The following is a 72,089-nucleotide window of genomic DNA, read 5'->3' on the forward strand; positions in this document are numbered from 1 at the left end:
CTGGCAGCCTGTCTCAGGGTGGGAGGGGCCTGTGCATCTCTGGCCTAGAAGAGGAAGTTTGGAGCAGACAAGCCTAGGCAAAGACCGTCTTGAACTATGCTACACTCTCTTGTTGCCTTTCTCCTGAGTACTTTTCTGGGTGGGTACTCTCTCCTCTGGAAAGCCTTCCTTCAGATGTTTTTGTTCTTATCCCAATACCTTTCACCTAGATTCTTTGCTGCTGGCTTGCTTCTCTTGACCACGTTCCCCCAGTTACTGAAATATACACTGGACCTTTCACCCTATTTCAGCATTGACTCTGTGTTTGTATCTTTTAGAAAGGACGTGTAACATTTTTTTCATCCTTGGCTTGTCCAGTGTGTTCCCTGGGATTGAGGGAAGGTGTACCACCTTCTCAAGGGGGCGTGGGATGATGCTCTTCTCTAAATGACTCTATCTTTTTTTTTTTTTTTTTTTTTTACAGGTGTCAGTGCTCAGACTATCCATCAATGGCCAGCTGTCAAGGTGCAGCCTGTGGGCAGTTCACTCTCTCTGGAGTGTACCATAAAGGGGAAATCAAACCCCAATCTCTACTGGTACTGGCAAGCCACAGGAGGGCCTCTCCAGCTGTTATTCTATTCTATTAATGTGGGAGATGTAGAACCAGGACTGCCAAGGAACCTCTCAGCCTCCAGGCCCAAGGATGGTCAATTCACCCTGAGTGCCAAGAAGCTGCTCCTCAGCCACTCTGGCTTCTACCTCTGTGCCTGGAGTATCACACTGAGTGGGGTGGGGCAGACATCTGTGCAAAAACCACACCCTCTCCTTAGTCCTACCACCATTACTAGGAACCCTCACTAGGAATGGGTGGAGGGGGTTTGTGACTGAGTTTCTGGCTGCTAGCCAAGTTGAAGTCTGGAAAACAACATGATTCAAGTCAGAACTCTCCAAAGATATTTATTAAATTCCTTATTCAATGACTCACATCTGCAGAGCCTGCGAGTTGCCTACCCATACTAAAATTTCCAGTTTATGGTATCTGGTAGTAGGATATCATATACCAGTCCTCAAAGCATGACACTCTTGTCTAAATACCCTACACTTGTTCTAAATTACTATTGAGCTGCACCGGGCATGCTCGTGGACATACGTGGTCGAGAGAAGTGGAACCTATCTGTATCTGTATGTGATGCCAGGCAGACTAGTGAAGAAGTGCAAGGGAGTCTTATGTAAATCCATTTGTTAAATTCATCTCTGGAAGCCTCTCTATCACTCATCTTTCTGCTGGGGTTAGCAAGTTTACAGGGGCTTTGACCTGAGACATCCATCAGGGAAGAACAACATGTCATTACACAGCTATGCAGGACAAAAATTAATATAGAAAAGTTCTTAGCATTTTGACTAAGACTGAATGTAAAAATTAATACAGAAAATATTCATTCAGGAACCATGGCCACTGCTTGGATTTTCATTTGTTTGCTTGCTTGTTTTGATTTGTTTCTTTGCTTCCTTGTTTGTTTTGTTTGAGACAAAATTCTACTATGTAGTCTGGGTTTGCCTCAAATTTGAAGCAATCCTCCTGCCTCAGTCTCATAAGCATCTGCCACCAGGTCCAGTAGTGGTATTGTTGCCATTTGACATCCCAGTTCTTAATGTCTCTCATCTCTTCTCTTGTAGCAAAATAGGGGAGAGACAGATGGTGGCATAAGAAATAAAGGATACTAAGGGTAACAGAGGAGTGTGTGTGTGTGTGTGTGAGAGAGAGAGAGAGAGAGAGAGAGAGAGAGAGAGAGAGAGAGACAGAAAGGTTTAAAAAGAAATAGTGACTTGGGTGGAAACGAAGAAGAGAAAAAGACTGATGTGAATGGCACTGGTTACCTTGGCAACTAATATTCCTTTAACCCTCATTCCTCCCTAGACCATATTCTTAAAAGGGAATTTCCACCTAATGTCTCTTTTACTCCACAAGAGGGCAGAAGAAGTCTTAAAATTCTCCGTTCCTGGCCTCACACTTAAATAGCTTGGATGATTCTGTCCTATGTTTATTTTCAATATCATGTAATGTGCAGAGGGAAAATCAGAGGAGAGATGCTTAGGGAGCAACAAAACATGACAATCTCCAATGGTCCCTAATACACTTGAAGGATAACCTGTGTGTGAAGTAGCTAGGATACAGAAAGCCATCATAAACATTAAAACAATGAGGTATATTAAAAATGGTACCAGACAAAGTCACAAGTAAGACACTTGACTTCAAGTTTAGACTTTCTGGTACCTAATACTTATAGGGAGTTATGTAATCTCTCTAGATCTTATTTCCCCCACCTTGCCTCCTGGTAAATGTTGCCTCTGTGAATTGTTTGATAATATATAAGATCATGTTTTTCAAGTACTTTTGCAAAGTCTAATTTTCAGCAGGTGTCCTTTTCTTTCCTTGAAGCTTGCAAAATACTGTACAGCTCTTCCAAATTGTCTCGTTTTAAAACATTTAATCAGAAAACATGCAACAAACATTACAATGCTAAATATGCTTGTTGTCAGACCCCAGCCAGTGTTCACATGTGCTGTGTCTTCTCTGAAATGATCCTAGATTATTCCTGTTGAAACTTGTGCAGCCTCAGGGTCTTTCTTCAAATAGAAACATCATACATGTTGCCACTAGTCAGGTAGCATAACTGACTAACTCTAAATTGAAGTTTCGTTCCTGTGAGACTCTGCCAATAAGTTCCAGAAAATGCACTTAAAAAGAGAAACAATTTTAGCTATGTTTAGTAAAATTTCATTTCAAATGAAAGGGTTGTTTGAATAGAAACACAGAGATCTCAGTGAATTTAATATCTCAAAAAGAGTGAGTAAGGAAAAAAATCCTAGTAATGGCCGAGAATAGCTTAGCACGCCATAGACAAGGAGAGACTGTTTAAGGAGAGTCTTGAAAGCTATGTATACACAGGAGAACAAGTTAGTATCTTGCATGTAGTTATCTGCCCTACATGCAGTTATCTGTCATAACTGTTTTCATAGTACCCAGAACCCACCACCTCAATCATTATAACTGTAAAGGAAAGAGGAAGGCACTTTCAGGATGCCATGTCCTAACCATAGGGGCCTCCTCCTATCAACATCAATGTCATGCTTCCTGGTTGGACACAGCTCTTTTTGTAGGAGAACTACAGGGACCCTGATTTGGGTGCTAAGACAACTGTTCCCAAATATCTCATTCCTCGATGTTTACACATGGGTCACTGAGGACCAGGGAAGTCAGAGAAATTTCCCTCAAAATCTTAGGTTTCATGGGATTGACTGGGACCCCTTGACTGCTTAGGAAGGTAGAGAAAGACCCTGCCTTGGGAAGTTACTGATGCTAAGGCTACGTCATATGATTTTTCCAAGACTGTATGCTTGCGGTTGAGTGTGTGATGGGCAGACATCTCAGCAAAAGCCAGCCAAGGAATAGAGCTCACGTGTCGAGAGACTATCCATTTTGCATTCTCTTTGTTATTTAGACTCTGTTTCTGTGACTCATTGCATGAATGGACTTTTATTACATTAGTAGAAGGAAATGGAGGATACATGTGAAGAGAGGTTGGAGGGAGAAGAAGGGCAGCTGGGAAGAGAGAGTGTCAGGTGATGTGGAGCCAGAGGAACCCTAAGGAGGTCAGAGCAGTTATTGCTGCTGTCTCCATGGTGCTGTACATCCTGCAGTCTTCTATTTCCTGTGTGACCTCCAGCAGGTGTGAGATAGATTAGATGGGGGGCGGTTAAGCTGCGATATGTGGAGTCCCCTTTAGAAACTCTCCTTTTCTCTCTTGTTCTTCCTCATTGTCAGGGCGACAGGCAGAGGCAGAGGTAGAAAGGACTACATGATAAGGGCTTAGGGACAGGATGTGGCAAGCACCGTTCTCAAAATGCTCAGAATGTGGGTGAGGGGAGGAACTTTCACAGGCACCCCAGATGGAAGACCTGGTAAATGTCAAACCACATCCTGTTGTGACTCCTTGAGATGGAGCTGGGGCAGGTGGCTGTTAGTACTTGGTGCTGATGTTACTTAGAGATAAACAGCCCTGCAGTCAGAACTGGGCTGAGACGCCTCCATCTCACCCCCCATGGTCTGCACTAACCTAAAAGACTCCAGCATGCATCTCTTTACTTGCTGATATTTTAATAATTTTTATTTTTTTATATTAATCACAGGTTATTTACTTTGTATCCCAATGGTAGCCCCCTCTCTCATTCCCTCCCAATCCCAGCCTCCCTCATCTCCTCCCTGCCCCTTTCCAAGCCCACTGATAGGGGAGGTCCTCCTCCCCTTCCATCTGACCTTAGCCTATCAGGTATCTTCAGGACTGGCTGCAATGACCTCCTCTGTGGCCTAATAAGGATGTTCTTCCCTCGGGGGTGGGGGAAGGTCAAAGAGCCAGCCATTGAGTTCATGTCTACTTGTTGATTTTTGATTCAAAGTGGTTCTTCTTAACATTATTTTCTTACCATAGTATTATATCTCTTTTCTGGAAGAGGTCAAGGAAGCTGGTATTAGGGATCCCAATGTGCCAATTTTACTGTGGGACTCATGATCAGTACTATCCCTTTCCAGGCCAGATACCTTCTAAGACATGTCACAGATGTGTGTGTGTGTGGAGCTGAGAAGGACTTAGATTTCCCCAGTTACCATCTTTTCAGGCTACAAGGTCTGCGGAATTTTAATCACCAAACTAATAAACAGAGCCTGAAGCCTCCTTATGGAAAATCTTGGCTCATGAAGATTGAGGGGGTCTGGAAAGCTGGAGATGATAAATGAATACTTCAGCATCCTGAAGCTGGGGACAGAGGAGGGCAAAGAGCTGATTCTCTGAGTTTTTGCAGATCCTGGACCCCAGGAAAAGTTTGGAGAACATGAGCTCCTTCTCAAGTCAAGATCTTGCTGTGATTTTATGAATCATTTGTATAGGAATAAAGAAGGTAGGATGATCCCATCTCAGATTGTGTGAGGACGGAGGGATAAATATAATGAAGTACAGAATTAGAATCTTGTAGAGGCTAGAGAAGTTGGAAGATTCACTACAAAAAAAAAAGCAAGGAAATTAAAGTACTTTTTGTTCTCTCCCACGCCCTCGGAGACAGAAACGCAATGGTTTGCACACACAGAGGAGATGTACGGCTCACACGCAGTTTCCGTGTGAAAGAACTGGAGTTTTGAGTCACAAGTGATCCCTGAGTCAATGGGAGAATGTAGATACAAAAGGCTGAAAAGCTGCCCCGTGCAAATGACACCTAGCACATCAAAAACAGGGGTGAAACCAACCCCCTTTTCACCCTATGCAGGTCAGAACCCACCTGGTGTTGAGTCTTTTCTGAACACAGCTCTTTCAGGGGGATAGAAGGATAAAAGTGAGCAGAAAGGTACTTTTCATAAGCAAGTAACTGGTTTGTAAAGAGAAAGATGTGCTCAGAACGGTGCATTTGAAAAAAAAATAGAAAACTGACAATGCTGGGCCTGGAGAACATATTTAAGTGAACATAAATGACAGCAGTTGATAGTTATTGCCCTTTCCTAAGAACTCTAGACACTGTTTGCATTGAGTAAGCAGCTGTGACTGAGTCTATTTAATACAAGGGGAAGCTAAGTCTTTGGCAGCCTCTTGTTTTAAGACACATAGCTGGAAAAATACAGAAATGAAGCCAGAATTCAGATTTTTGGGGGGTGGGAGTTTAAAGTCTATGTTCATTGCAGTCATGGTTTTTAAAGCAAAGATTATTCTCCCTTGTAGGTGTAGGCAGTCTTCTCTAAGAGCTCCAACTGTCTTCTGAAGTCCTCTTAGGGGAAAAGAATTACAAGCAGAGAAAGATATGCGTGGCAAAACTCATGGATACTTAAATACACAGCAAATCTTCACAGAGCTCTCCAGTGGCTGAAGGACTTATTTAGAGAAGTGGAGAACTCTTTGTCTGGGGACAGATAAAACTACACGGGAAGAATAGGAGGGTTCAATACTGTGCTGTTGTTGTTCTTTAAAATGCACATGGGTTGTGATACAAAGGTACAATTATAACCAATCTATCTTATAGTGAATGTGTAGAGCTGTAATTACTGAGGAGTCCTAGAACTTGGACCTCATTTCACTGTTTCCAAACCCATTATAGTAGTAATGACTCTGGTTCTAACACGGTGAGTGGCGGGGCTTATGGCATGATCTCCCTCTGAAGACACTTACATTCATAGATGAGAGTTGTTATCAGTTTCCTAAAAATCTGATGAAACTTTGGGAAAAGACACAATAGTTGTCCCATTTCAACTTCCTTTGATGACCAACAGATGGTGTTTACTCTTCTCTGAGATACGTTTCCCACAGGCAGCCGTCTTCAGAGAACATGTATAAGAGGTGAAAAGACTGTGGATAGAGAGAGAAGATGAACATGTAGCTGGAACTTAGGTAATGGGAGTAGTGATTTGAATATATCTTGTCTGTTGGGAGGTGCCTTTTCAGCTAAGATCTAACATTGTCATAGTAAATCTAAAGGAGAGGCAAAGCAGGAGTTGTTAAGGAAATGAAGGAATTTTTGAATTACAAATATACAAAAAGAAAAGTCTTTTAGAGGAAGAGGAAAATATACAACTTAACATTATGACATGCTTTTTGCTTGGGCCCCAATTTCCTTAGTATGCTGAGAAGTGACTATGGCATTTAGCCACCGTTCTATCCCCAGCACTCTAAATGGAACTCGGTCTAGGCATGCCCATATTTATGTTTTAATACAAAACTTCAGCAGAAGACACCAAGAACAAATCCTTCGTTTAAACACCCATCCTAGTCAGGGTGACCCCATGAAGCTCTCTTAGAGAGAGCATGTAGGACCATGAGTCACACAGTTTTTTTTCTGAGACACTACAAAGAAAAAAAAATGGGGAAATGGCTCAAAACAAGACATGGAAAATCTTTGGAATTATATCAACCAGTTTTCCCTTATTATTTTCTTAAGAAAGAATAAATCTTCGTCTTCCGGATGATCTTACAGACTCCTGAAGCATCCCCACTCCTCAAACTTACATAGCCCAACACTAAGTACTTTAGTGGGAAGATCTCAGCAGATACTGGTGTTAATAGGAAAGTTCCTCTGGGCAAATGGAATTGACTCCAGTGCTATCCACACAGGAATCCTTTTGTCCTCCAGGAAATTATCATTATCATACAACTAGTAGATGTTCACTTACCCTTCATAATTGATAGATCTATAGTGGCTATGAATTTGTTATTCTCTGAGAGTGCTACCAATGAGAAGGCATCTGTGTCTCCTGACATTGTGAGAACTTGGGGACCTTCGGGAATTCCTTTTGTTTTGTTGTTCCAAGACAGGGTTTCTCTGTAGAATCTTGGTTCTCCTGGACTCACTTTGCAGATGAGGCTGGCCTCAAAATCACAGTGATCCATTGGCCAGAATGCTGGGATTACAGGTATGCACTATGATAACGGGTCCTTCAGGAATGCTTTTAGAGAATGTTTTCTGTATGTCTCTTCAGGCAGTAAGCATACTTTGCCTCAGTGCTGATGCCACTTGTATAGTTTGCTGTTGACCTTGTCTTCCATTTGACCTACCTTACTAACATGCAAGTTGTATCAGACCTGAGTCTAGAGCAAGTGGACCTGTTCAGATCAGTGAAGAATCTCTCTAGTATCTCCCTTTGCAAAAATAACTCTGGACCCTACTGATGTTTCCTGAGATGTCCTGAACTCTGGTGTTGTCAAAACAGTTAGGGTTCAGCTTCTATGTTCCTAAATCACAACTCTTCAGTAGGCTCTTTCCAGTCGTTTGCCTTTGATCCTACAACAAACATTATAAATACCTATACCTTAACCATTTTTACCCAGCTTACTCTCAGGGAGAATGAAGAGGACTCCCAGATTGATTTAAAAGGATCCACTTTGATTCTACAGAAAGACAGAAGTGGGAGAGCTCGCGTCTGAGTGCTGTGAATGTGGTGAACTGTTATTTGGGACAGACAAGGAAATTGCAGTTAAGATTTGGAGAGAGACCCATGTTGGATGGCAATGAGGTAGAGTTATGGCCCCTGGACCGAGAGGGAAAATTACTTCTGGCCTCGTGTCTTGCAAAGAAAAGACCTGTTGGCCAACTCTAGGGTATCAAATAGTAACTCATCCTACAACCTCTGTCTCTTAATGTGACTGCTGTCCGCACCCAAAAGAAAACAGTCATCAAGCCTTCAGACCTAATTTTCTCTCACATAAGAGTTATCCTCTCTTCACCTCCACTCCTGTGTAGTGATAAGGGTGCTTAGACCTTCACACCCTGTTCTCTAAAACCCCTTTCAAATCTAAACTCTCTGGTGCACACCACACCTACACTTTCTCCTAAACATTTGCTTCCTCCTCTCATGTACCTATCTTACCACCCTCATACGAGAACGGAAGTACCACATGTGCTTCATTGACTCCAAGGTCTAAGGAGTGGGAAACATCTTTGGTGAATGCAGGTATAGGGCCTAGAACCCTATCCTCATTGTCATACATTTTAGGTATCATCAAAACAACAGCAGCAAAAAATATGTATAAGCAACAAAGAAAATGACCAATTACAAAAATACCACAAAGCTGTAATGTGAGGTATGTAGGGTCATCTTAAGTGAGGTATCCCAGAAGCAGAAAGACACACAGGGTATATACTCACTCATAAGTGGATATTAGATATATATAATATAGGATAAAATATACCAAAATCTGTACACCTAAAGAAACTAATCACGAAAGAGGACTCTGGCTAAGTTGCTCAATTCCCATTCAGAAAGGCAAAGAGGATGGACATCAGAAGAGGGAGAAAACAGGGCACAGGAAGGAGCATACCACAGAGGGCCTCTGAAAGACTCTATCCAGCAGGGTATTAAAGTAGATGCTGAGATTCATAGCTAAACTTTGGGCAGAGTGCAGGGAATCTTATGAAAGAAGGGGGAGATAATAAGACCTGGAGAGTACAGGAGCTCCACAAGAAGAGCAACAGAACCAAGAAATCTGGGCCCAGGGGTCTTTTCTGAGACTGATACCTCAGCCATAGGTTATTCTTGGAGATTACCTTGAGCCCCTGCACAGATGTAGCCCATGGCAGTAAAGTGTCCAAGTGGTTCCATTACAATGGGAACAGAGACTGTCTCTGAAAGTTACCACTTATAGACACAAGTGGAATGTGATGACATGCTAGGCTGTCCCTGACATGAAGCTCATCCTTTCTGTGAAGTGAAAACTCCCAATCTGGAGCCCTGCCACTCTACTTTCTGAACACTCAACGACTTGAAAAGAATGGTGTGCCTCTGGAACCATGCCTTCCCAGGACCTCTGAAGTTGGCTTTATTTGGAAAAAGGTCTTTGGAGCTGCAATTAGTTAAGGGCTCAAAATGGAAAATTTCAGGATTTTAAGTGAGCCTCAAATCCAGTGATTCATGTCTCGATGAAAGAAAGGAGAGGGGCATGCATACACAGAAACATGGGAAGAGGCCCATGTGAAGGCCAAGGCAGAAATGGCCTGAAACTGATGGGCAAGGAGCGCTGAGAGGCATGGGAAGGAGGGGAACAGGGAAGGTCCTTTCTTGTCACTGTCAGAGAACACTGACCTGCTGGCAATGTGATGATCTTGGATTTGAGACCTCAAGAATTGCAAGATAATTGATTTCCACCACCCTAAACCACTCAGTGGCACTTCGTTGTACATATACTGTTGGCAGCTCTGGAAAACTGATGCTCTGTGGAACTAAGGCAGCCTCAGGTCTTTCTGCAAGTCCTTTCCCAGAGTGTGTGAGCAGCAGCTCCAAGGTTATTGTGACATGATGAGCAAGCACACCATCATGGAGAAGATTCCAGAAATGTTATCTTTGGAGAGAACAGACTGCAGTTTCATTGGTTATTATTTGAACTGCAAAGTTCATGTTTCTATATGAAATAGGGAAATAGTTTGCTGATAGTGTCATTTTTGTGATAAGCGCATATGCCACAGTCCAGCCTAAGGCCTGGAGAGAGTGAGCATTCTCTCAGAAAGGAACTTCTTCATCGCATTCTTCTTTCTTTGCCTTTAGACTTTGTTTCTTACCCCAACACTAACTTTGATGTAGCCCCTATCACTCTTTTGCGCTACCTGTTCTCTAATCTCTTTCAGGTATGTTGTTCTATTGTAATGATTAAACCTCATAGTTTACCCTTTCAAGGCAACCCACTCTTTGAGGAGCTATATCTAATACCCTCAGATCAGGGTTGTCTGGTCTCTATCTGACAGGGAAATTTATACATTGGAAGGATTACTCTGCATGTATAATACCTTAATCTCTTCCAGCTCCCCCACAACCAAACCTGTCCCTGGGGACCTGGGGTTATTGAGCTCACCTATCAGTTTTCTACTTTCATTGCCTTCTCTAAGACCCCAGACTAGACTTGGGAGTTCCATAGACCTTAAGTTAAAGCTTTCAAACAAGGTCAGTCAGAGATAGTAAGGATAGACACAGATAAGCAAGTACTATAATACATGAGTCTGCAGAGCCTCTACACTGTACTGTGTGGGGTTATTGTTAGTGGTAATTTTTTCTTTCCCTGTTCTATACTGCTGGTGTTCCAGAGCCCAGTTGTTACCCATCAGACAAATGACTTACTGGAGAATATAGAGTACACAAGAGGGAGAAGAAATTTTGGCAAGAAAGAAGATTAGACACTCTGTTCACCTTTTCCAACCATTAAGAATGTCAGTAGCAGTAGGATTCCTACTGCTGAGACACAACCAGGCCCATCTCAAAATTTTTTATTAATTTAGTCTGTTTCAGAATCAAGAGGTCAGTCTTTGGGAAGCAATGAGGAAGGAGGGAATATCCGTGGAGGAAGATGCAACAACTCCTTAGGAACAGGGATTGCAGAAGGTGCTGGAGAATCCATGGTCAGGATGAACAACAACTCAGGATACACAAGAATTGGTCTCAGGATTTTTTTTTCTTGATCTGAGAAAGAAAAGACATTGTTAGAGGCCCAGAAGCTGTGGATCAGGCGAGGGTGATGGACAATGTAGATTCTCAAGTATACATCTCAAGTATGAATTTTGAAGAGATCTCCCCATCTTCCAGGAGAACATAATAAGCATTTCTGCATTTTCTCTTTGTTCTGTGTTCCTAGTGGTCTTTCTGAGATGACAGGATCTATGATGGCTGGGTCCTTTGAGATCTCCTTACATTCTCTGTATTGTCATCTATACCCTCCCTCTACCCATTTGTCCCATCCTACCATTCGTACCATGGGCATGAGCACCAGAGCAATGACCAGCAGGGCATACAGGGTGGCTTTGCCCAGGAGGATCTCATAAAGGATGGTGGCAGAGACGACCCCCTGATGATAGGATGCTGTTGACAGAAAAGGAGAGTTAGTAGGTTTCTGGGAGCAGGTAGCTTTGGGCTGCCTCAATCTTAGTGTCTGTAGATTCTTTGTGCCCTGTTTGCAGAGCCAAGACCATGGAAGACTTAGAGGAAGTGCGGAGGCTTACTCACCTGAGGTGATTCCACAGTCTGAAAGAAAACAGAGAGGGAAAAATGTGTGAGAGAATACCACTGCTTGGGGGAGACTGGGCACACAACAACAAGTTTTCAAGCTGAACTCCAAGTCTATAATCACATGAGTGTTAGATGGTGTATGCACTGTCCTCTGATAATCCTCACACTGTGTTTCTGCTGCTTTAGGACAAGTGCAAGACACTGTTACAGTGAACTTAAAAATCTAGGACCTGTGATGGGAATGACACATGCTGGACTGTGTGGTAGTATGAGGGAACCCATCCGTGCAGCTTAGAGAGACTAAGGACCTAGGAACCCAATGGCCTGAGCTGCCCCATTGAGTTCAGGACCTCCTTGGGAGGAAACATATGCTATGTTTGTCTGACACCATGTCCTTCAACATCCCCCACCACTCTGGCTTTTTCCTGGGTCTGCTCTCTGCTTCTACATGGATCTTTTCATTTTTCTGAGGCACTGGTGCTGTTCGGTCTCATCAAGAGCACCCGAGGTCTCGCTTACCTGCTCGGCCCCAGGCCTCTGCACTGACGTTCTGTGTGACAGGTTTGGGAGAGCTCTTCTCCCACTGGTCTTCCTCTGTAAGCCCATAGAACTGCACTTGGCAGCGGAAGTGGTTGCGAGGATTGTGCCAGAAGGTTGCAGAAACCCTCAGGCGGCTGCTCAGGCAGTAGCTGAGGTCACTGTCCTCCAGGTAGGGCTGAGGGTCTGTGCTGACCCCACTGTCGACCTTCTTCCCATTCACCCACCAGCTCAGCTCCACGTGGTCAGGGTAGAAGCCCCTGGCCAAGCACACCAGGGTAGCCTTTTTCTTTTCGGCGATCTCTGCTTTTGATGGTTCAAACAAGGTGACCTTGGGTGGGCTCACCTTGCTCAGATCATCTGGAAAGTAAAAAGGGGGTGGAATTAGTATTTTCCTGACTACTGTCTAGGTCAGGTAGGGACTGTATGCATGTAACCCAGTTGGCCTCTCATTCATATCATTCCTCTTGCTTCAGTCTCCTCAGTGTTGGAAATGCAGATGTGGACTTAATGGACACAGTCTCTGCTCAGCCTCTTCCCCCAATACCTCATGATTTACTAAGCTGTGTACCTAGGACTGTACAGGCTGGACATAGATGGAAATGGTAATTTTCTCACTTCTTTCTATGTTACTTGACTCTATCAGCTTCTCTGAGTTTGATCTGTCTACTCAAGTCTTACTCTGTCTCAGAGATAGTGGCCTGAGATTCTCCCAGCCTTCCAAGGGAACTGTGGGATGCACTTTCCTGAGAACTCTTACTCAGCATTCATTTAGTCCCTGTTGTGAAAATCAAAGACTTGCCTGAGTCAAGCATATTGTTCACTACTGTATTAATCAACACCATAGTCAGGACAAATAGAAGCAGATCCTCTCTACACTGAAGTATTGTATAACTCCATAGAGATGCTGGGGGCATCCCTTTGTGTGTGAATCCCTGAGGGTTCTTGGGAGGTAGAATTGCTTATGAAAGTGAAGTGGGTTTTAATGAGGATTGTTGCTGTTGTTATGTAATTTGCTTGTTAACTGGACTATCTATGGGCAAAAGTTTAAGATTCCATTTCCCTCATTTCAAACTACCACCCTATTGGTATGCATAGAACTGTTTCACACATTAACTTACCCAAGCTTACCTTATCATCAGAGAGCCAGGATTAGAACTCAGCCTCATTTTGTAAAAAGTCTGGCTCTTTTTTTTAAATCCTACCAGACCACAGGGATCCAACCTTTTTTTTTTTTTTTTTTTTTTTTTTTTTTTTTTTTACACCACAATTAACATGGCTGAGTCCTTTTGGATCCAACTTTAAGCTCCAACCACCAATGCTGTCTGTCCACTGTTGCTATGGTTACCAAATAATACAGGTTCACATATCCAGGCTGTGAATTATTTCTCTTTTAAAGCCTTGGTCTCTACTGCCAAGTAATATATAAGGTCCATGCTAATACTGGGTTCCTCAGGTTGTTCAAACATTTTTCCTTATCTCCCAGGCTAAATAATTCCAGTTTAACATGTGACTGCGATCAATAGGCTTGCTTCATAATCTGTCTATCCTACTGTGAGCAGTGAAGATCAGGATTCAGGTGAATAAACTGAGGGTAAATAGACTCTCAGGGAGTAAATTGCCCCTGCCTTAGCACAGACCCGTACTGAGAATGTGTGGATGCTGGGTATCCATTCCTGCTTCAAGGGATCCCAAACTCGGAGGGAAAACAGTGGCTAGAGTTTAAAAATCGCATGTCAGCACTACAGGCTTTTGGTTCTTCTGTTCTGGCTTATGTTTATTGGCCTGCCCTTAGTTTCTTGCTTGACACACATTTCCCTTCTTTCAAAAGACCCTCCTCGGAACACCTTTTGCTGGTGAGAGTCTAGGGTTCAGCCGCTCCATCTCTGGGAACCTCCCTGTCTTTACCTGTCCTTTATTTCTTTGCAGCCTGCGATTTACTTATAAAACCAAGTTTGCTTCCAGAGCGCTGATAACTCCTTTTCTCCTCTGCCCACCCGGTGTGTGCATACCTCAGAGAAAAAAGAAAGAAACCGACTCTCTCCTGGTTTGCTGGCACTCAATACTCTGCCTCATCCCAGTCCTCCCAGAAACCGTGAAGTTAAAAGCTGTCTCTTATCGCCGACTCCCCGGGGAGCCCTAACTCTGGTCAACCCCAAACTCCCGCGGAGACCCAGGAATTAGGGCTGAGGGCGCGAGAGACGTTCACAACTTACCTAAGACCGTGAGCCTGGTGCCGGCACCGAAATGCTGCTCATAGGAGCACAGAGGCGCAACCCCACACCCAAACCCGCCCGAAGCCCCAAGCGAGTCCCCAGTTTAGGGACAATCTCTGTGGTACTCAGCCTCCCGCAGGGGTGCAGTCCCTCGGAACCCAGTGCAAAGACTCGCGGCTGCATCGCCGCTGCATTTGCCAAGAAGCTCACGTAGCACGGTCAACCGGCTGCCAGCCAAGGCAAGGGCTGCATAATCCTCTGCCTCCCCACAGGCACCCGCGCCCACTGCAGCCCCATTCCTCTCCATTCGCGCGTGGGACCCCAGCTCACCTAAAACGAGGAGCCGCGTGCCGGGCCCAAAGTACTGGGTCTCTTGGTTCACGGCCCCAAAACCCAACACAAAAACAGATACCCCAGCTCACCTAGCACCGACAGTCGGGTGCCTGCACCGAAGTACTGGGTGTTTTGGCTCACAGCCCCTTGGCACAGCACAAAAACTGGCCCTGGCTATCCTCACCTGGGAATCCCAGCAGGGGGATTCCCTACATTTCCAGCACCCATCACCAGCTCCCAACTTACCGAGCACGGTCAGCCTGGTTCCTGGGCCAAAATATAGGGTGTCTGCACTCACAGCCTCCAGGCTCAGGACAAAAACCTGGTGCTGCCCACTCCTGCTGTCCCAACCCTGAATCAGATCCCCATCCACCATGAGTGCTCCACTGGTCCCAGCATCCAGTCCAGAAATCCTTCTGCCCAGGCAGGTCAGCCCAGACAGAGAGGAGGCTGAGCAGCTGTCCTGCTCTGTCCACCTTCCTTCCACAGCACTCTACCTTCCCTGCTTACCCAGTACTGTCAGCTTGGAGCCTTCCCCGAAGTTCAGCTGCCCGGTGTTTGCACAGTTCTAGGGATGCTGGCACAAACCCCGTCTTCCCCGTTGCAGGGCCTTGGGTAGCTCAGCGTCCACTCTGCTAAGCCTCCCTGGCTCCAGAGTTCTTTCTGGCTGATTGTCTCGCCTTCCCTCCCACCTGTGTGGCCTCTGCCTTCTTACCTAGGACTGTGAGTCGTGACCCTGGTCCGAAGAACTGCTCAGCATAGGAACACAGCAGAAAAGGGCTGGCCAAGAACAAGTCCTCCTTCCTCGCCGTCCTGAGCGCAGACCCAGGACTGCCCACAGTCTCACCTCCAGGATGGATAAGGCAACCTTGACACTACATGAGGCCAATCTCAGTTTGAAGAGGAGACACTACTTTTGTCTTGGGAATTAGGATCCATTTAATTCACTCAGGGACAGAAACAGTGAACTTGAAATTGGTTGGCTTCCTGGCGGGGTTGGGTAGTCTTTGATGAGAAAAGACTTGTAATGTCTTTCTCACAAAGGGTTTATTTACTTACTTAATATTATTAATGATTTTTTTAATTATGTTGAGATACTTTGCTAAGAGTAAGCCTCGTAAGCTGAAAGGTGGTCAGGCTTTCACATTCATGGGAAACCATCTAGGGCAAGGAGATGCACAAGATAGTATAAGACAATTCAATGGGACAATTCACATAGAGCCCTTCCACATGGTAAATGCATTTCTTGGGCTAAGAGTTGATGTTTTCGAGGTTAGAGCTTTTTGTAAAAGCACCTCTTCTGTTTGAATCATTGTGCCCCCCCCCAGTCCCCACAATGTTACACTATGATACAAAAAAGTTCCTTCCACACAGGTGCCCTCCCCCAGTCCGTGGGCAGGGGCAGGAAGCCCAGGTGGCAGAGAGGTTAGTCTGACTGAGAGGGGCTGGGAAAAGACTAAATCTGGGTAAGTCTGAAGGGAGGAGGAGCTTGGAAGAGAAGATCTTGGGACTAATGGTGTTGTTGATGGGGGCAGGGGGGCACCCAGGCCCTGATCTGAACAAGCTCTTACTCTGGGAGAACATCTCTGTCACTGGGGTTCCCCTCTTTGACTCACATACCTTTTATAGTGACGTGGCTGGGAGGAGTAAAGTAGAAAGGTCCTGACAGGAGAATCTACCTAGCAGGTAATGCAACTTAGAATACACAGATAGTTCAGAAACTGTCACCATTCCCATTACTTCTTGGAAGAAGTTCGTCTTTCTCATTTTAAATAAATGTCCAGAAATAGTTGCTATGTGTTAGGTTATATGCCAGTTGCAAGAAAATGAGTCCATTCTTAGAGTGCCATGTGCTGATATGACTTCTCGGTCTTGAATTTGACTATTTCTGTTTCTCACTCTTGCACAAAGGTAAATGACTGAACTCCAAAGCATCCAGTCATATTTTTTGTCCTTTTTCTCCTGCCTCTAGTAAGCATGACCACTCTCCAGAGTGCGAAAAATGCACAAGTGGGGCCACATATGAAGAATGTACATGGTCTCATGCCCTCCTCTGATTATGTAGCTGCTGAGTGCAGTTTAGTGGGCAGTTCACACAGCTATTTCAAAGCGCTGGCTTTTATTTTTGCTTTTATTTTTATTTTTTATTTTTTGTCATGACTTAGTCCCTTTATGGAAAGATGGGTTTCTTCGGGGCTGTGGTTTAGTTACCTCTGTTCCCTGGGTGGTCAGAAATAATACAGTAATACGTGTTCAGTGAGTGGGTGATGTCAATATACATGTAAGTGTGTCTTTCTGTAGCTTTACATGTATGTTTGCACAGATTAAAATCTGAAATAATCTGCAACAGAGAGGGAAGGCTGTGTGAAAGTATAGATGGCTGTTTTGGGAAGGCCTCGCTGAGATGACCTGCTTCTAAAATTGGGTCACTTTCATTTCCTTCATCATTCACAGTTTTGCTAAAAAATTGCTACCAAGTGTCTACCCTGAACTAGGCTACCATGCAGTATGCCAGGGCACAATAAAAAACAACAGCCCAGTTTTCATGGAGGAGCAACCAGTTACAGGGGCAGTATCAGATAAGAAACAGTCCCCATCAAGTGGAATAAGTGTCAAAAGGGAGGTCTTTACAAGGGGCCAGACAGGAAAATACAGTATACACTGGGTCTATTCTTAGGGAGTAAGAAGACAGGACTGGGCAACCAAATACTAGAGAAGCCTCCAGAAAGACAATGAAGCCAATCTTTAAAGCCAAGTAAGGGTTACTGAGGGAAGAAGGGACACCACGCTGCTCCAGATGAGCAGGCAGGGGGAGACCATGCAGAATGACATGAAAGAGATTACAAGAATGTGGGACTATGAAATAAAATGAAACCTCATCTTTATGTCATCTTAAGGATGGTGACTATGCCATCAGGGTGACAATGTGAACACAGGAGCTTGGGAAGACTTTCTAGATGAAGAATTAGGGCTTGCTCTTGCTTTAGGAAGCTGACTTTTTCTGTACAGATAGGCAGAGCCATGGATGTTATCCACATCCATCTACTTAGCTGAGAAATAATTTCCATTTATCTGTCTGTCTATCTATCTATCTATCTATCTATCTATCTATCTATCTATCTATCTAACCACTCTACACCCTGATCCCAGGCCCCTCCATCCTCTCCTCCTAATCTCACCCTTAGATGCCTTCTACCCATCTCTCTTCTCCTCCTTCTTCACAGAGAAGGGGAGATGGGTTCCAACCCACCGTGGCATCTCAAGTCAGAGCAGGCCTAAATGAATCCTCTCCCAGTGAGGCCCGACAAGGCAGCACAGCTAGGGGAATGGGATCCAGAGGCAGACAACAGAGTCAGAGACAGCCCCTGCACCCATTGTTTGGGGACCCACATGTCTCCAAACATGCTGCACATCTGCTACATATGTGTAGGGGGTTAGGTCCAGCCCATGCATGTTCTTTGGTTGGTAGTTCAGTCTCTGCGAACCCCCAGGAGCCCAAGTTAGTTGACTCTGTAGGTCTGTGGTGTCCTTGACCCCTTCAGCTCCCTCTATCCTTTCTCCCACTTTTCCACTAGAGTCTCAGAGCTCAGTCTATTGTTTGGCTGTGGGTCTTTGCATCAGTTTCCATCCACTGATGGATAAAGCCTTTCAGAAGACAGTTATGCTAGGCTTCTGTCTGGAAGCATAGCAGAGTATCATTAATAGTGTCAGGGCATGTCTCTCCCATAGGGTGGATCTCAAGTTGGGCTAGTCATTGGTTTGCCATTCCCTTAATCTTTGCTTCATCATTATTCCTGTACTTCTGGTAAGCAAGAGAAATTTTGGCTGGAATGTTTTATGGTGGGTTAGTGTCCCCATCTCTCCACTGGATGTCCCACCTGGCTACGAGAGGTGGCAACTTCAGACTCCTTAACAGCTCATGCTAGAAGTCTCAGTTGAGGTCTCCCCATAGACTCCAGTGAGCCTCCAGAAACACCCCTCCATTTATGTCCATTCTCTCTCAGTGTTCCCCCACCCTACCCTCTCTCTCCCCATACTTGATCCCCACCCCTTTCACCTTCCTCACCCCCTCTCCCACCCAATTCCCTGACTTCATCTACTTCAGATATCTGTTTTAATTAGTTTCAAGCATCTTGGCTTCTATGGATCTGTTGATTGTTCACTGAAGAATAATTTATCAATGAATTTCCTATCTTAAATGAAATACACATCTTCCTTTGAAACACAGTTTTCCAAGTCAGTGCATGATTGTGTGATGATCATCTGGGAAAGCTGCTTGGTGAACAAACACGTGTTCAGTGAGCGGCTGAAGAGAAGATTGGTGATAGACAGGGAACCAACCAAGCCTTGTTAGCTATGGGGACATGACCAGTTACAGGAGTTTACATTTATGTAACCTACAGCTTCTGCTCCCCCAAACCCTCCTTTTATTTGAGGATAAGAAACTCCCTGTCCTGGGCACCATTATCTTTCTCTTTTGAGAATATTTAGATCCAGTCACTACCTTTCAAACTTAATTAGCATCGTCTGTTACTCTGAGGGTGGGAGCCCTCACTCTTCATACCTGAGGTGCTCATCGTTTTCTTGAATGGCTCTTCTTTTTTTAATAGAATAAGAAAGAGTATATATATTTTTTATTTTTTTCTCAATTCATTTATTGTATATCCCAATTGCAGCCCCCTTTCTCAACTCCTCCCAGTCCCACCTTTCCTCCCTCTCATCCCCTTCCCCTAGTCCACTGAAATGGGGAGTTCTCCTACTCTGCCATCTGCCCCTAGCTTAGCAAGTCTCAGCAGGACCACCTCTTCTTTTACTATTGATTAGGGAGTTCAGAGACAGACAAGAAATAAAGATATCTAAACACACAAGTGAGAATCAGGCCATTCTAGAACATGTTCATTGGTTATATTTATTGGTTGTAAGTGTGCTAGGCATTTTCCAGGCCACAAGGATTTCAGATGCACATGTGCAAGTATACATGACTAGTAGGCAGACTTTGGGATGTTCACACAAATGAGAACAGCTCTTCAGAAGTGCTGGAAAAAGAGAATCTGTATTAACACCATCATGGGTTAGAAGTTCTTAGATCCACCTTCAGGTTTGGTTTCAGGATTTCTTTCTTTTGACCTGCAGAAGAGAAAGGTTTTAGGTTTACCAAGGGCCATGCTTGAGAGGAAGTAGGAAGGCCCCTTATTTAGACAAATGATAGCAGGCCTAAAATATCTTGAGTTACCATTGCTTATCCTCCATATAGCTCATTCACTACAACTCTTTGTAGTTTCTGCTTCTCTTTTAGAGCATGGAAGCAAAGCTCTCTCTACTGCTCACCCCTAGTTTTAATAGAATCCTTAAGGCCCTGGATCTAGCTTTCCTGTGTTTCATGTGTCACCTGCCCTGTATAGTCCATCTGCCCACTCCTTACCATAGCCACCAGCATCAGGGTACCAATAAGCCCAGCACACAGGGTAGCTTTCCCTAGCAAGATCTCATAAAGGATGGTGGAAGACAGGACCCCTTGTTGATAGGATGCTGTTGACAGAAAAGGAGAACAGATAAGTACCTTTGGGCAGGTAGCTAGTTCTACAGTCAAGCTCGTGAGAGGTGAAGAGGGAATCAACCTATTTACCTGAGGTCATGCCACAATCTGAAAGAAAAGAGAGAGAGGAAAATGGATGAGACCTCCTCATATTAAGCAGATTGAAAATTAAGTTAACCTTGAGTTTAGCATATTCTGGCAGGCCCAGATTAGCCTCCCCAGGAGGCTTCATGACCACCTCTCTTCTGTTGCTCCAGTGCAAACCCCTTATTCTTGAAACCCCTGGCTTGGGCATAAAGGTAGTGCTTCAGAGTCTGAGTTGCTCAGGAGGCATGGAAAGGAGACTCTGCATGTAAGGGTACTGGGCTGAGGATCTGGAGTTAGAAATCGCCATCAGCTTCTAGTTTATCTCGACGGTAAGCATTAGGCTCCTTCTACTGTTTTTCTGTATCTAGACCTCCTCGTTTTTTGCCTTCATCTTTCCATTTCACTTCGACACGAGTGATGCTCATTCTTCTTGCCAGCTCCCCAGGTCCCACTTACCCGCTTGGCCCCAGGCCTCTGCACTGACATTCTGTGTGACAGGTTTGAGAGAATTCTTCTCCCACTGGTCTTCCTCTGTAAGCCCATAGAACTGCACTTGGCAGCGGAAGTGATTGTGAGGATTGTGCCAGAGGTTGCAGAGACCCTCAGGTGGCTGCTCAGGCAGTAGTTGAGGTCACTGCCCTCCAGGTAGAGCTGAGGGTCTGTGCTGACCTCAATGTGGACCTCCTTCCCATTCATTCACTGTCTTCTTTCTTTGCCTTTACACTTTGTTTTTAAACTTTGATGTAGCCTCTCTCACTTTTCTGTGCTACCTGTTCTTTAATCTCTTTCATGTATGTTGTTCTATTGTAATGAGTAAACATGATAGTTTACCCTTTCAAGGCAATTCTCTATTTGAGGAGCTATACCTAATATCCTCAGCCCAGGTTTGTCTGGTCTCAATCTGACAGGGAAATTTATTCATTGGAAGGATTACTCTGCACATGTAATACCTTAATCTGTTTCAGCTCCTCTCCCAATGGGACCTGGCCCTGTGTGCCATGGTCCTGGGGACCTGGGGTTATTGACCTCACCTATCAGTTTTCTACTTTCATTGCCTTCTCTAAGACCCCAGACTAGACTTGGGAATTCCATAGACCTTAAGTTAAAGCTTTCAAACAAGGTCAGTCAGAGGTAGTAAGGATAGACACAGATAAGCAAGTACTATAATCTATGAGTCTGCAGAGCCTCTACACTGTACCATGTAGGGTTATTGTTAGCGGTAATTTTTCTTTCCCTGTTCTATATTGCTGGTGTTCCAGAGCCCAGTTGTTGCCCATCACACAAATGACTTACTGGAGAATATAAGTACAAAGGAGAGAGAAGAAATTTTGGCAAGTAAGCAGATTAGACACTCCATTCACCTTTTCCCACCATTAGGAATGTCAGTAGCAATAGGATTCCATAAAGACTGACACAACCAGACCAATCTCAAAATTTTTTATTAATTCAGTCTGTTTCAGAATCAAGAGGTCAGTCTTTGGGAAGCAATGAAGAAGGAGGGAATATCTGTGGAGGAAGATGCAACTACTCCTTAGGAACAGGGATTGCAGAAGGTGCTGGAGAATCCATGGTCAGGATGAACAACAACTCAGGATACACAAGAATTGGTCTCAGGATTTTTTTTTCTTGATCTGAGAAAGAAAAGACATTGTTAGAGCCCCAGAAGCCATGGATCAGGGGAGGGTGATGCATAATGTAGATTCTCAAGTATAAATCTCAAGTATGAATTTTGAAGAGATCTCCCCATCCTCCAGGAGACCATAATAAACATTTCTGCATTTTCTCTTTGTTCTGTGTTCCTAGTGGTCTTTCTGAGATGACAGGATCTATGATGGCTGAGTCCTTTGAGATCTCCTTACATTCTCTGTATTGTCATCTATACCCTCCCTCTATCCATTTGTCCCATCCTACCATTCGTACCATGGGCATGAGCACCAGAGCAATGACCAGCAGGGCATACAGGGTGGCTTTGCCCAGGAGGATCTCATAAAGGATGGTGGCAGAGACGACCCCCTGATGATAGGATGCTGTTGACAGAAAAGGAGAGTTAGTAGGTTTCTGGGAGCAGGTAGCTTTGGGCTGCCTCAATCTTAGTGTCTGTAGATTCTTTGTGCCCTGTTTGCAGAGCCAAGACCATGGAAGATTTAGAGGAAGTGCGGAGGCTTACTCACCTGAGGTGATTCCACAGTCTGAAAGAAAACAGAGAGATAGAAATATATGAAAGAATACCACTGCGTGGGGGAGACTGAGCACTCAACAACAAACTTTCAAGCTGAACTCCAAGTCTACAATCACATGAGTGTTAGATGGTGTATTCACTGTCCTCTGATAATCCTCACACTGTGTTTCTGATGCTTTAGGACAAGTGCAAGACACTGTTACAGTGAACTTAAAAATCTAGGACCTGTGATGGGAATGACACATGCTGGACTGTGTGGTAGTATGAGGGAACCCATCCGTGAAGCTTAGAGAGACTAAGGACCTAGGAACCCCATAGCCGAGCTGCCCCATTGAGTTCAGGACCTCCTTGGGAGGAAACATATGCTATGTTTGTCTGACACCATGTCCTTCAACATCCCCCACCACTCTGGCTTTTTCCTGGGTCTGCTCTCTGCTTCTACATGGATCTTTTCATTTTTCTGAGGCACTGGTGCTGTTCGGTCTCATCAAGAGCACCCGAGGTCTCGCTTACCTGCTCGGCCCCAGGCCTCTGCACTGACATTCTGTGTGACAGGTTTGGAAGAGCTCTTCTCCCACTGGTCTTCCTCTGTAAGCCCATAGAACTGCACTTGGCAGCGGAAGTGGTTGCGAGGATTGTGCCAGAAGGTTGCAGAAACCCTCAGGCGGCTGCTCAGGCAGTAGCTGAGGTCACTGTCCTCCAGGTAGGGCTGAGGGTCTGTGCTGACCCCACTGTCGACCTTCTTCCCATTCACCCACCAGCTCAGCTCCACGTGGTCAGGGTAGAAGCCCCTGGCCAAGCACACCAGGGTAGCCTTTTTCTTTTCGGCGATCTCTGCTTTTGATGGTTCAAACAAGGTGACCTTGGGTGGGCTCACCTTGCTCAGATCATCTGGAAAATGAAGAAAAAGGCCTGGTGTGAGAGTTTTCTTGACCTGGCTTAGATTGTGTGAGAGAGGGCTGAAAATAGTGAGTATAAAGTGCAGCTATCTTGTAGTAGGTCCTGCTTGCTTTCTGTCACTGTAACGCTTTTGTTGGTCTCCTCTGACATTTCCTCTTTTTTCTGGGTTGTTCTCATTATATATACTCTGTATACTCTTTTCACTACTTTCCTGAGGTGCAAATAATTTTTTGGAGTTTCTTGTATAACTCATGTACTGGGACTTTTTTCATAGTTAAAAAGGATATACTCATTGTTTTTTCTTTCAAGTAATTTTTTCTTTCATGATCCATGCATGGCTATCTGATCTCTTACACTTGAAATGATGGCATTGGGAGAGAGTAAATTTTAAGACAAATGTGCCATATTAACCTCATGATCCTAAGAACTAAGGTGATATTTTTTCCTTATTTCTATTTTTCTTTTGGGGGTTAGGTGGATATATCAATATGTTTGGGTGAGTCTGCATAATATCAACATTAGTGGCCTAAAAGAGATTCATTCTCCATACCATCCGGGGACATCTCCAAGCTTCTGAATATCTTGCTCAATACACCCCTCCCCCAACACACAACCTGCTTTGTGGTTCCAGTTTGTCTCTGGCTGATGGCCTATCTGATGTCCCACATTCACTCCTACACTGAGGTGTAAGAGGGCTGTGGTGGCTTGCACAGGAAAGCTGTGATCCTGTGGAAAATGTTATTCATAAGTTGAACTCTTTATTTTTTCTAGTGTTTAGCAAGTCTCCCTGAGGAGCTTCACAATTCAAGTTCACAACCAAACTTTGTATTCTTTAATGTAGTGAAAGATTCCTAAAGGCAAATCATAAAACACAGCAGTCATTGCAGAAGTCAGTCTCCACGGGAAGGGCCTGGGCCCAGTCACATACTTTAAAGATGGGGCAGAAGACACTTTTATGATTATTGAAACGAATGACCCCCTGTAAAGAAAAGGGAGATGCAAAAATCCACCCAGATCCTCCAAGCATCCTCCCTCTGTGTAGAGTTTAATGTCCTCCCTCTCTGGCTCTGCTCTGACATAGAAGCAATGTTCTGATGCAGAAACACAACAATATGAAATCTGTCATGTCTGTCCGAAGTTGAGGGCTTTTGGGGGAAATTCAGAAATGAGTTTAGAAAAAGATAAACAATGTCTCGAGGAATAATCAATAATAGAAGTAAAGGTAGTCACATGAGTTAACCTTTGAATCCTTTAAAGGAATTTAGGAGAAAGAAAAGGCTATATGAGGAATAGAGATGAGGAGGGAAGGATAGGAGAGATGTAGATTCAATACTCATTTATGAAGTTCTTAAAAGTAAAAAGAAAACAAACAAAATCAATCATTTTAACTTAAGGTAGTCTTTCCTATTTTATGTGTCTAAAGGGTCTGGGACAGCTTAAAGCATTGTTTATTATTATTATTATTTTTTTAGGACTATCACCCCATACATTTCTCCCAAGTGTATTCCTTTGAGTCTCAGGCCTTTGAACACAGTGAGCAGTAGTTTTCTTTAACCTCCATGGCATGTGTCCTATCTACAAGACAATATCTATGGATGCTTGCAGTCCTGGCAGGACAAAGTTGTCCCAAAACTCCCTCTTTTTCTATATCTCCCAGACCTCATAGCTTTCCTACCCACTCCCCGAGCCTATGTTCTTCCTTGCAAACATGATGCTGGTCATGTTGAACTTTCATGATAGGTTCCTTAGCCTATCATCCCAAGGTAGACTTGAAGTCTGAGGACCTCTTGTCTATTTTCTCTTCTTTACACATAATCTGTTGCTATTATATAATTTTTCTAGTTCTTAGCTTATTCACGTCCCTGAGATAGTCACCGATACAATATATTACCAACTCCCTGCAGACAGCTACAGCTCCTCTAATGCTATACCATAGACCTGTGCCTTTGCTCAGGATCAAGACCCCCTGGAACCCCAGCACCTACTCCCCTCTGCTGTCCAGCCCTTTAAACCACACTAGGGAGACAGACATGAGTCTTTGGAAACTGATAGAGACAGAGAGAAAGGGGAAGATGAAGGCAGGAGGTTTAATATTTTAAACCAGGAGACAGAGCTATGTACCGAAACAAGTCAGCAGTGCAGAAGGGGAATGAGAATGGGAAAAGTGGAGAAGTGGTAATAGAGAGAAAACAAAGCAATGCCTACATTCAGAAGGCACAAACCATGGAAGTCCAAAGAATAATGAAAAGAAAAGCAAGAAGACTCAAAGCCCCGAAGAAAGGCATTCTGTGACTAGCAAGAGAAAAGAAACCCAAGCACATCAAACTAACAGGCTCTGGGGAAGGTAGAAGAGTGCAGGGTTCCAGATGGGAAGGGGTGACTCTGTCTTGTAATCTTACACCTAAGTTTCTTTCACAGACCATGATCATCCAACACAAGCACAAAGCATCCAGTTAGGAATGGAGCCCTCATACCTGTCACAGTGAGCCGGGTCCCTGCTGCAAAGTGGAGGGGCGAATTATAGGAACACAGCTGAAGATGGCCTTGGTAAAACCTACCAGTGGGCCCCAAACCAGAAAGCTAATCTTAGCCCCCGGAAAACTGGATTACTGCCTCTCTGTCTGCAGGAAGAATTTCCAGGCTCCAGTAATTCCATGAGGCATGTGACAGAAGGTGGGGACAGGAGGAAGGGACTCAGAAGGAGCACATCCATGCAAAGAGAAAGGTAAGGATGACCTTGGGAGGTGGAGAGGAAACTGCTCTCACACTTCAGACTTAGAGGAGAAAAGAAACAGTTGCGGATCCATCTCCTCACAAGAAAAGGAATACTTAAATTTTTCTCAGCCCCTTCCACAAGCACTGTGGATGCAGACTCTGGCTCCAATGGACAGTGGCCCCCACCTCCTTGGCCCCATAGCTTACCTAGAACAGAGAGTTGAGTCCCCTCTCCAAAATACTGGGCCTGATTGTTACACAGTACAACACGAGGGTGGCAAACTCACATGGAGCTGTTGGGGCCCTTCCTTCAGACCGGACTTCTGAACAGAATCCTCAGGGGTTCTGGCATATTCTCCACCCTTTCTTCCTCTCTGAACCACAGCCCAGGCTGAGTTTGTAGTCCTTACCTTCTCTGAGGAGTTCCCCAAAGCTCTAGGCTTACAACATACCCTCCTGAGAAAGACATCTTTCACTTACCTAGGACCAACAGCTTGGTTCCGTGACCAAAAAATAATCTTTCGTTGGAAACACAACATTAAAGCCTGGTGATAAAACTGCCTCTTGCTCTCTGCCCACCTGCTAGCTAGCTTCCCTTATTCTTGAGGATGGTTTTATCTCCAGGGAGTAGAAGGACAGACAACTGCAAAGTATTAATTATGCCTGGCTTGGCATAGCCAGCCTGCAAAATATTGGAAATGGATATCTGTCATTTGTTGTAAGCATGAGCTCAAAAGTTTAGCCCTTTCTGACAAGTTCAGGGTGACCTAGGCACCTCAGAGAAGTGACCTACCACCTCTTTTGGTACCCTGCCACAACTTACCCATTACAGTGAGCCGGCTCCCTTCTCCAAAATAGAGCGTGCTTCCAGAACACAGCCTCCCAGGTCCACTTCAAAACCCCTCACTGTTTGGAAGCCCATCTCCTTTCCTTTTCCTGCCCTCCATCCCACGCTCATCTTGACTCAGCCACAAACCTTCGGACCAACTTCGTGGATTCAGCCTCCCTAGAATGTAGTCCCAAACATGAGATGGCCTCTCCCTGAAGCAGGAACCATGAGTTGGATCCTTCTTCTGGTTTCCAGTCACACTTTTCACCCCACACCCAAAGACCCTAGGCCTTACCTATTACCAAAAGCCTGGTCCCTGAACCGAAGGTGTAGTCATAGTTTGCACATCAGAATACAGGTACTCTAATATGGACACAGAGGACAGACATGTTTTGTTCTAAGACAGACCTGGAAATTTACATGAAAGATAGCTTACCTACAACGGTGAGTCTGGTTCCTTTACCAAAGTAAACTTCTGTGTTTGCACAGTGCCATGCGACAAGGAGGAAAGCAAACTTCTGGTGTGAAGAGAGGATGATCCCAGCTAGCGTCTAGAGGGACCTATGAGGAATAATACCCTTCTGTGCATTACAGGTATCACACACACACACACACACACACACACACACACACACACACACACCATTTTGATGTTAGACTTGTGCGGATGTAGAGAGAGCATGGCAGATTCCATCCATTGAGACCTACATTCCTTTTGTGAAGGATGCCCCATATATATTGTCTGTCTCTGAGGGCCCAGGAAAGTGAGATAGGCTTTGATGATCTTCATCAAGTGCTGAGATCTCCATGGCTTCTTTTTGAGAAAGCTGTAGAACTCTTCATCTTTGGCTCACCTATCCACTGATAGTGATCTAGTTCTATAGGATTTACCTCTGGGGCCTCTAAACCATTCTTCTTATGCTTGTGTTCTTTCTGCACAGAAGGCTCCTGTTCTGATAAAGCCCCAAGCTTCTCCATAATCTTGGCCTGGCAGGCAGCAGGGGTGAAGTAGAAGCATTCTGGACCTGAACACATCCAGGCTTGTGACCCAGGAGAAAAGAAAAGAAAAGGTTGTCAGCCTGGGGACAGACAGAAAGGTTTTTGTAAAGGTTTCCCATAGAAATGAATCACCGTGCCCCCTGTCCCCACAATGTTACAGCTTTATACAAAAACGACCCTCCCATTGGTCCACCCCTTGAAGGCTGGAAGAAACCACCAGAGCAGCTGCTCCTTTGAGGGGAGCCAAAGACAGAGAAGGTGACATCTCCCCATCATGCAAGGTGATGATAAAATGTGAGCCAATATAGAGGGTTTCCTGTTTACCCCCTCTCCTTTTGAATTGGTTTTGGAGCTGGGTGTCATTGCAATGTCATTTTCTGAAGGGGCTGGATTCCCTCTAGTATCCACCCTTCTCAAGTTTTCATCACATAGGGGAACCACCCTATGAAGAAGTAACAGCCCCCAATGCAGCCTGGCTCCGCCCTTGCCCCAAGGCTATGCATCACTCAGAGGTTACATCTTCCTCCTAAGAACAAGACTCTGCAGTCCCCAGAATCTCTCTGTGTAGCAGACTTGAGCCTTCTCAAGGGCCTAAGTAAGGTCTTGACATTTTAAAATGATGGTGAAGAGTGCACCATATTTCCAGGAATGGGTATGAAATGAGGTGACATGATCACATATGTTACCATGTTATTACCCATTCTGTTAGGCAAAGGGAGTTATGGACAAGTCCTCATGGAGGCTAGGTAGAGACACAATTTAGAAATCATCCTAATATAATCACAAGGCCATGCTGGTTTTCTCTGAAGACATTTCAAGGTGTTGGTATATATTTTAATTTCCCTGTTTCAAGACGAGTCTGGTAGGGTGTGGAGGCACACACACATCCTAGCACTGTGCAGACAGGAGCAGGCATATCTCTGAGTTTGAGATTAATCTGGTCAGTAAACTGAGTTTCAGGCCAACTTGGGCTGTACTTTGGGACTCAGTTTCAAGAACAGACAATCTGATTCCAAAATTCAGCAACTTTCCCCCTAGTGATGCTTCCTTTTATTTCCTGTCAAATGGCAACTTAAAGCCCTGGTGAAGAAAAGACAGAATTGACTATAGAATTTTGTCACTTTTGAATAAAATAAATAGAAACAAAATCAAAAGCCAACTGAAAACCTGGGAAATATTTGCATTCTTACTGTCAGGGTTAGTAATCAATGAGAAGATAGTTCAGCAGCTCAAAAAAAAAAAAAAAAAAAAAAAAAAAGCAATTGCAGACATTTCAGAGAAAAAGAAATCAAAGTGGTGCTTTTCAGTAATTTGAGGAAATTGGGTTATTAAAAACTATTTTCCTGGAGGATTTTGCAGTGAAATAAAGACTTTAGTATATTTGTTGCTAGCAGGAATACAAAAATTATAAAGCAACCTGTTTAGACAATAACTAGAAAACAACTATGAAACTGTAAATGCAATTTTATTTTCACCCAGAAACCTTGCCCAAGGGAATTTACCTGTTAGGTACAGTTGCATGCAAATGAAACTTTTAGCACTTGGAAAGCCAAGGCAGAAACATTGTTATGAATCCACAGCCAACTTGGTCTACAGAGTCAGACCTTGTCTCAAAAATTCCAAAAAACTTAAGGATTAAAGAAGTTTAAATGGGTGTGTTTTATATCAGTGTGCTTTCTTTGACACAATGTTAACTGGAAAGGACCAAAGTACAGAATCACATAGATATATGCTCTTTGTTTAACAAATCGTCCAGGACATAAGAATTAACTGATGAGAATCACAGTGGATTTGTGTACAAGCCTCTTCAAAAAGAAACACTGAGAAGAGGGTGGATACTGCAGCTCATTGGGAGATTGCTTACATGGAAAGATGGAGACCCTGAATTTGATGCTTCAGAACTACAAAACAAAAATTCCGAAACAATCTATTTAAAATAATTGCCAACCAAAGAGAAGTGACATGGACACATGCAGAGCACAGGGCCATATCTCATTCTTGATTTTACCGCAAGATTTCTATTTTGGAGCCGTATACCTATATTATTTGTTTTAAATAAAATTAAAAATCAGTACCAATGGATAAAAACCAATAAAATGTCATTTTCTATAAAATATATGAAAATCTTCTACTAAAAAATACTTGGTTTTAAGCCATTACTTTTTCCAAAGATTCGTTTATGTGAGAAGGTGTTTCATGATCCAAGGCTTGATCAGAGAGTCCCAGTCTCCTTAGAAAAATTGTCAATATGCAGATCTCTAATTCCCATAGGCTTTTGAATCAAAATTACTAGGACTGGGTTTGGTAGCATGGTTAAATACATAACCAGAAAGTGTTTTGTGCTTTGTCACAGTGGGATGCCTGGGACTCACTGCTCATCCCTGGGCCAAATAAGAAATTGTGAGACGTGGATAATGCCAGAATGTTAGTTATGATGCTCTGAAGTAGATGCAGGACAAAGCAGAGGCAGCCTGTCCTTCAAGAATGATAACTTATTACTCCACTCTACGCCTGAGTAAAAAGACCAGCCACTTAATGCCATCTGGAAGGTGAAAAAGTCTGTTCTTTATTCTTTTCTCCATTGAGCAATATATTTCTTTTTGATGTGTTTTTTTCACCTTTTGACATCTCGCTTAACTCTTCTTCCTAGCAATGATTTGCTCACTAATACAGAGTTGTTTCCTTTTAATCATGTAGCTGAGTACCTTAATCTCATCTGGCCTTGAAGATAGTAGTACCATATATCTTAGTGTTATAGTATCTGATGGGGTTTTTCCAGTTCCCTCATCCGTCCATTGAGACCAAATTAAAGATGGTAACATCTTGAAACATTTTAAAATCTTCATCTATTCTCAAGTGGATCAAAGACTTCAACATGAAACCAGGTACACTAAATCTGTCAGAAGAAAAAGTAGAGAAGAGCCTTAAACTCATTGGCGTAGGCGAGAACTTCCTGAACAGAACACCAAGAGCTCAGGCTTTAAGATCAACAATTAATAAACAGGACCTCATGAAACTGAAAAGCTCTGTAAAACAAAGGACACTGTCACAGAACAAAATGACTGCCTACAGATTGGGAAAGAATCTTCACCAACCCTATATCTGACAGAGGACTAACATCCAGAATATATGAAGAACTCAAGAAATTAAACACCAACAAACCAAATAATTGAATTAAAAATGCGGTACAGAGCTAAAAAAAATTCTCAACAGAGGAGTACGGATTGTGGAAGAACATTTAAAGAAACATTTAAGAACTTCCTTAGTCATCAGTAAAATGCAAATTAAAACAAATCTTAGATTCTATCTTACACTCACCAGAATGGCTAAGATCAAAAATGCAAATAACAACACATGCTGGTGAGGATGTGGAGAAAGGGAAACCTCATCCACTGCTAGTGAGAGTGTAAACATGTACAACCACTTTGGAAATCAATCTGTTGTTTTCTCAGATAATTGGGAATAGCTCTACCTCAAGATTCAGCTATACCACTCCTGGGCATGTACCCGAAAGAGGCTCCACCATACAACAAGGACATTTGCTTAGCTATGTTCACAGCAGCTTTATTTTCTAATAGCCAGAATCTGGAAACAACCTAGATGACCCTCAACGGAGGAATGGATATAGAAATTGTGTTACATTTACACAATGGAATACTACTCAGCTATTAAAAACAAGGAAATCACAAAGTTTTCAGGCAAATGGTGGAAACTAGAAAAGATCATCCTGAGTGAGGTATCCCAGAAGCAGAAAGACTCACATGGTATATACTCACTTATAAGTGGATTTTAGCCATATAGTGTAGAATAGTGATACTAAAATCTACACACCTAAAGAAGCTAAATAACAAGGAGAACCCTGTTGAAGATGCTTAATTCTCATTCAGAAGGGAAAACAGGATAGACACCAGAAGTGGTGGAAGAGTGGGAACAGGACAGGAGCCTACCATAGATGTTATCTGAAAAACTCCAACAGGGGATGGAAGCAGATGCTGAGACTCATAGCCAAACTTTAGGCAGAGCACAGGGAGTCTTATGGAAAAAGAGAGGGATAGGAGGATCTGGAAGGAACAGGAGCTCCACAAGGAGACCAACAAAGCCAAAAAATCTGGGCCCAGGAGGGCCTGTAGAGACTGATACAACAACCAAGGATGATTCGTGGAGAGGACCTAGACATCCTGCTCAAATGTAGTCCATAAGCAGCTCAGTCGCCATGTGGGTGGCCTAGTAAGGAAAGCAGGGGCTATCTCTGATATGAACTAGGTTGCCTGCTCTGTGATCACCCCCACCCCGGCATCATGGTTTTGCTACGCCAAATAGGAAGAGGATCTAGGCAGTTCTGATGAAACTTGATAGGCTAAGGTCAGATGGTAGCGGAGGAGGTCTTTCCCTTTCAGTGGATTAGGGGAGGCAGATAAGGGAAGAAGAGGGAAAGAGGGTTGGACCAGGAGGAGATGCAGGAGGGGGCTACAAGCAGAATATGAAATGAATAAATAATAAAATAATTAAAATTAAAATTTTATTCATTTTTTTTTAACCTACACAAACAACATTGGGGAGAAATCATACACATGGACAGCAGGGGGCAGCCTTTCCTTATTTAATTTATTCTTTTTTTAAAACTATGAATACATTTATTTTCTTTGTATTTACATCCCTACCACAGTTTTCCCTCACTCTTCTCTCCCAGCCCCTCCCTACACTCCACTCTTCCCCACTGCATCCTCTCCTCTTCTTTTTCCCTTCAGAGAAGTGCAAGCCTCCCACAGATATCTATCAACCAAGGCATCAACATGCATTAAGACTAGGCAATCCAGCAGGTGGAAAGGGTCCCTAAAGCACACAAATGAATCAGAGACAGCTCCTGCTCCTACTGTTAAAGGTCCCACAAGAAGACCAAGCTACACAACTGTAATATATTTGCATGGTATGTTCCATGCAGGCTTCCTGGTTGTCAGTTTGGTCTCCGGGAGCTCCTATGAACCCAGATTGGTTGATTCTGTGGGTGTTCTTGTGGTGTCCTCGATCCCTCTAGCTCCTACAGTTCTTCCTCCTCTCCTCCACAGGATTCCTCAAGCTCTGACTAATGTTTGGCTGTCGGTCTCTGCATCTGTTGCCCTCAATTGCTGGGTCGAAGCCTCTGTGGTGACAGTTGGGTTACATGTGACTCTATGAGTATACCAGAATATCATTAGGAATCATTTTCTATCCTATGTCTTTGGATTATCCAACCCCTGGGTCCTGGCCTTGCAGGCAGTGTCTGGGGTGGGCTTTCTCTTATGGCCTGGGTCTCAAGCTGGCCCATCATTGGTTGTCCACTCCCACAACTTCTGCATTATCTTGTAGGCAGGACAAATTTTACCCCCCAAAAAATTTTATACAAGAACAAGCATTTAGAGAGCAACAAAACCAAAAAATTTGAGAAACAGGGGTCTTTCCTGAGACTGATATTCCAACCAAGGACTATGCATGGAGATAACCTAAGACCCCTGCACAGATGTAGCCCATGACAGTTCAGTATCCAAGTGGGTTCCATTGTAATAAGAACAGGGACTGTCTCTGACATGAACTGATTGGCCTGCTCTTTAATTACCTCACCCTGAGAGGGAAGCGGTATTACCAGGCCACAGAAGAGGACAACACAGCCACTCCTGATGAGACCTAATTGACTAGGATCAGAAGGAAGGAAAAAAAGTCCTCCCCTAAATCAGTGGACGTGAGGAGGGGCATGCATGCAGAGGGTGGAGGAAGGGAGGGATTGGGAAGGGAGGAGGGAGGGCACCACAGGGGGATACAAAGCTAATAAAGTGTAATTAATGAAGAAAAAAATTAAATTAATTAAAAAATAAAAAAAGAACAAGCATTTGTACAAGGAATTCTTGAGAATTCCTACCCTGAGGGTGTCTCAGTTAAGGAACTAAAGCACAAAGAACTTAAAATGAGTTAGCAAATAATAAAGGGTCGAACCACTGCAGACTCCTTATTTGAGGATGGGCGGAGTTATCAGGATCCCTATAAAGACAGGGACAAGGGCTTATGACAAGTATAGACAGACTAGAAAAGGATGGGTAGAGTTGGTGGTAGGAGTTGAGTATTTCTATCTAGACATAGTGGCCAATGACACTTGCCAGGGACAAACGAAGTTGGTATTGTGAATCTGAGGTCCCTACCTCGAATGGAGTAAAGAGGGTTCTCAGTGCAGGAACGCATTTTAGAGGGTAATGAAATGGGATAACTATTACTAAAGACATTTCAAAATGTCACGTGGAAGCTTATTACTAAAAAGCCTTTAAATATTTATAAATATACATACAAAGTTAAAAATGGAGTTACCCTGTAAAAGGGTGAAAATGCCCCTATTTGAAGCCACAGACTAACAAATAAGACCAGTGTCAGGAATGTGTTACATCTTTTGGAGTTGTTGCCCACTAAGGTCCCACATGCATCCAATGATTACATTCTATTGCCATTACTCTTGGTTATCTTATACAACTTGATGGAACAGCCTGATTGCTCAAGATGCCACATAAATGAGTCATAGAACATAAAGTACTCAAGCTGTTACTGACCTGAAAATTTCATCTCTACTTCCTAGATTCTCATAATGCTGGAAGGTGCTATTCATAGTATCACAGCAGAAAAGTAATTGCTAGTCTTATCCATCTGTGAATGTTGTGATATACACTAATGACTGGGCTGACAAGACATGCTCATTATTGTAACAGTGATACAACCATCATGGGAGTAACCAGTCATTTTCTGACTGGATTTAAGGCCCATTCCATAAGTTGAACTCAATAACTAGCATTACTGTCAGGGCCAAGAATCCATGGTCAGACAGATCATAGACTGTTTGGGGAGACCTATTACTATTCTTTTGCAAGTATACTTTTGGGCATAGTATTGAACTATCTCCCAATGACATCATCATCATTATTATAGATTAGTGAGTTTTTCAACTCTCATCAGAAAACATTTTTTTTTTTTGTGGTAGAGGCTGCTAAATAGGGGCCCACATCTGATCGAGGTGCTAAAATGAGAGACTTCTTAATGTCTATCCCTCAATGGTATAACAATATCACACCTCTTCTTCCCAAGGATCAGGGACAATTGCAGAAGAGGGGGTGGAAATACTGTAAGAGCCAGAGGTGATAGATGATAATAGGAAAACAATTTATTCTGGATGCAGTAGAGTAACTGCATATATGAACTCATATTGGTTATGGAAGCATGCACAATAGCAGTGAAAATTTAATCCAGACCAAATTTCAGAAGGGATCTAGTAGGTAAGCATGAAGACCCATTTCTAGGTGAAGAGCTATTGATAACTGAAGGCTATTGAGAAAGGTAGAGTCAGCATTTTTCTTTTCTTTTTCTTTTCTTTATTTTTAATTTTTGTCTAAGACTGACCAACTTCCAGTGGAGGACCACCATCCAAGAATATGGGTGGCACATATTGGACTTAACGGGTACAGAAAATAAAAAAGAAGATGACATGTGTTGGGTAGGTAGGGAAAAAAGGGTGGATCTTTGAGAAGTTTGGAGCATAAATATGATCAAAACATAATGTATGAAATTTGTAAAGGAATGATTTAAAAAAAAAGAGAAAATGAGCCAAAGAGTAAGCTGGTAAGGCAGCATTTCTCCATGGTTTATGCTTTCTTCTCTTGCTTGAGTTCTTGCTCTGATATCTCTCAACCATGCACTGTGACCTGAAAGTGAAAGGCACTAAGATGCTTCTGGCCAGAGAATTTTATTACAGCAACAGAAAGGAAACCAGAATATAGATGAAAGAGAGACCTGTATTTCATGATAAGGAACTTAGGTGCTGTCTTGAACAGTGTGGAAAACAAGGAAAGGTATAAATCAGAAAGGATAGAATGAGTAACAGTTCTCTAAGAGTAGTTAGACTTTGTGGAAGGCAGTGACTGGGGAACACTCCCAGGAAGTGCGTGGGAGCAGAGGTAAGTGTTTGTTGGCGAGAATGGGCTGGAGAGATGTCAAAGATCAAGCTGGAGGGATCTTCTTCATCTGAGATCAAACAGTAGAAAGAGAAGGAAGGCTGGTAGTGAGTATGCAAATAGCTCATCAATCCTGGGATGGGATGAGTGAACAACCTTTTCTGAATCTCTGCTTTCTAGCTGTGGAACTGAAATAACCACCACAGAAAGGAAAATGAAGTAAATGTGAACATGTCTATGAAATTCTCAAGATGACACATATGTATTAGTATTATTGTGTAGGATAAACAGAAGGCAAATTGCTCATAGACGAGAGGGTTGTAAACTCAGAACCTTTTATTTCTTCAATGGAAACATAAGTAGGAATTTGGGAAGGATTAGTGAGACTTACTGTAAGCAGGGAACCTCCTGTTAGGGTGGAGCAAAACTGCACTGGCATAAACATTTTAATGTAGAGAGCCAGTCATAGTCGTGCAGCGCTCTGTCTATACATCTGCAGCCTGAAGCAAGAAAAGCACAAGTTCAAGGCCTGTTTGAATTACAGAGGAAGACTTTGAGTCAAAGCTGCGAAAATGAATATGAAGGAGGGAACTCAGAGGCCAAGGTAGTTAATCATTGCTGAGATTTATACTGGTTATGAAGAGTTTCTGCTGTTTTTTTCTGCCAAAGAAATCAGTAGTCTTCTCAACAATATTGTATACATAAATTACAACTTTAAGCCTCACTAACGTATTAAGGGAAGAAGAGCTTTAGAGCCACTGCCCAGACAAACTTGAAAAAGTAAAATGAAACAAACTCCCCATATACGGCTCCATGGATAGGATGATGGTGATGATGATGATGATGATGATGATGATGATGATGATGATGATTTTGGTTTTTCGAGATAGGGTTTCTTTGTGCAGCCCTGGTTATCCTGTAGACCAGACTGACCTCGGACTCAGAAATCAGCCTGTCTCTGTCTCTTGAGCACTGGGATTAAAGGCATGTACCACCATTGCCTAGCCTGAACTTAAGTTTGTGTTTCATATGTTGCTGGTGATTATTTCATGAAGCTTATTTTGCAGTTCAGGATACCTTTCAGTGGAGAATCTCTGCTGACCTCAAAAGCCCTAGAAAGGACCTCTCAGAGCTAAGGGACTAGCCACATCAGGGAAAGTAACAGGCAATGAGGGCAAATGAACTTTATTGACATACTGACTGAACAGGGACTGGGGATCTTTGTTGGGAGCCGCGTGAGAGTCTCGCCGGCAGAAACCCACGCGGACACAGAATCCTCCCGCAACGATATCTTTATTACAGTCACGCGATGGAAAACGGAGAGGAGAAAGGGAGCCCCCGATGTGGCGCTGTTTATATAAGCCCAGGTCGCACCTGAGTGACGTGTGAATACCCTGACTGGCTGCTCACTTTTACCCCGCCTGATGACTTGGGCCCATCATGCTTAGCGGGCTTGTGACGTGTCAATACCCTGATTGGCTGCTCACTCTTACCCGGCGTGCTTACGCAATCCTTAGCGTGCTTACGCAATCTGCGCATGCGCACTGGAGGTTTACAGTTTTGAGGGCGAGATGTCAAAGCCACCTAGTGGCGTCTGAGTCTCGGCTCTCCACAGATCTTCAATTGGCAGCAATTGTGTCCTGAATCCATCCACATAGTTGCATATCTTGGTGTATACACACCAGGGTTATCTGGCAATGCACAGCCAGAAGAGACAGTGCCCTGGAGCTCCCCGTTGTAGACCACAGGGCCTCCAGAGTCACCCTGGTTTGGAGATATAGTGTTTAAAGAACAGGCATGTAGAAAAAGAATCACATTTACTCTGACCTCAAGACCCCATTCTAGCCACCCTAGAATGGTTCTGTTTGTTCTTCGTTGAAACATATCCACTAGTCTCACTAATGAGATGAAATTATATCCAGAATAGATCACACTCCCCCCCCTGAACCCCTGCATGAACCTTCTGGTCTCACAAAATAGACATTCAGATCCCACTCCCAGGAGAACAGGGGTTTCATATGCAAAGGGAGCCAATCACCTGGCACTTTGGCTCCTTCAAGGAAGCCAGCACAGGCTATGGTGTTGGGTGATTTCTCCAGGATATGAGGTTTCACAGTCAGCCTGAGGCAGCAGTGGGGCATCCAGGCACTGGAACAGGTCTGGTTTGTTCATTCTGAAAAAAGGTAATGGTCAAAGAGAGAAGAAAAATGCATCAGAGCACTCCGAGGAACAATAATTCATCCCAGAACACCACGAGTAACCACCAGAGAGATCATTAAGAATATAAATTTCTTAATTCTTAAGAATATTTCTTATATTCTTATTTCTTAAGAATATAAATTTCAGCAAAGAATTGTAGCTTTCTAAATTTATAAAATGACCGTTGTTGATCCTGTTTTCATAATAATACAATTTGGTTTTGTCTTGTTTAGGTTATAGGGAGTAAACTTCTTGGGATTTTATAACCCTTTGCTATCAACTACAGTTTTCTTATAGTTGGTACTACAAATATATTTGGAAGGTAAAAACCAGTACGTTCAAAACCAGAAACATTCTGGCTTTAGAAAACATGGGGAGGAAGAAATGTAGTAGGTGAAAGGTCATACTTACCACCAAAACTCAGGGTGTTGCCCCAGCCAGATACGAGGCACAGGATGTGGGCAGTGTCACAGTGGTCACTTGGGCATTGAGGGTCACAGGGGAAGAGAGCTCGGTTAGTATGATTTCATTGTCTGTAGTCTTATGATTATAACTGCTTGTTGAACTTGGCAGCAGTAGCAAACTGCTCATTGCCCTTGAAAACATTGATGTTGTGCTATCCCAGTCTCGTTTGGATACGGCTGTTGGAAAAAAAAAGACATGGTAGAGATTTTGTATAAATTGTCCAAGCTATCCCTAGGTTCCTAACCTTCTTGTTCAGGGGTGTTGTCTATAGGTTGGTAGAAGAGCTTGGAGTAATATCAAGATAGAAGCTGTTTATTGGTGAGCAATTTCCGGTTAAGCACCCTAGACATATTTTTTCTTCAGAGACTGGTGGTATATAGGGTAAAGGAGTGCCATTTTGGGTTGCTTTTTAATCTGCCAGAATACAGTCCCTCCCTACATCCAGGGATGCGGCCTCAAGGTGACATTTGATGCTCATGTCATTCTCTGAGTCTTTGTTAACTACAGTGGGAACTATGACTAATGCTTCTTGCTTTGTCAAAACTATTATTCTATGGGATCTAATCCTGTGGAGCTCAGTGTTGTGACATGGGACTTTGAGAGAAGTTTCCATTCTTGTTCCCAACTCTAGAACTAGAATCTAAGCCTGGGTTCAGTATTTTAAGAAGGCTTGCCATCTATGATTCATAGTAAGGACTGAGAACACATAGTAGAGACTGCATCGATTTCACCAATATTTAGCTCTTTTTCTGAAAACCTGGAGTTCATTTTTCTTCTTAGCTAGCAGTCCTTGTACAAAGTCCTTATCCACCTTTCTCATTGTCTATAATAACAAAAATAAAGATTCTTTGGTTTAATGACCCACAATCCTTGCGATTTTCTGGCTTTCTTTGGGGTGAAAGGCTTCGTATTCCATATCAAAATTCACTCAACACTCATTAGAGTTAGCTGCTGCCAGCAACTTCTTTTCTTCATGGCTTTCCCCATTCACCTTACAACTTCACTACTTGCCCAGATGCTGTGTTGCAAATATGTCCCAGGCTGTGGGATCTGCAGTCAATGGATGAGACACCAACCAATGGTCATTGATGAGGGAGCCTCCACAAAAGTGCTACCCAGAGTTTCTGAGACACCTGGTATGGCACTGAATTCTCCTCCAACAATCTTGTCATCCTCATCAACAGGAAAAGCAACTCCAGGGGAGATAGGAAATGAGAATAAGCTAATTCATCAAGGTGTTGGAGGATAAAGCTGTTGGCTCTATAGCAGCTTAAACCTTCAGGATTTCTTAATTGAGCACAGGGAATGTAGAAAACCTGGGATTAATTTATCTCCACTAGGCTACATAGATTGTAGGCTTTCCTAGTATCAGGCTCTGCAGGACAGACAGGTAGTGCTCAACAGGTTTCAAATCTCTTCTGAGCATCAGGGCTGAGACACCAAAAATTACCTAAGTACACACTTAGTGGGATCCCATTAGAAGTCAGTTTTTCTCATTGCCTATTTTATTTTTAAATCTATTACTTGTTTATGCTACCTGAATATTGGCTTTTTAGAATATCAGGATGATTTGTCCTAGGCTAGTTTCCCACAGAACTCAACTCTCTAGAATAAGTCAAGAATAGAATGGAATACTCAAGCCAACTTGGATATAACAAGGGAAGTGCATATCAACTGATCAATATTTCTTAACTTTGAAAGTATGATTGGCATCTGCCTTGATACCCTGCAGGGTAGGAAGCTAATCAGGAAGGAAGACTCTGGCTAAGATGTTCACACCCTTTCAGAAAGGCGAAGAGGATGGCCATTGGAGGAGGGAGAAAACAGAGAACAGGACAGGAGCCAACCACAGAGGGCCTCTGAAAGGCTCTGCCCTGCAGGATATCTAGGCAGATGCTGAGACTAATAGCCAAACTTTGGGCAGATTGCAGGGAATCTTATGAAAGAAGATAGTAAGACCTAGAGACAACAGGAGCTCCACAAGGAGAGAAAAAGATCCAAAAAGTCTGTATCAGTCTCAGAAAAGATGCCTGCCAAGAACCACTCATGGAGATGGCCTGGAACCCCTGCACAGAGGTAGCCTATGGCAGTTCAGTATCCAAGTGGGTTCCATAGTAATGGGGACAGGGACTGTCTCTGATAGGAACTGATTGGCCTGCTCTTTGATCATCTTCCCCTGAGGGGGGAATCAGTCTTACCAGACCACAGAAGAAGACAGTACAGCCACTCCTGATGAGACCTGATAGACTAGGATCAGCGGGAAGGGGAGGAGGACCTCCTTTATCAGTGGACTGGGAGAGGGACACAGGTGAGGAAGAGGGAGGGTGGGATTGGGAGAGGAGGAAGGAGGAAGGTACAGGGGGGATACAAAGTGAATAAACAGTAATTAATAAAAAAAAACAATTACAGATGGCAATCTATTTGGCAAATATCTTTTATAAAAATAAAGTAATAATTCTCTAAATTGAAAAAAAAGTATGATTGGTAAGATAAAGTTCGTCTGGGGACCTTAAACCCCAGGAAACAGGCAAGACCCAAGATACATATGTTCAGAAATCTAATGGTCAAATATTTGGCCAAAACAATTTTTCCATGTCTTCTAGCACATTTTTTTTTCTTTAAGAAAATATATGGTGGAAGTATCACAGAGCTGCTGGAGCCAAGCAGTGTGCATGCTGGCTAATTTCATAGAATCTCTTTACCAGGTCCTACTTTTCAACATTCCCTTCTCTTGGCAGTGATTACAGTGAAGACTGGTGATGAGAGTAGATTAAAGGAAAAGTGAGAAAGATAAAGAATGAGAGCCTAGGAAAGTGGAAGAAGGTTTGAGAAACTGGTGAAATTTCAGAATATAGGTAAAATAGACATCATATATTTCGTTTATTAGAATGGACAGAGCTTGGGGAAAGCTGTGAAACTCACCATCAGCTCCCACAAGGGCTAGGATCAGGAACATACTCACTGTGACAGAAATTAATGGGCACAGGAAGAGAGCCTGTCTTTATAGCTCCTTATGGGGTAGAAGAAAGCATTCAGGGCAAGAATGGAGGTGGAATTTTTGTTCCTGCACAAACATAACTACACGTTTCTCTTTCCCCGAGTCTTGCATCAGATTTGTTTTGTTTGGAGCTGTTGTCACTTGGAGACCTACAGGTGACAAGGAATTTTTTTTTCTCATGTCAGAGAAAGAGAACAATTGACTTTTGGAAGAATACTGGAATGGAAGAAACAGGGGAAGGCAAGCCCTTGTCTATACAGTGTGATTTCTTAGGCTGAAGAGGTAAGAGGAAGAAAGGGTCTCAGACCCTTAGAAATCCTGACATTATGGATGGTAAATTAAAAACTTGGAGGAAGGTCTGGTTCTGGTAACTACTGGGGCTATTTGGTACCCTCATGATAAGAAATCAGTGTTGCCTAAGCCTCTCCCCTGTGAACCTGACTATTTTGAATACAAGGTCTAATTAAAGAATTCTGAGGCCTGCAATTAGAACAGCAATGATGAAACAGCAGGATGTGCAGAGTTCCTGATAAGTCTGGGCTTTCAATTAGCTCTCTTTTTTAATGAGGGGCATGGATTGCAGGAATCTTGAAGAGGATGGATGAAACTCATGTAGGCACTTTCCTGATATGTTACAGGTGTGCAGTACTCGAATCAAAACTATGTTCTATTTTTCTCTTGCCTCTTGCGTTTGTCATGTGTCATTTTTAAGAGTTCTTAAGGCTCTAGAAAATTGTACTAAGTGTAAATACTCCATATTTTAGGAAGATGAGCTAAAAGTATGCATTATGTTTTGGTGTTGTGGAATATTAATATTTACCATTGATTTATCTTTTAGTTAAACAGTGGTTATTCCTAAACCAGCCATATACCGAAATCACCACACAGAGACTAGGATTTATTTAGTTAACCTAGAGCACACTGCTGGGCAATAATTATTCCATCCTAAACCTCCAAGCCTGCAGAGTTTCCTCCCATTCAGATTTCCCACATTATACTTGCTTTTAGTTATATCTTAGGTCCAGTTCATCTCTCCTCCTGGTTCCAAGTCCTCTCCTACAGATCTTTCCTCTCCAACTCCTGCCACTCGCTTCTTTCTCCTCCCCTCTGAACTAGGATGTCCTATCCTATTCTCTCCATTACTCAGCACTGGGCTGGTTGTTTTATTGAAATTACAGAGACAAATGGTGGCATGTTTACACAAACTTGAGACAGGTGATGCTTAGAATAAACATCACAATGCAATGTCTGGATTGAAAACAGTTAATGGGGTAGAGAAATCAGCATTTGAATTAACAAGGGTAAACTGTATACATTCCACAAGAACATTATACCAATATTTTGGATATGAGAAAATGTTTTCATGGTGTTTATTCTGGGTATTAATCATAGAATCAGCTGTGAATAGGTATGAGGGTATTCTGTAATTTTTTTATTTTGTATGTAGAAAGAGTATTAAGCTATACTCATCCCTCAATTTATTAAGGTAAAACCTTGTCAGAGGCATTTATTGAGTGATGATGTGTCAGTTGGAGGAGCCTTGCTATCAACAGTTTATCTTTCACCCTTCCACTACAAGTGTAGGCCTAGGGAGGTATAAATTGGAGTTGAAATTTTGCATCAGTTTTCTGCAAGTTATTGACTGTTGTAGAGGTGTTAAATAAGGGTGGAAAAGTGGCTCAAGTTGTGGCAATTGTGTTTGAGGTGATACGTTGATTGGAAGTTGGAGAATATAGCGTGAACCACAGGAAAAGCTAATATGTGTTCATAGGCCATGTTGTAGCCCAACTCCTGGCATTATTAGGTCAGCTTCACACCGAAATTCCTCTACTAAGTGCTCTCAGTTCTGCATTTTGCCTCTAATCTAAAGGCTTTAAAGATCAAACCTAAGGGTAAGGTCTGTCCTACTGAACAGTGTCTGACATGTCAGGTTTTCAGAATTCTCCCAATTTACCTTTTGCAAATGTTTTAGTGTGAGGTATTCAGAAAGGATAAATTCACAAGGATTCATTTTTACCCAAGAAGTTAATCTAATCCTGGCATGCGACCCCCAAGACTTCAAGAAAAAGTGGCAATTGTCAGAGTGTGAGATTTACTGCAGGTGACTATCAAATAAGAGGTCCTCATGGAACAAATTCCACATTCACTGTCTCGCTAGCCTAACACAAACACAGACATTATGTTTCATCCTGTATTTTGTCTCATACCCTTACTTTGTCATTAGGTTCATGTCAAACACAGATGCACATACCTCTGTGATCACAGAGTCTGAGGATTTCACTTTGTGTGGTCTGGAATATTCTGCAAGGCAGTTAACATGCTGCTTCCTAGGAAGTGTCCGGAGGACTACTGATTTAGAACTAAGACTTTTGTTTTAGTGTCTGCTCATTTCCTTGTGTTCTGACAGGTAACCCACAGGGAGGAGATCATCAGCAACATCTAAGAAATAATTTGGCAAAAGAGAGTTTTGGATTTTTCCTTCCCACTCCATGTAAAAGGAACTACCTGAGGATATAAGCATTTCTGTATCTCAAACTTGAAGATCAGCATGCTCATGACATATTGCTACAGAGTGGAGTCTTTCTGCTGTTTTTCAAAGACAGATATTTTAAAATTGTACATTGCTGTTCTCGTGTTCAGGTCTTCTTTCAAATTCTTTGTCTCCTTCTTCAACTTCAGTTCCATACACTACTCTATAAGCCACTGTGAAACTCTAGGCTCCCTTTTAGATTTCAACCCCTTTTCTCCATTATTTTTCTCTTCCATAGCAAAATTTTACTTTATCTAATAAAGTTTGTTTTCCAAACATGTTGACCTAGATTCATTAACTTTGGATAATAAAGAGTACTCTGTGTTATCAAATACACACACATACACACACACACACACACACACACACACTCATGCATGAACGCATGCACACACAAATTTTAAGGTTTGAAACAGAGGCTTAAGTTCCTAGGTTGGATGTGGATGGTCATCTAATTGGAATAAATCATCTTCTTTCTACACTACCTTTCACCACTCACCTGAATTTGTAAATGACATGCAAATTTCATGCCCAATGAAACATCATTTGCATGTTGTATTTATTCTCAGGTTTATTTACTATTCTAAACTGAATGGAGAGGTCTCTGCAACTGCAGGTTTAAAATATTACACGATTCAGGTATTGAACCATTTTATTCATTTATTTCACCTGTTTGCTTGTGTTTTTCTAAATTTTTAAAAGTGATTGATTCATGTCCTCTTTAAAGGTCTCTATTTGTTTGTTTCTATTTTCCCTTTAGTTTTCTAGACTACATGGGAAGAGAATGCTTTCAGTTCTAACTTGACTTGATATCTTGGGGTGGGTGGTTGGGTAGGGCTGCCCTTCTCTGAGAATTAGGGGAGTAGAATAGGAGAAACAAGAAGGAAGGGAGTGACTGGGGTAAAAAGAGGGAGGGGCTACCACTGAACTGTAAAATGAATAAATAAAATTAAAAGGAACTAAAAAGGAAAAATTATACATGTTATTTATTCCTAAACAATGAAAAGCATTCATGAAAGTGTTCAGTTAAAAATCACATGTAAATATAAAAGACTATTAACATTTTAACATCAACTTTCTAATACATGATTTGTAAAAAGAAAAAACTAAACTGTAATTCCTCTAACATTTAACTTTACTTTATTTCTTTTCAATTGCTGCTGAAATACTGTCCCATGAAACAGTATACCAAGGGTAGACAGGGTAGACCACATACCAAGGGTAGACAGAGATGACCTCAAATTGGATTGTTTCTCCCACAGACAAGAGGATAAAGAGACAGACAGAGACACAGAAAGTAAGGAAACATTCACTTTATTAGCATAGTGAGTTCAGAGGGATAATGATGCTTAGTTGGCAGCAATGGTGTTCTGGATCCAGTCCACATAGTTACAGACTTTGGTGTACACACCAGGTTTGTCCTTCTGGGCACAGCCATAGCCCCAGGAGACAACACCCTGGAGCTGTCCATTGCAGACCACAGGGCCACCAGAGTCACCCTGGAATGAAGGAATACAGCATTTAGGGAAGAGGCATGTACAAAAAGGACCATAGCTAATCTAACCTGATGATGCCATGCTAGACATCCTTTGCCTCCATTTGTCAGCGCTTCCTCTATTCTTACAATATGACAAAAATAACATCCAGAATAAACCTCCTCACTCTTCCATAAACCCACTAAAGGAAAACTTCTTCCACCATACACTTGGGCCTTCCAGTCCTACTAGTAAGAAAACAAGGTATATCTAAGAGAAGGGAGCCAGTTACCTGGCAGGAATCTTTGCCTCCCTCCAAGAAGCCAACACAGATCATGTTATTGGTGATCTGTCCAGGATAGGAGGCTTCACAGGCAGCCTGAGACAGCACTGGTGCATCCAGGCACTGCAACAGGTCTGGGTTCTTCACTGTGAAGGAAGGATAAAAAGGAAATGAGATTTAGACCAGGCTAGGAATCAACATTTTGGTACTGAACAATATATGACCCGTGGAGCATTCTTCAAGAGAATAAGGCCCAGCAAAAAATGTAGACCCCAGAATAGTCATTAGTGATATTTTTCCTGGAAGCAATAATGGCACATTCTGCATCTCTCCTGCGTACAGTTTGGGATCATTCTCTGAACAAATATTCCTGTACCCACTGCAGGATCTTGTGTATACTGGTACTTGCAATGTACTTCTATCATAAAAACTTACTTGGTCTGAAAAGTTGTAAAGAATGCTAATGAATTGTCTTACCTCCAGAGCTCAGGGTGTTGCCCCAGCCAGAGATGAGGCACTGAGTGCCAGCACGTACACAGGATGTGGGCAGAGCTACAGTGGCCACTCGGGCATTGAGGGTCACAGGGGAAGAAAGCTTGATCAGCATGATGTCATTGTTCAGGGTCCTTGAATTATAGTTGGGGTGCCTGATGACCTTGGCAGAATTGACAAACTGCTCGTTGCCCTCAAGGACATTGATGTTGTGTTCTCCCAGTCTCACTTGGATGCGGCTGTTGCAAAGAGAGGCATGTTAGAGATTTCCTCTCCAGTACCTCAAGTCCTCCAGAGTCATTACACTCTTTGCTGAGTGAGTGTGGAGTGGGGAGGAGGCCTAGTTTAGAATAACAGATATTCCAGAGCCATGGTGTGCAAGTAACGCTGTGAGAACCAACTCCTGTTTGCTTCAAAGACATGTGAGGAGAAGGACTGCAGCTGGAGGCTAGACATCAACATACTCTCCCTCCTTTGTACACAAAATAGATTCTTGTATCTTCATTACTTCTCTGTGTGTTTGCAAAGTTTAAACCATACCGTATCATTATGAACTGTTAATCTACTGACTCATATACAGTTTGGGATAAGAATAGCTTGATTCATGCAGCTGTGGCACCTCTCGACTCAGTATGAATTCACTTTCTGCGTTTCTTCCTAGATTTTCTGCCTGATAATCTGGCTGACTCTGATGCATGTTCAGGTCTTATTCACCCTGGTATAGAAATTGATTTTCAGTTTTCTATATGCAGTGAAATTAATTGCAATGGAGAGTTTAAAAAGGGCACAGATTGTCCACACACTGAAACCATTTGTCACACTGAATTGAACCCAGTGTTATCATTTGAGAAAGTCTTTGTGTGATTTCCTGTTTGTTTCATTGTTCCCTGAATTCAACTTTCTGTGCTTTCGTTACTTATACAATTGATTTATTTTTGATGGTTTAGGGGTGTGAAAAGATTCTCATTCTCTATCCTTATTCTCTCCAATTTCATGAAATAAACTACAACCAGTAATCTCTTTCTCTCTCTGACTCTTCCCATTCAATTTATGATTTCAGTTATTGCCTGGTCTTAAACAATGCCCCTAGAAAATTCAAGTGTTTGATTGTACAATCAGGGCCCATCACTTACGACTTGTAGCAGTGAGCTGCAGACACAACCCACTGGTTATTGATGAGGGACCCTCCACAGAAGTGGTAGCCAGAATTCAGGGACACCTGGTAGGGGACAGAATGCTTCTGGCAGGTGTATCCTCCAACAATCTTGTCATCATCATCAACAGGGAAAGCAACTTGAATAAAGATAAGAGATCATTGATAAGATAATCAGTCAAGGTGCTACAAGGTGGAAACCCCAGGCCTCTGTCAGCTTTCAGTTATTTAGGAATTCTTAATGAGTACCATAAATGAAGGCAAAAAGATTCCATTGCATCACCAGTAAGGTAAAACAGTGTGTCTGAAATATAGAGAGCAGGACAATAGAAAAATACTCTGTAGGTGACTGCTTTCTGGTACTTTACCATGGGTAGGCTAAGTGAAGATCTCAGCATCTAGAAATAGGGGGTAGAGTTGGTTGTCTAATACACTGCCTGCTTTGATCTCATGTTCACCCTTCATTTACACCCTGTGGATAACAAAGCTTGAGAGTTTTACTGTGGTTGGAACAATTTTGTAAAATACCCTAGATAGGAAGAGATTTAAGCATTTTTGTTTATAAGTCTCCAAGTCACATCGGCATTAAAAAAAATACATATAGTGCCACAACATCCTTCTTAATACAAAGTCACTGTCCCAGACACTTTAGTCAGAATTTTAAGGAGGATTTTAACCATCAATTTAGGAGTATTTCTCTGTTAATAGAAATATGGCTGAGCTATCCTCAAGCTGTTGAGGCCAAGCAGGAGGCTTGCTGATTCTTTTCATGGAATCACCACATGTCTTTCTTTTTCAGACTTTCGGATCACACAATAGATCATAGCAGAAGGGGTAAGTAAATTTAGCTTTTCAGAGAAGTCTGAAAGATTGGAACCATTCCTGCTCTTAGGGGAAGAAATGACATTGGGGTACAGAGGGGAAAAAGCAGCCTTGGTGCTGGGGTTCATGGCTCCAAGAGGAAGGAAGAGAAGGATGTGGGTTAAAGCATGGAACTCACCAGCAGCTCCCACAAGGGCCAGGAACAGGAGAGCACTCATTGTGGCAAAGGTAGTGAGCAGTGGAGGGAGGCCTGCTTTATACCCCAACAGAGGGAGAAGGAGGGACTAAGGAGAGGGGCCCCCACTGCTCCTACACAAGCACACCTGTTGGGTTTCCTTCCCAGAGTCTTACATGACCTCTGCTCTGTTTGTCTACTCTGTGGGTAGGTGAGGTGCATGTGATATGGAAACTTTCCCTCTTGGTGCACACAGGAAAGGAGTTGATTCTTGAAAGGAGGGCTTGCAAAAACAGTGGAAACATAGACTCTGTGCAGCTGGGCCTTCTCAAGCTGATCTATAGTGGGTAGGTGGTAAAGAATGCCGTGGACCTCAGATACACCCAAACTTCACCAGAAAGCTCTTTCATTTACTGTGAGAAAGTCCTGGGAATAGTAGATATGTGGATATTCAAGGATTTGAAGAAGAAAGAGGAGAAACCATGTATCTGCGTATAATAACTATGAGCTAATGATTTTTTTGCTTTTTCACTATTTTATTTATTTATTCAATTTACATCCTGATTGCAGCCCCCTCCCTCTTTGCCCTCCGTTCACACCCTCCTGCCTTCATCCCCAATTCCCCCCTTCCTTCTCCTCAGAAATGGGGAGCCCTCATCAATTAATTTGCATCAGGCCTAAGCACACTCTCTTTCACAAAGGCCAAACAAGGCAGCCCATCTATGGGAAAGTGATCTTATAGCAGGCAACTCCATACATGTTATTGAGAGCCTCCAGGACAATTGTTAGGACACCCACGAGGACCAAGCTGAACAACTACAGCTACATATGTTTAGGAGGCTTAAGTCCAATCCAGACATGCTCTTTGCTTGGTGCTTCAGTCTCTGTAAGCGCCCAAGGGCCTAGGTTAGTTAACTCAGTTGGTTCTTGAACCCTGGGGGAATCTCTCTATCTTTCCCCCAGCACTTCCACAAGATTCCCTGAATCCTAACCCTAATGTTTGGCTTTGAGTTTCAGAATGTGATCCACTGCTGCATGGAGGCTCTCAGAAGACTGTTATGCTAGGCTCCTGCCTGCAAGTATAACAGAGTATCATTAATAGTGTCAGCGGTTAGCTCTCTCCCAAAGGCTGGGTCTCAATTTTGGGCAGCTGTTGCTTGGCCATTCTCTCAATCTCTGCTCCATTTTTATCACAACACATCTTCTGGGCAGTGTGAATTTGGGATGAAGGTTTTTGGGAAGGGTTGGCATCTCCCTGCCTGCACTGGAAGTCCTTCCTGGCTATAGGAAATAGTCATATCTGTCCCCATGTCCCCTGCTGCTGGGAGTCTCAGCTTAAGTCACCACCTGTCCTCCCAAGAGTCTACTTCATGGAAGTTCTCCAGTTTGTCCCAGAGATGTCCTAACCATCAGTTTTTCTTCTCTCTCCCAGCCCTCTTACCTCCTTCTCCTCCTCTACCCACACTTGATACTCACATTAGGTATCCTCCCTACTCCCTTTCCCACTCAGGTTCCTCTCCATCCATGTTTGGTGTCTATTTCAAGTATCCTCCCTCGGGCCCTCATTATTACTTAGCTCATGTGGGCTGCTAGATTGTAAAATGGTTATCCTGTACTATTTAGTTAACACATACTTATTAGTGACTACATACCATGTGTGTCCTTGTGGGTCTTGGTTACCTCACTCAGGATCTTATTTTCTAGTTCTATCCATTTGCTGGAAATTTTTAATAACTGTGTAGTATTGTATTGTTTAAATGTACCACATTTTCTTTCCCATTCTTCAGTTAAGGGACATCTGTGTTGTTTCCAGTTTCTGCATATTATGAATAAAGCTGCTATGAACATAGGTGAGCAAATGTCGTTGTTGTATGGTGGAATATCTTTTGGGAATATGCTCATATGTGGTGTATCTGGGTCTTAAGGTAGATTTGTTCCCAATTTTATTTCGAGAAAGCTCCAGATTTATTTTCAAAGTAGTTGTATAAGCTTGCATTCCCACCTGAATTGAGGAGTGTTTCCCATGCTCTGCATCCTTTCTGGCAAGTGTGGTAGCTTGAGATTTTGATCTTAGCCATTCTGACATTTGTAAGATGTCATTTTGAGTCATTTTGATGTGCATTTTCCTGATGACCAATGATGCTGAAAATTTCTTTATGTTCTTCTCAGCCAATAGAGATTCATTTGTTTATAATTTTTAGTTTTAGCTGATGTGTCTTCTCTAGAATAATTCATTATATTAGCAAGATCAGAAAACTAGCTTTGCTAGTCATAGGTAGAGTATTAAGCATCATGGCAAAGGTTAAAATAGTCATGATTTTGTACAGTCTACGCCTTCACTTGGATCTCCTTTTCAATAAGGATCATACTCAGAGAGTGTTTGAAAAGTGAAGCAGTTAGTTTGAGCAGGAGCTTTCCCAATATGTTCCAGTGTAGACCAATATCATATTGTACTTAGACCAATATCATTTTGTCCTTTTCCTTTCTGTCATGACAGTTGACTCTGACTGTTCATGCTTTTATGGTCCATTTTCAGCATCTCCATGGGTACATTAACAATCTGTTACAGGGCCTACTTATTTTTTGGTGGCTCTGATGTTAATGTGGTTGAGGTACAGGAAGAAGTCCCCACAAATTAGAAAATAAAAGTTCTAGAGATGCTGATCAAAATTGTAAAGCTGAGTTCAGAATCCAGTTATCAGGTCTGAGATGCCAAGCATGGAAAATGGTGATGGAAGTGGATACCAGCATGTACTGGGCAGGATAACTCTGTGAAGCCTATTAAATGCCTTCTGTGCTCAACTCTGACATGACTGGCCCAGGGGAAAAACAAAACTGGCACTCAGGGCACTTCCTTCTATACTCAGAATCTCATATAGTGGCTGATGGGGTCTTGACTAAGTGGAGTACTGTTCTCTATGTCAATTGTCTGATTGATTCATTTTTATATTTATTTTTTTAATATTAATCACAGGTTATCTATTTTGTAACCAAGCCATATCCCCCTCCCTCATTCACTCCAAATCCCACCCTTTCTCCCTCATCTCCTCCCTGTCCCTTTCCAAGTCTACTGCTAGTGGAGTTCCTCCCTCCCCTTCCATCTGACCCTGGCTTATCAGGTATCTTCAGGACTGGCTGCAATGTCCTCCTCTGTGGCCTAGCAAGGCTAATCTTCCCTCAGTTCAGGAGGAAGTAAGGGAGCCAATCCTTGAGTTCATGTCAGAAATAGTTTCTTTTCCCCTTACTAGGGTATCCACTTGGATAGTATCCACTTGGATATTGAACTACCATGGGCTACATCTGGGCAGGGGTTCTAGGTTATATCCATACATGGTTAGTGGTTGGAGAAACAGTCTCATAGGAGACCCCTGTGTCCTGATATAATTTGTCCTTGTGGAGGTTCTGTCCTCTCTCAGTCATACTTACTCCCCCTTTTATCATATGATTCTCTGCACTCTACCGAAGGTTTCTTATGAGTCTCAGCATCTGCTTTGATACACTGCTAGGTAGGGTCTTTTCTAGGTCCTCTGAGGTAGGCTCCTGTCCTGTTTCTTGTTTTCTCCTACTTCCCATGTCCATCCCATTTGTCTTTCTAAGTAAGGATTTTTATTTTATTTGTCTGATTGATTTTTAATATATTTCACTCTACAGTCATGTACCACATTGCTTCTATATGGAGCTTCATGTTCGCTTTTATGTGGTTTATGGTGAAGTATAATAAGAAATTATCTGTAATTAATAAGAAAGAGAGTGCTATTTAGATGGAATTTTCTAAAATTTGCATATGTCTCAAGGCTCCAAAGTGATGTGTAAACCCTTGTGGAGTGTGAGATTTCCTACAGGTGGAATCTAAAGGGCACTGCTGAGCAAGCAGAGGTCCCTAGGAGAGACTTTAAACATCTGGCTCTTCCTGCCATTTTTTTTTGGCCGTGCTTGAATACACAATTTATCCTTTACCTGGCACTGTGTCTCAGAGCCTTGCCTTACCATGACCCCTCACCTACCTGAGCCACATTATCACAGTGTTGCTCATAGCCAGTTGACAATGTGTTAGGATATCATTATTGTTAGGTGAGTAGCAAGTAAATTTTAGGTAATATAGTTAACAAGTTACTGTTTTATTTTCTTCTTCATTAAAAAAAAACTTACTGATTCTTTGTGAGTTTCAAATTATGCAAAGCAGTCCCACTCATCTCCCCATCCACTTGTATCTGCTGTTTGTCCTTGCAATCCCTTCAAATGACATACAAACAAACAAAATAAACAAAACTAAACAAAGCATACAAAACCTCTCATTGTGGAAACTGTAGAGTTTTGCAGTGTTTCCCACAATAGACCCCTCTGTCTACACATCTTCATTTGAAATGTTCAATGCAATGAGTCTGCTTTGTGATCTCTGTCTTCTGTGTCTTCAGTGTTACCTCTTTAGTTGGACGTCTTTTGGTTTTCCTGTTGTTGCCCTTTACATAGAGATCCTGAAGCTTTTGGGTCAGCAGGACTGGTCCTTTCTCTGGCCTGAACAGTGCCCAGATGATTTAGATTTTAGGAAGAGCTAAATGAAATTCATGGATCTGGGCCTTGGTGATAGCTGAGCTGGTCAGTCCAGCTATTTTCCTCTATCTTCACCACCAGGGTAACCTCTCCAGCACTGTTCTGCAGTAATTGTGGTTTTGAGACTTTTGCTTCACATAAAAATCACAAATTCCATCTATTTCCCTTTAAAGAGCACAATAGTATTATTCTCTATCACTAAATTCAACTTCAAGACATTTATTCATCAGTTTTTTTATTTAGTCAACCTACCATCCTGAATGTTTTTTTTTTCCTTTTGTAACCTTTATTAATTACACTTTATTCACTTTGTATCCCCCCATAAGCCCCTCCCTCCTCCCCTCCTAATCCCATCTTCCCTCAAACTTCTTCACCCATACCCCTCCTCAAGTCCACTGATAGGGGAGGTCCCCTTCTCTTTCCTTCTGATCTTAGTCTATCAGATCTCATCAGGAGTGGCTGCATTGTCATCTTCTGTGGACTGGTAAGGCTGCTCCCCCATCAGGGGGTGGTGATCAAAGTACAGGCCCATCAGTTTTTGTCAGAGGCAGTCCCTCTTCCCATTACTATGGAACCCACTTGGACACTGAACGGCCATGGGCTACATCTGTGCAGGGGTTCTAGGTTATCTCCATGCATGGTACTTGCTTGGAGTATGAGTCTCAGAAAAGACCCCTGTGTTCAAATTAGTTAAGAAATTTCCAGTTAGTTGTTCTTGAGAGGTTTGTACAGATTCCTCTCATTTTGTTGGTTCTTTTTCTGGTTGGGCCACATGTTTGCTCCTCTCTTTCATCTACAAATCTTAGTGGTTTTCTTATATATCTCTTTATTTATTCATATTTTATTTACCTATTTATTTACTTCCATTATTATTATTACGTACACTTAATTTTTCTTAACCTTTCTAATTTAACTTTTTACTGAAGGTTTTCTTTTTTTATAAATACAATAAATTCTGATCACTATTTCTTGTCACCCAACTCCTCCAAGATCCTACATACCTAACAATCAATCAAAATCCAGACCATTACTTTCTCCTTCTCATTGGAAAATTAGCACTAAACTGAAAAAGTAAAAACCAAACAAAGCAGACACTGATAAAATAAACAAGTTGAGGCAATAAAGAGCAAAAGGGAAAGCAAAAGAGCTTGTTTGTAAACCCAGTGAGACTTCTGTTGGAGAAAACCAATCTTTCTTTTGCAGGCAGTTGTCAGGTGAAGATAGTTTCTGGGTTAAGGTTGGGGGTTTCTGTCTCCTTTCTCTCTCAGTGCCAGAAACCTATTTGGCTTAGAACCATGCAGGCATCTGTGAATTTATATGTGCCTCAGTTCTAGTGTGTCTAGAAGCCTTATTTCATTGGTGTCAGCCCCTGGCTCATATAATCTTTTTGTGTACACTCTTGTGTACTCTAGTTCCTTGAGCTAGGAGGGTGAGGATTTGATGGAGACTTAACATTTCTGGTTCAGTGTTACAGTTGTCACTCTCTGTACATTGTCCAATTGTTGTTCTCTGTACTTATTCCCAGCTACTCCAGGAGAATGCTTCTCTGATGATGGCCAAGTAAATCTCTGATCTATGAATATAGCAGAATATTATTAGGAGTCATTTTGTTGCTATTGGTATGTTCGTCCAGCAGAATTGTAGTATTTAATTTTTATCCTAGATCCCTGGCTTATCTATTCACAAGTTCCTGGCCACCCTTGTAGAGAGTCAGGCACGGGTTCCATCTCATCCAGTGGGTTTGAAGTCCAGTTAGATAATGTAGCATTACTCCTACCCATTTGGTGCGAGTGTTATACCAGCAGATCATGCAGGAAGATCACCACTGTAGATGGAACATTTTGTAGATGGGTTGGATTCTTAGGGTTTTGTTCCTGTCATGAGACACTGACTCTCATAAAGGCAAGCATTTGATTAGGGCTGGCTTACTGTTCAGGTGTCCAGTCCATTGTCATCATGATGGGAAACATTCAGTACACAGGCAGACATGGTGCTGTTGGAGAAGGAGCCAGTGTTCTACACCCTGATGGGTAGGCCCCACACAGAGAGAATAAGTCCCTGGTCCTGTCTTGAGCATCTGAGACTTGAAATCCCCTCCATAGTGACATACTTTCTTTAAGACCATAGGAACCCTCCAAGAGTGATATGAACATTATGCTCCAGGTAAAGAAACCACATTGATAGACCCCTATACCAATTAAAGCAAGAAACAGTCCAAAATCAAGGAACCTGAGAATTCTGTGTTCATATCTTACAGGAAGACTAACACCAAAAGTAAAATGAGTGTGTACTTTTTCCATTGGGAACTTCTATTTGAGTGTCAGCAGAGCCTTTAGCTGCCACCTGCACTCAGTCTCATATGCTTTAATAATTTCCATATCTTCCTGTGGCCTTGGGACAACATGTCAGCTTTAGATAACTTCTCTGGCAAAAAGGAATCCATTCAAATCAATCATTTTGGAACCTTATACTGACATGATTGTGAAACATGAAATTTGTATGAATAGTAACATACCATAGAAATGTTCCCTGAAATATAGGAATAGTGCTTCCTCAAGATACAGCTATACCACTCCTAGGCATATATCCAAAATATGCTCAAGTACACAACAAGGATATTTGCTCAACCATGTTCATAGGAGGTTTATTCATATAATAGCCAAAAGCTGGAATCAACCCAGATTCCCTTCAGAGGAGGAATGGATACAGAAATTGTCTTACAATTACACAATGGAATACTACTCAGCAATTAAAAACAAGGAAATCATGAAATTTACAGGGAAATATTAGGAACTAGAAAAGATCATCCTGAGGGATGGATCCTGGAATCAGAATGACACACACCATATATACTTATTTATAAGTTGATATTAGACATATAATATAGGACAAACATTCTAAAATCTGTACAACTAAAGAAGCTAAGCATGAAGGAGGACCCTGGGTAAGGTGATTAATCCTCATTCAGAAAGACAAATGGTATGGACACTGGAAGAAGGAGAAAACAGGAAACAGGACAGGAGCCCACCTCAGAGGGCCTCTGAAAGACTCTGCACAATAGGGTATCAAAGCAGATTCTGAGACCCATAACCAAACTTTGGGCAGATTTCAGGGCAACTTAGGAAGGAAGGGGGAGATAATAAGACCTGGAGAGGACAGGAGCTCCATAAGGAGAGCAGCAGAACCAAAAAAATCTGGGCACAGGTGTCCCAATACTCCTACCTAGGACCGTTTACAGATATAACCTAGAACCCCTGCTCAAATGTAGCCCATGGCAGCTCAGTCTCCAAGTGGGCACCCTAGTAAGGGGAACAGGGTCTGTCTATCACATGAACTTAGTGGCTGGCTCTTTGATCACCTCCCCTTGAAGGGGGAGAAGCATTTTAAGGCCAAAGAGGAGGACAATTTAGTCAGTCCTGATGAGAGCTGATAAGCTAGGGTCATATGGAAGGGGAGAAGGTCCTCCCCTATCAGTGAATTTGGAGATAGGCATGGGAAGAGATGAGGAAGGGAGGGTGGAATTGGAAGGGAATGAAGGAGGGCTACAGCTGGGATACAAAATGAATAAATTGTAATCAATATAAAAATAAAAATTAAATAAAAAAGAAATTGTGTATATAGCCTGAAAAACTTGACAGATATGACCATCCACTTAGGAATGAGCCTATGAGCTAATAAATGAGAAACCACATGCAGAAATGACAATTCTAAGTGGGCATTCAGGTCTGTGAAACTCAGGAGCCATGTCAGTAATAGGACCACAGCATGTTATGAGCCCCATGTCATGAGCCCCCTCTTGACATTTTTACACTCTGATTTCTAATTTCTTTACCCTCCAGTAAGTTTGCCCACTCAGACCATTGCCAAAAGTTTAGCTAAGCTTCTCTCATGTTAATGGACTGCTCTAAAACTATCACTACTTTTTCAGGGAACTCAAACATGATCTGACGACCAATGTACTTTTTCTTATACCTGGGGTCAGTTTAGAGAAAATCATCTGATAGGAGGGACATTCTAATTATGTAATATAAAAGCCACAAGCTGACACCCAGTCAAGTACTGCTCTTCCATGGCTGGGTTGTACTATACTAAAAGAGAAGTGACTCTTGGGATGATGTGATTTTATTTTACTTTTTAGAATTTTTTTCTAAACTTTTTAAAATTCTTTATTAATTACATTTTATTCACTTTGCATCCCCCCCCTGTGGTTTCCTCCCTCCTCCTATCCCAATCCTTCCCTTCCTCCACCCTCTGCATGCATGCCCATCCCCAAGTCTACTGATAGGGAAGGTCTTCTTCTTCTTTTTTTTTTTTTTTCTTCTCAATGCAGTTTATTCAGGAACCTTGAACAATCTTCTGACCCTGGGGAAAGCCAGCCCACAGCTTAAATAGCCTCTGGGTAGCCAACCCCAGCGTGCCACGTGGGCAATGCAGATAGGTCCACATACATGGAAGCAAGCCAGATCCTCAGCTTTAGCCAAATGTGGAGTTGTTTGTGACAGAGAGCACTCACCATCCGGAAAGTGGAAGGCGGAAACCATCTCCATCTTTAAGGCGCTGCATTCCGCAGCTCTCTACAGTTCTCCCTTCTTGTTTTAGACGCATCAGGCAAGAGTAGAGGTCTGATCTCTGATATTAGAAATAAATTGGGACTTTGTACCGATGTTCATTTAGGTGTCATCCACCCAAAGAGCATCAGACCCGTCTGATACCTTTTTCTCAGAGGCGGGACCTGGGGCATCAACCCGCATGCAATCAGACATGCTCTTCTCTGGGTCGAAAGTGGCTGACCCTGAGTGCAGTGCTTAGCCTCGCATCCTGAGCAAAACATTTTAGCTTTTTATGGTATCCAACCATGCTTGGGGAGACTGTCCTGCTTCAATAGCTGTAAAGGCTTGAATGATCATGGCTGCATTACGCTGTTGTTAGACTCTAATCTTGCATATACACCACAGGCAAACCAAGGAGACCAACACCAGAAGGCCTGCTAATGCTCCTATGCCCGCCCATTCCTTCAGATGATTCATGGCTGCAGCAATCCATGATGATAATCCTGTGGCTAGTCCTGCGTCCACTCTGGTAGAATTTACCATAACATGAGTCTTTGCTTTGAAAACACTGCTAGTTAGAGTCTTTCAGATGTGCTCAGTAGACTCCTGTCATACGTTCAATGCACATCACATCTGTCTTTCTAAACGAGGATTGATCATCTTACCCCATGTCTGCTCAATTGATTATCTTTTTTAGGTGTATAGATTTCATTATGTTTATCATATCTTATAGGTCTATATAAGTGAGTATATTCCGTGTTTGTCTTTCTCCTTCTGGGCTATTTCACTGAGAATGATCTTTTCTAGATCCCACCATTTGCCTGCAAATTTCATGATTTCCTCCTTTTTGATTGCTGAGTAGTATTCCATTGTGTAAAAATAGCACAATTTCTGTACCCATTCCTCCGTTGATGGACCAAACCTTTGGCAGAGTACAGGGAATCATAAGAAAGAAGGGGAGTTAGTCTGTTGGGGAAAGGATAGGAGCTCCACAAGGACCAAATATATCTGGGCACAGGGTCTTTTCTGAGACTGACATTCAACCAAGGACCATGTATGGATATAACCTAGAACCTCTACTCAGATGTAGCCTGTGGTAGCTCAGTAACCAATTGGTTTCCCAAAGTGAGGGGAACAAGGACTATTTCTAACAGGAACTTAATGACTGGCTCTTTGGTCTCCCCACCCCTGAAAGGGAGGAGCAGTCCTGTTAGGCCACAGAAGAGGGCTTTGCAGCCATTCTTGAAGATACCTGATAAAACAAGATCAGATGAATGGGGAGGAGGTCCCCCTAATCAGTGGACTTGGAAAGGGGCACGGTGGAGATGAGGGAGGGACTGGGAGGGAATGAGGGATCGGGACACGCTGGAATACAGAGTTAATAAAATGTAACTGATAAAAAAAATAAAATAAAATAAAATAAAAAGAAAAACAGATGACCATATGTGGTGGGATAAATTTTGCCCAGCCTCCAAAAAAAAAAAAAAAAAAAAAGAATTTACCATAACAATGGCCACTCTCAGCTGCTCCATCATAGTATCGAATTCTCCAGTCCAATTACCTACCTAAAATATAGCTAGACAATTGTTTAGACAGATTTGCAGCATGGGAAAAATTCTCATATTGTATGCTAGTGACACAAAGTCCAGCATACTTCCATTGACAGCCAAGTTGAGCGATTTGCCATAGGGTATCAATTTGCTCCTGCACGAGGTCAATCCTCTGATTGAACACCATCAAGCCTCCTTTTAGTTGAGCCTTAATTCCTTTTTGTACATCTAAAGCATGAGCTACATTGGCTAAAAGATTATTTAGGGTCTGAGCAGTCTGCACAGTATGACTCCTGGCTAATGTCACGGTGGTAGCTCCAACAGCCGCCAATGAGATGGCAGTAACAATGGCGGCTGTAGTTCCAAGATCCCTTTTCTGTCTGAAGAGAGTCATAGCATGAGGGGCATCAATGGGCACAGGCACCCAGCGAGGCATGCGAGTAACCAGGGCATACCTAAATTCACTAGCATTCCGGCATTGGGCAAAAAAGCAAGTATCATTACCACAATTACTTGGCTCTATCTGGCTAACAATGAATAAAAATGGGGGATATAAACAAAAAGGTGTGGACTTATAGGAAATATTATGAGAAGCCTTAACCCCCTCGTTGGAACATCCTGCATCAGTTCTAGAACTAGCAGTGGTGGTGTCCGAGGTCTGAGTAGGTTCAGGAGACCATTGCCCCCAGGGGCGAGACATACTCCATGTAAATTGACTAACTCCATGTTTTCCTCCACTTTTGAAAGTCATTTAAAGTTCTTAAATTATCTTTTCTTTTTTTTTCCTTTTCCTTTTTTTAAATTTTTCATCAATTACACTTTATTCATTCTGCATCCCCCCATAAGCCCCTCCCTCCTCCCCTCCCAATCCCACCATCCCTCCTCCCTCTGCATGCATGCCACTCCCCAAGTCCACTGATAGGGGAGGTTCTCCTCTCCTTTCTGATCTTAGTCCATCAGTTCACATTAAAAGTGGCTGCATTGTCCTCTACTATGGCCTGGTAAGGCTGCTCCCCCCTCAGGGGGAGGTGATCAAAGAGCAGGCCAGTTAGATTATGTCAGAGGCAGTCCCTCTTCACATTACTATGTAACCCACTTGGACACTGAACTGCCATGGGTTACAATTGTGCAGGGGTTCTAGGTTATCTCCATGAATAGTCCTTGGTTGGAGTATGAGTCTCTGGGAAGTTCCCTGTGTTCAAATTTTCTTGTTCTGTTGCTCTCTTTGTGGAGACCCTATCCTCTCCAGCTCTTACTATTTCCCAGTTCTTACATAAAATTCCATTCACTCTGCCCAACAGTTGCCCATTAGGCTCAGCATCTGCTTTGATAGTCTGTAGGGCAGAGGCTTTCAGAGGCCCTCTATGGTGGGTTCCTAGGTTGTTTCTTGATTTCTTCTTCTTCTGATGTCCATCCTCTTTGTCTTTCAGGATGGGGATTGACCATTTTTACTATGTTAATCCTGCCAAGCCATGAGCATGGGAGATCTTTCCATCTTCTCATATCTTCTTCTAATTCTTTCTTCAGAGACTTGAAATTTTTGCCATACAAATTTTTGACTTCCTTGGTTAGGGTTACACCGAGGTACCTTATGTCATTTGTGGCTTTGTGAAGGGTGTTGTTTCCCTAATTTCTTTCTCAGCCCTTTTGTCTTTTGTATACATGAGGGCTACTGATTTTTTTTGAGTTAATTTTGTATCTGGCTACTTTCCTGAAGGTGTTTATCAGCTGTAGGAGTTCCCTGGTAGAGTTTTTGGGGTCACTCACGTATACTATCATATCACCTGCAAATAGTGATAATTTGACTTCTTCCTTTCCAATATTTATCCCATTGATCTCCTTCAACTGTCTTATTGCTCTAGCAAGGACTTCCAGAACTATATTGAAGAGATATGGAGAGAGTGGGCAGCCTTGTCTTGTCCCTGATTTCAGAGGGATTGCTTTAAGTTTCTCTCCACTCAGTTTGATGTTGGCTACAGGTTTGCTGTATATTGCCTTTACTGTGTTTAGATATGTGCCTTGTATCCCTGATCTCTCCAGTACTTTAAACATGAATGGATGTTGGATTTTGTCAAATGCTTTTTCAGCATCTAGGGAGATTATCATGTGGTTTTTTTCTTTCAGTTTGTTAATATGGTGGATCACATTGATGGATTTCCGTATATTGAACCACCCCTGCATACCTGTGATGAAGCCTACTTGGTCATGGTGGATGATATCTTTGATGTGTTCTTGTATTTGGATTGCGAGTATTTTGTTGAGTATTTTTGCATCAATGTTCATAAGGGAGATTGGCCTGAAGTTCGCTTTTTTTGTTTGGGTCTTTGTGAGGTTTACATACCAAAGTAACTGTGGCTTCATAGAATGAGTTTGGTAATGTTACTTCTGTTTCGATTTTGTGGAATAGTTTGAACTGGAGTTAGCTCTTTTTTGAATGTCTGGTAGAATACTGCACTGAAACCATCAGGTCCTGGGCTTTTTTTGGATGGGAGACTTTCGATGACTACTTCTATTTCCTTGGGGGATATAGGACTATTTAATTGATTTACCTGGTTCTGATTTAGCTGTGGTAAGTAGAATCGATCAAGAAAATTGTCCATTTCATTTAAATTTTCAAATTTTGTTGCGTATAGACTTTTGAAGTAAGTCCTAATGATTGCTTGGATTTCCTCAGTGTCTGTAGTTATGTCCCCCTTTTCATTTCTGATTTTGTTGATTTGGATGGTGTCTCTCTGCCTTTTAGTTAGCTTGGCTAATGGTTTGTCTACTTTGTTGATTTTCTCAAAAAACCAGCTCTTGGTTTCATTGATTCTTTGAACTGTTTTATTTGTTTCTAATTGATTGATTTCAGCCCTGAGTTTGATTATTTCCAGCCGTCTACTCCTTCTTGGTGTGTCTGCTTCTTTTTCTAGGGTTTTTAAGTGAGCCATTAAGTTGCTTGAATGCGCAGTCTCAAATTTATTCTTGAAGGCACTTAGTGCTATGAACTTTCCTCTTAGCACTGCTCTCATTGTGTCCCACAAGTTTGGGTATATTGTGTCTTCATTTTCATTGAGTTCTAGAAAGATTTAAATTTCTTTCTTTATTTCTTCCCTGACCCAGCTGTCTTTTAGTAGCAATTTTTTCAGTTTCCTTGTATGTGTAGGCTTTTTGCTATTTCTGTTGTTACTGAGGTCCAGCTTTATTCCATGGTGATCAGACTGGATACAAGGGATTATTTCAATCTTCTTGTATCTGTTGAGGCTTGCTTTGTGACCAACTATGTGGTCTATTTTGGAGAAAGTTCCATGAGGTGCTGAGAAGAAGGTAAATTCTTTTGTGTTTGGGTGTAAGGTTCTGTAAATGTCTTTTAGGTCCATTTGATTCATGACTTCTGTTAGAGATATTGTTTCTTTGTTTAATTTCTGTTTTGTTGACCTGTCCTTTGTTGAGAGTGGGATGTTGAAGTCTCCCACTGTTAGTGTGTGGTGATCTATGTGTGGTTTAAGTTTTATCAATGTTTCTTTCACAAATGTGGGTGCCCTTGTATTTGGGGCATAGATGTTCAGGATTGTGATGTCTTCTTGGTGGAATTTTCCCTTGATGAGTATGAAGTGTCCTTCCCCATCTCTTTTGATTAATTTTGGTTGAAAGTCTATTTTATCAGATATTAGAATGGCTACTCCTGCCATTCTAATGGTGTGTTTCTTGTATACAACAGATTGCTGGGTTTTGTTTACGCATCCATTCTATTAGTCTGTGTCTTTTTATTGGAGAATTAAGTCCATTGATATTGAGAGAGATTAATGACCAGTGGCTGTTAGATCCTTTGAATTTGATGTTGGCTGTGGTCATATGGTTGTGTGCTTGGTTGCTTTTTGTTTTACTGTAGTGGGGTTATTCATTTCCTGTGTTTTCTTGAATGTAGCTAGCTTTCTTGGGTTGTATTTTCCCTTCCAGTGTCTTCTGTAATGCTGGATTTGTATGTAGGTATTGTTGAAATTTGTTTTTGTCACTGAATATCTTGTTTTCTCTGTCTATGAGGACTGAGAGTTTTGCAGGGTATAGTAGCCTGGGCTGACATCTGTGTTCTCTTAGGATCTGCATGATATCCCCCCAGGCCCTTCTGACTTTCATAGTCTCTGTTGAAAAGTCAGGTGTGATTCTAATGGGTTTGCCATTATATGTTACTTGGCCTTTTTCTCTTGCAGCTTTTAGTATTTTTTCTTTGTTCTGTATACTTACGGTTTTGATTATTATGTGTCAGGAGGATTTTCTTTTCTGGTCTAATTTATTGGGTGTTCTATAGGCCTCTTGTATTCTTATTGGCCTCTCCTTTAAGTTGGGGAAATTTTCTTCAATGATTTTGTTGAAAATATTTTCTGGGCCTTGGTGCAGGGAATCTTCTTTTTCCTCTATTCCTATTATTCTTAGGTTTTGTCTTTTTATGTTGTCTTGAATTTCTTGGATGGTCTGTGTCAGGAATTTTTAGATTTAACATTTTCTTTGACAGATACATCTATTTCTTTCATTGTATCTTCCACACCTGAGAGTCTTTCTTCCATTTCTTGTAGCCTATTGGTTATGCTAACCTCTGTAGTTCCTGCTTTCTTCCCTAAGTTTTTTCACAATTTCTTCCATTTGTGGTTTTTTTTTTTTTTTTTTTTTAATTTTTCTGTTGGGCCCATGGATTAGCCTGGGAAAGTCGGGACACACAGGCTTGTGGCTCCAGCCTGGAGACCCAAAGCCCGAGTTACCCGGGATTTCTTCCGGGTTCTGGCTGGGCAGCAGAGAGTGGACCCAAATGATTCCCATGCCGTGGGAGCCTCCACTCACCTGGGAATCATGATTGCTGTAGTTTCAGGGCCCAGAGTTCAGTCTCCTGGTCGCTGCACGGACAGTGCTGTCCTGCTTCTCAGACACAGTGCTCTCCTGGTGCCGCCATCTTGGCTACTTTATTTTTTTCTTATCAGTTACATTTTATTAACTCTGTAACCCAGCTGTGTCCTGCTCCCTCATTCCCTCCCAGTCCCTCCCTCCTTCCCTCATCTCCACCGTGCCATGCCCCTTTCCAAGTCCACTGATGGGGGGACCTCCTCCCCATTCATCTGATCCTGTTTTATCAGGTATCTTCAGGACTGGCTGCAAAGCCCTCCTCTGTGGCCTAACAGGACTGCTCCTCCCTTGGGGGGGGTGGGGAGGCCAAAGAGCCAGTCATGATGATGTGATTTTAAAAAATAGGATCTCGTACAAGAACATTCATCACTGACTGAGCACAGCATTATACTTTTGTTACATATATAGTAGAAATATCCATATTTCTCCCATTTCTAAGTGTACCTTATTCTTGTTCAAAAGTCAGTTTGGACATTGCTCAAACTCTATTCCTCAAAATGAGTATAGAGTCATAGCGCTGTATGTTTGATCTAGAGTACAGGATATTTAAATTTAGTATAAATATCCAGGACAGCATTGATGGTCCAAAGGATCATCATGGCATGTGCCAACAGTATTGTTTTGTTTCTTCTCAAAATTCCTGAGTATCCTTGATATGACATGAGTATGAGAGTCCGGTATCTTGAAATTAATGCAGAGCTTGACCTTGGTATTCAGGTGCTTCTCTACTCCACTACACAGTAAGATATTTCCATTCAAGCCTCACACATTCTCAGTCATACATGTCTGAAAGCCAAGAGCCTGGTTAGAAAGCATATTCTCTTAAAGCCCACACATATTAGGAACTCTAAACCTTTCTAAACATTACTGATGTGCCACTGCTGTTTCATAGTGTTCCTAATTTTCTTCTTATTAGGTATATTGGCCAAGATCAGAGCAAAAATTTGAGGAATCATTGAAAGATTCCTTTGGGTGAGGTTTTTCATAGAGCCCCACTAAGTACGAGAACTAGGTCTTCTTCAAATTTATTAAAAGCTATGTATACATATTGACATATGTCTAATAATTCCAGAGTCTTTTTTCTCTAACACCCACCAATTTTGTCTAATAACACAGAACTGTGTATACAAGGGCTTGACTACCATTCTTTTCTCCATTCTAGCATCCTTTAAAGAATTACGTTTTCCTCTCATCTGAGAGTAATATTTTCCTTGACACCTGACACTTTCCTACTGCTAAGGACTCCAAAAAGACTTAAATTAAGATTCTAGGAAGTGAAGATTCTTAAGCAGCTGTGTTTGCTTAGGAAGGACCAGTGACCCCCCCCCCCCACACCTTATGAAGCAGAGTTCTACCTCCTCAAGGATATAAAGGCCTTCTATTCACTGCTCATTAACTTTGGCCACCATGAAAAACTCTCCTGATTCTGGCCCTCGTGTGAGCTGATGATGAGTTGCATGCCATCTCTGGTCCTGATTTTCTTTTTTCTTTTGTCTTTTACTTAATATATTAAGTTTTTTTTATTAAATCTTTATTTTTATATTAATTACAGTTTATTCACTTTGTATGCCAGCTGTAGCCCCCTTCCTCATTCCATTCCAATCCCACCCTCCCTTTCTCAACTTCTCCCATGCCCATCTCCAAGTCCACTGATAGGGAAGGCCCTCCTCCCTGTCCAGCTGATCCTAGCCTATCAGGTCTCATCAGGATTGGCTGAATTGTCTTCCTCTGTGGCCTAGTAAGGCTGCTCCTCCCTCAGGGGGAAATGTTCAAAGAGCCAGCCACTGAGTTCATGCCAGAGACAGACCCTGTTCCCCTTACAAGGATACCCACTCAGAGACTGAACTGCCATGGGCTATATCTGTGTAGGGGTTCTAGGTTATATCCATGAATGGTCCTTGGTTGGAGTATCAGTCTCACAAAAGACCCCTGTGCCCAGATATTCTGGATCTTTTACTATCCTTGTGGAGCTACTGTCTTCTCCAGGTCTTACTTTCTCCTCCTTCTTTCAAAAGATTCCCTGAACTCTGCCTAAAGTTTGTTTATGAGTCTCAGTACCTGCTTTGATATAATGCTGGGTAGCGTCTTTCAGAAGCCCTCTGAGGTAGGCTTCTGTCCTATTTCCTGTTTTCTCCTCTTTCCAATGTCTGTTCAGTTTGCCTTTATAAGTGAGGATTGATCATCTTACCCGGGGGACCTCCTTCTAGTTTAACTTCCAGGTTCATCTTATGTTTTAGGACTAGTATCCTCTTATAAGTGAGTATATATCATGTGTGTCTTTCTGTTTCTGGGACACCTCAGTCAAGATGATCTTTTCTAGTTCCCACCATTTGCCTGCAATTTCATGATTTCCTTGTTATTAATTGCTGAGTATTATTCCAATGTGTAAAAGTACCACAATTTCTGTACCCATTCCTCAACCTAGGGACATCTGGGTTGTTTTCAGCTTCTGGCTACTACAAATAAAGCTGGTACAAACATGGTTGAACAAATATCCTTGTTGTATACTTGAGTATATTTTGGATATGTGCCTAGGAGTGGTATAATTTGATATTGAAGAAGCACTATTCCTAACTGTCTGAGAAAGCTCCAGACTGATTTCCAAAGTGGTTGTCCAAGTTTACATTCCTACCAGCAATAGAAGAGAGTTCCCCTTTCTGAACATCCTCTTCCGCATGTATTGTCACTTGAGTTTTTGATGTTAGCACTCTGATGGGTGTAAGGTGAAATCTCAGTGTTGTTTTGATTTGTATCTCCCTGATGGCTAAGGACATTGAACAATTTTCTAAGTGTTTCTCTGCCATTCTGTATTCCTCTGCAGAGAATTCTCTGTTTAGCTCTCTACCCTACTTTTTAATTGGATTACTTGATTTGTTGCTGTTTAACTTCTTGAGTTCTTTATATATTCTGGATATTAGCCCTCTGTTAGAGATACTGTTGGTGAAGATCCTTTCCCAGTCTGTAGGCTGTTGTTTTGTTCTGATGACAGTGTCCTTTGCTTTACAGAAGCTTTTCAGTTTCATGAAGTCCCATTTATTGATTGTTGCTCTTAGAGCCTGTGCTGTTGATGTTCTGTTCAGGAAGTTGTCTCCTGTTCCAGTGAGTTCTAGGCTCTTCCCCACTTTTTCTTCTAACCAATTTAGTGTGTCTTGTTTTATGTTGAGGTCTTTGATCCTCTTTGACTTTAGTTTTGTGCAGGGTGATAAATATGGATCTATTTCCATTTTTCTGCATGTATACATCCAGTAGGACCAGCATCATATATTGAAGATGCTGTCTTTTTCCATTGTATGTTTTTGGCTTCTTTGTCAAAAATCAAGTATCCATAGGTGTGTCAGTTCATTTCTGCTTCTTCTATTCTATACTTTTGATCCACCATTCTGTTTCTATGCAGTTTTTTTTTGTACCGTTGCTCTGTAGTACAGCTTAAGATCAGGGATGGAGAAATGTCTAGATGATCAATTGTTGTATAGGATTGTTTTGGCAATTCTGGGTTTTTTGTTTTTCCATATGAATTTGAGAATTTTTCTTTCAAGTTCTATAAATAATTGTGTTGGTATTTTGATGAAAATTGCATTGACTCTGTAGATTGCTTTTGGCAGGATGTCCATCTTCAGTATGTTAATCTTACAGATCCATGAGCATGGGAGATCTTTCCATCTTCTGATATCTTTTTCAATTTCCTTCTTCAGAGACTTGAAAATTTTTCTGAACTGGTCTTTCACTTGCTTGGTTAGAGTAACACCCAGGTACTTTATGTTATCAGTGGCTATTGTGAAGGATGTTGTTTCCCTAATTTCTTTCTTGGCCCTTTTGTCTTTTGTATAAAGGAGGGCTTCTGATTTTTTTTTTTGAGTTAATTTTGTATCAGTCACTTTGCTGAAGGTGTTTTTCAGCTGAAGCAGTCCTCTGGATGATTTTTTTGGGGTTACTTATGTCGACTATCATATCATCTGCAAATATTAGTACTATGACTTCCTCCTTTCTGATTTATATCCCCTTGGTCTCCTTTAGTTGTCTTATTGCTCTAGCTAGGACTTCAAGTACTATGTTGAGGAGATATGGAGAGAGTGGGCAGCCTTGCCCTGTCCCTGATTTCAGTGGGATTAAGTTTCTTTCCATTCAGTTTGATGTTGGCTATAGGCTAGCTGTATATTGTTTTTTTACCATGTTTAGGTATGTGCCTTATATCCCTGATCTCTCCAAGACTTTAAACATGAATGGGTGCTGGATTTTCTCAAATGCTTTTTTGGCATCTAAGGAGATGATCATGTGATTTTTCTCCTTCAGTTTATTTATATGGTAGATCACATTGATGGATTTCCATATATTGAACCATCCCTGCATCTCTGGGATGAAGCCTACTTTGTCATGTTGGATGATATATATATTATACGTTCTTGGATTCAGTTTGCCATTGTTTTATTGAGTATTTTTGCATCAAAGTTCATAAGAGAGATAGGTCTGAAGTCCTCTTTTTTTGGTTGGGTTTTTGTGTGGGGTAGGCATGAAGGTGACTGTGGCTTCATAGAATGAGGTTGGTAATGTTCCTACTATTTCTATTTTGTGGAATAGTTTGAAGAGAAATGGAGTTAGCACTTCTTTGAAGGTCTGGTAGAATTCTGCCCTGAAACCATCTGGCCCTAGGAGACTGTTGATGACTGCTTCTATTTCCTTTGGTGATATAGGATTATTCAATCTTTCTACCTGATCTTCATATAATTTTGGTAAGTGGAATCTCTCAAGAAAATTGTCCATTTCCTTTAGATTTTCAAATTGTGTGACATATAGGTTTTTATATTAAGACCTAATGATTGTTCGGATTTTCTCAGTGTCTGATGTTATGTTCCCCTTTTCATTTCTAATTTTGCTGATTTGCATAGTTTCTCTTTGTCTTTTAGTTAGTTTGGCTAAGGCTTTGTCTAGCTCATTGATTTTTTCTAAGAACCAGCTCTTGGTTTCATTGATTCTTTGAATACTTTTATTTGATTTTAATAACTGAGCCCTGAGTTTGATTATTTCCAGCCATCTACTCCTCTTGTGTATTTGCTTCTTCCCCCTCCCCGAGGGCTCTTAGGTGTACTGTTAAGTTGCTTGTATGATATGTTTCAAATTTCTTCTTAAAGGCACTTAGTGCTATGAATTTTTCTCTTAGCACTTCTTTCATTGTGTCCCATAAGTTTAGGTATGTTGTGCCTTCATTTTTCATTGAATTCTAGGAAGTCTTTAATTTCTTTCTTTATTTCTTCTCTAATCCAGCTGTCATTGAGTAGGGAGTTGTTCAGTTTCCATGTGCATGTAGGCTTTTTGCTATTTCTGTTGTTGTTGAGGTCCAGCTTTAGTCCATGGTGGTCAAATAGAATACAAGGAATTATTTCAGTCTTCTTGTATCTGCTGAGGCTTGTTTTGGTTTATTTTGGAGAAGGTTCCATGAAGTGCTGAAAAGTAGGTATACTCTTTGGGTTTGGGTGAAAAGTTCTGTAGACATCTATTATTTGATTTAGGACCTCTGTAATTGCCTTTATTTCCTTACTTAGCTTCTGTCTAGATGATCTGACCCTTGGTGAGAGTGGGATGTTGAAGTCTCCCACTATTAAGCTGTTGGGATCAATGTGTGATTTAAGCTTTAATGATGTTTCCTTTACAAAGGTAGGTGCTCTTGTATTCGGAATATAGATGTTTAGAATTGTGATGTTCTCCTGGTGGATTTTCCTTTGATGAGAATGAAGTGCCCCCTTCTCATCTGTTTTGATTACTTTTGGTCGGAAGTCTATTTTATTAGATAGTAGGATAGCTCCCCCAGCTTGTTTTCTGGATCCATTTGCTTGAAAAACATTTTTCCAGCCCTTTACTCTGAGGTAGTGTTTATCTTTGTTGCAGAGGTGGGTGTCTTGGATGCAACAGAATTTTGGATCCTGTTTCTGCAACCATTCTGTTAATCTGTGTCTTTTTATTGGAGAGTTGAGTCCATTGATGTTGATAGATAATAGTGACCAATGAATGTTAGTTCCTTTTATTGTGAATTTGTTGTTATTGTAATTCATTACTTGTGTTTTTTTAATTTTTGTTGTGAAAGTTATTTGTATCCTATATTTTCTTGGGGGTAGTTTTTGTTGGATTGGAATTTTCCTTCTAGTATCTTCTGTAGGGCTGGTTTGCTCTGTAGATATTGTTTAAATTTAGTTTTTCATGGAATATTTTGCTTAATCCATCTATGTTGATTGAAAGATTTTCTGGGTATAGTAGTCTGGGTTGGCATCTGTAGTCCCTTAGAATCTGCATGACATCTGCCCAGGCCCTTCTGGCTTTCAGAGTTTCCGTTGAGAAGTCTGGTGTTACATAGCCTTTTTCCCTTGCTCCCTTTATTATTTTTTCTTTGTTCTTTAGGTTTAGTGTTTTGACTATGATGTGATGTGAAGAGCTTCTTTTCTGGTCTAGTCTATTTGGTGTTTCGTAGGCCTCTTGCATGTTTATGGACATGTCTATCTTTAAGTTGAGAAAATTTTCTTCTATGATTTTCTTAAAAATATTTTCTGGACCTTGGAGCCTGGAATTTTCTTTTTCATTTATTCCTATTATTCTTAGATTTCGTCTTTTCATGACATCTTTGATTTCTTAGATTTTTTGTGTTCAGGACTTTTCTGATTTTACTTTTTCTTCAAGAGAAGTATCAATTTCAGCAAGTGTATCATCACCACCCGAGATTCTCTCTTCCATCTCTTGTATCCTATTGGTGATGTTTACCTTTGTGGTTCCTGGTCTTTTCTCTAAGTTCTCCAGCTTCAGGTTTTTATCTGTTTCTGTTTTCTTTATTGATTCTAATTCTGTTTCAATACCTTGCATCATATCCTTCATCTGTTTGAATGCGGATTTCTATGATGGATTCTAGTTTCGTCCTGATTTTCTATTTACTTAGAAAACATGGACTTCTGCTTCACTGCACATCCTCATAATCTAGATTGTGACTCAGTAGATTTGGAGTTGGATTAACAGAATGTCTCACAAGGTCTCAGAATCACATGGTGAAGTTTCAGATACCTGATATAGACCCTTCTGGTTGAAAAAGAACAATGCAGCATCCTCTCAAAAAGAAATGAGGATTAACAGTTTCAGTGTGGTTAACAATGGCACAGTGGATGAAGAGAGCTTCAAATGACCCTGCAGTAATTTAGCCTGGATACTTAGGGTATATTAAAGTGAAGAGTAGTCTACACTGCAGTTCTTCACCTCAGCACTGAACACCAACTCTCTGTGTAAAAGAAAAGGCGAGTTTGCCAGACAGAACTTTACCTACCTTCCCTATTCTTCAAGATCTTTCAGTCTTCAGAACCACACAAAAGTGAGCACCTTGAGAAACTTGTGATATCATGAGTCATAGAATAAAAGACTCTGGCATGTCTTATTTTCCCAAGAGCTGCATGCAAGTGAGACTGGGAGAACACAACATCATTGTTTTGAGGGCAATGAGCAATTTGTCACTGCTGCCAAGATCGCCAAACACCCCTGTTACAATCATAAGACTGTAGACAGTGACATCATGCTGATCAAGCTCCCTTCCCCTGTGACCCTCAATGCTCAAGTGACCACTGTGGCTCTGACCACATGCTGGCACTCAGAGCCTCATTTCTGGCTGGGGCATCATCCTCAGTTTCGGTGGTGAGTAGGACCTGTCACCCACTACTTCTATTTTTCTGTACTCTCCAAACACCCCCATCTCTGAAAATTTCCCACTGGCTTCTAGACTGCATATATATTGCAGGTGCACACCCCATACATGTACTGCTACAGATCCAAGAGAAATTTGCACAACAAATGAACTGATCCCTAGATCGGTGGCCAAGCACATGTTGAATGAGCTCTTATTCTCTCAGGAAGGATATCACCAGGGTATATTCTGGATCAAATCCTTTTGTTTCTAAGTGAAACTTAGTGTCTTAGCAAACAGTCTACTGCTTTCCAACTGATTCAACACTGTATTTTGTCTGACTATAGTATTCTTCAGTCTTTTCTTTTCCTCACAGTCAATGATCCAGACCTGCTCCAGTGCCTGGATGTCCCTCTGCTGCCTCTAGCTGACTGAGAAAACTCCTATCCTGGAAAGATCACTGCTAACAGGGTCTGTGCTGGCTTCCTAGAGAGAGGCAAGGATTGTTGCCTCTCCACTCATGCTGCACCCTCC

At 42.1% G+C, this 72,089-nt stretch overlaps 1 protein-coding gene, 3 pseudogenes and 2 gene segments (V, D, J or C); 1 reads left to right on the plus strand and 5 right to left on the minus strand.

The window, feature by feature from the left end:
• Positions 1-10,747: 10,747 nt before the first annotated feature.
• Positions 10,748-15,013, minus strand: LOC110539821 (T-cell receptor beta-2 chain C region-like). The segment is given in 5 exon segments: positions 10,748-10,957; positions 11,247-11,353; positions 11,498-11,515; positions 12,020-12,397; positions 14,833-15,013. Coding segments are annotated over 5 exon segments (654 nt in total).
• A 4,503-nt stretch (positions 15,014-19,516) lies between these two features.
• LOC110539817 (T-cell receptor beta-1 chain C region-like) lies at positions 19,517-20,905 on the minus strand (annotated as a pseudogene).
• A 725-nt stretch (positions 20,906-21,630) lies between these two features.
• On the minus strand, positions 21,631-26,965 carry LOC110539816 (T-cell receptor beta-2 chain C region-like). The segment is given in 5 exon segments: positions 21,631-21,840; positions 22,130-22,236; positions 22,381-22,398; positions 22,902-23,279; positions 26,827-26,965. Coding segments are annotated over 5 exon segments (528 nt in total).
• Positions 26,966-37,411: 10,446 nt separating this feature from the next.
• LOC110539820 (anionic trypsin-2-like) lies at positions 37,412-43,684 on the minus strand (annotated as a pseudogene).
• Positions 43,685-45,282: 1,598 nt separating this feature from the next.
• Positions 45,283-48,505, minus strand: LOC110539819 (trypsin-4). The gene is made up of 5 exons (XM_021626642.2): positions 48,388-48,505; positions 47,368-47,527; positions 46,220-46,473; positions 45,752-45,888; positions 45,283-45,483 (listed from the first exon to the last, which is right to left on the minus strand). The coding sequence occupies exons 1-5, from the start codon at positions 48,425-48,427 to the stop codon at positions 45,334-45,336; spliced, it is 741 nt and encodes a 246-aa protein (XP_021482317.1). The 5' UTR covers positions 48,428-48,505; the 3' UTR covers positions 45,283-45,333.
• Positions 48,506-71,277: 22,772 nt separating this feature from the next.
• LOC110539818 (trypsin-4-like) overlaps positions 71,278-72,089 on the plus strand; it is a 1,183-nt pseudogene continuing 371 nt past the window's right edge.

This window comes from Meriones unguiculatus, chromosome 3 (assembly GCF_030254825.1).
Source record: "Meriones unguiculatus strain TT.TT164.6M chromosome 3, Bangor_MerUng_6.1, whole genome shotgun sequence".
Lineage (NCBI taxonomy): Eukaryota > Metazoa > Chordata > Mammalia > Rodentia > Muridae > Meriones > Meriones unguiculatus.

Coding starts and splice junctions, on each gene's coding strand:
- LOC110539819 (XM_021626642.2), bottom strand. CDS start 48,427: ATGAGTGCTCTCCTGTTCCTGGCCCTTGTGGGAGCTGCTG. Junction 45,889..46,219: donor CAACACCCTGAGCTCTGGAG/GTAAGACAATTC, acceptor CTTCCTTCACAG/TGAAGAACCCAGACCTGTTG. Junction 45,484..45,751: donor GAGGCAAAGATTCCTGCCAG/GTAACTGGCTCC, acceptor CCTTCATTCCAG/GGTGACTCTGGTGGCCCTGT.